Below are 72089 nucleotides of genomic sequence, written 5' to 3' on the forward strand. Positions count from 1 at the left end.
GCAGCGGATGTTACAATTTCCCATGCTTGTTGACGTTAGGCAGGGAGCGAGAAAATGCCATGATAGTTCATGCCTACCTGCCCCAGCCAGAAAGCAAGAGAGTGCTGCAACTACACATGCTCTATGGCTTCAGTGAGGCAACAGGATAGTTCTGTGAATGCCTGCTCCTCCTGTCTTAGCAAGATGGCAGGAAGTGCCATGTCCAAGATAGCTTACCAGTGCTCTGTGCTAGCAGCAAAATTGATACCTGCCAGTGCCTCCATCTCTGGGGATAATTTCAACTGTATCCCATTCCTCCAGTAGATGGTTTTATGTTGGCAAATACATTTTATTACTTTTTTTTTTTTTTTTTTTTTTTTTTTTTTTTTTTTTTACATACAGCCTACCACTTTTCAAATTACTGTTTTTTTCCTCTGGAGTTGGGGGCAGTTGAGACTGCATGCAAACCCTTCAAAACAGGAATCTGTTTCCTTTGACACTTTGGGACCTCTGGACATCAGTCCTGTTGATTTTCTAAGCTAGATGTTTTAGGGGGCTCATCTTTCTTGTGCATATCCCAGGGGTTGGGGTGCTTTGTATGGGGCATGAATACCTTGCTGTTCCAGGAGAAATACCAGACTGTTGAGATTCTTGCCCATTGTGTGTTGCCACACTGGGGAATGGGAGTTTTGGTGACACTCTCTCTCTCTTTCCTACCAGTCTCAATGTGGTCTTTTTGTTTTGGAGAAGCAGTTGATTTAGTTTTCAGATCTTTTTCAGAGGGAAATTATCCATATGCAGCTAAGGATTTGGTGGGTCTGTGGGAGGAGATGATTTCAGGATACTCCTACGCTGCCATCTTCTGGATAGTATTTTGGTTATGGGGTGACAGCTGACTGATGTGGATGCTGGCATTGCCTCTCTGATGGTGAAATAGTTGACCCATCAGGCTGTTATACAATATTAGTTTATGTAACTGCAATATTTGTTTCCACCTCTGCACAGCAAGTCAGAGTCCTTATTTGTTTACAAAGCTTCTAAGGCTTAAAGTATAGAAAAGAAAAAGGAAAGAAAAGTACAATTGAGGTCAAATAGACTTCTATCAATGTCTTGGGAGAAAACATCTGGAGTCTTAACTCTAATGCTTACGATTTAAAAGAGTAACTTGCTGAAAAATAGTCAGTAAAAATAATGCCTATGCATACTTGGAATTTTTTTTTCCTCTTAATGGCATGATGCATTGCCACTCGTACTGTTTAGTCTCTTCAAATACCAGTCTATCAAATAGTAACTTGAAAGTAAACTTCTCAATTGGGTAGCATCAAAAGGCTAATTCTTTTCCAAAATTTGCTGAATCTAAATAAGATAGTAGCAGTGTTTTGAGGAAAATACAGGTAATATTGAGGACAGATCTCTTTAGAGAAAAAATAGGCTAAAATGAAAGCTTTGGAGTTTCAGAAGGGAAAAAAAGAGCTGCAAAGAAAAAATGTCAGTCATGATGATACTTCAGTTTCTAAATCTGTATATACTTATTTTTAAAAATTTGACCCTTTATTACTGAGTTTTATGAAGTTTGATAAATACAAAAGATTGTGTAAATGCCCTCAAATTAAGATACCCAAGCATTCCTCATCCCCCCAAATTCTCTCCTTTCTTCCCTTTTGTAGTAAAACATTCCCTGCAGTCAGACCCTGGGCAAACACCTCTCTGTTCTCTACCTTTATCAATTATATGGTGATAGTATCACCAACCATCCAGAAAACAACCATTAACAATTAAAGCCTTATACTTAAAGAAAATACTTTAAAAATTGAATTTGACTTTAGGTAAGTGTTTTTGCAGAGATGTATTATAGAATGAGAAATTTAAAAAGCTTACAAGCAAAAAATACCTGAAATTCTAAGGGGAAGACAAATAAATGTGAATTCGTGACAATAATAAGAGAAAAAGTATTTCTGACTATTAAGCCTTGTTCATCCAATTTACAATGAAAGACTTCAGGTGTCAACTGTAAAAAATGGGACTGGGTACATAGTAATTGAAAATTATTTTTGAGAGAAAGTAAACAAAATGTTGAAAACCAAAGGATTGGCCCTTCTTTGGAGAACTGGTTCCTCAATCTCCCCTTCACACTAAGACACGTCCTTCTGTTTTCCTTCCATACCCCCCAGTATTTCTCCTCTTAAGTACCTTTAATCATTTATACTTATGTATTTAATAATTAATAGCTGTCTTCCAAGGGTGTTTAGATACATTGTTTTACCAATCCAATCTCTATATTTAGGACTAAACCTGAGATCTTGAGGGAAAGGACCACATCTTTATATTCCCAGGGCCTGCTACTGTGCCTAACATATAATAATTTGCAACAAATGTTTCATTAAATGACCAATAAAGTTGGCAGAGGAGGATGTTAGAAATCCCTTAACAAGTCAAGGGAGAACTTTGTGGGCACCAGAGTGAATTGGCTAACTGTCCACCAAAATTTCATGCTCATCCTTTTGTAACTTGGGAGTTAGCCCTCCTGGGACTACATTTGTCAGGTCCATTGCCAAGGGGTGGAGATAGTAATGTGCCTATAATTTCTGGGAGTGCTTTTGTTTTGAATGAAGTTATGGTGCCTTTGCTGTTCTCTTTCCCCTTCCGTTGACAGGATGGGGAGGTCTCCCAGGATAAACATTTGTAGCATTGAGCCTTTGAAAATTGGGGTTTGGTTGGTTGGTTAGAGCAGCTAGCTTAAGTGCAAAGCCTGGTGTTTTATTGCCTGAGGGAAGACCAGATCCATGTCTGTTTTGGGGAGAAAAAAACAGACTTGCCTCAGCAGCAGCAAGAATAAAAACAATAAAGGAGGATTGGGATAGCCAAGTCTCCAGTGAATAAATGAATAATATTTAGTGGCTTAGAAACTTAGAGCCTCTTGTTTGAAATGTTTATCAAAAGAGTAGATTGAAATGAACAAAACAAAAAGAAAACATATACAACAAAATGAGTCTAAACAGTGGGAATCCAAACTATAGCATTCCTGAGGGAAAATAATCAAAAGAAGGAACATCAAGCAGCCCTCACATTTGTTAGAAAGAAGTAGGTGCTAGTTGTCAGTGAGGACTTTGTGGCACAGAAGTGGGGAGCAAAGGGCAGACTAGTCAGAACTGTTGGAAGCCTGAATGAGCATTCTCAAGTATTGAGTAAATATTGTGAAGGTTGTATTTCCACTGCTCAACACCTGCTTCCAGGGTTTGGGGAGCATGGCTGAATGTAACTTTGAAAGTCCCCTTCCTCATGCCTGGGTGGCTCAGTCAATTAAGTGTCCAACTTTGGCTCAGATCATGATCTCATGGTTCATGAGTTCGAGCCCCGTGTTGGGCTCTGTACTGATAGCTCAGAGCCTGGAGCCTACTTTGGATTCTGTGTCTCCCTCTCTCTTTGCCCGCCCCCTCCCCCGCTCTCTTTCAAAAATAAAAAAAAAAAAACATTTTAAGAAATCCCCTACTTTCCTTTTCTTCCTTCCTTCATTTAAAATAGGAATTGTGTAAAGAAAAAAAATGCAATTGGGCATTTAAAAGCTGAAAGCATCTTTCTGGCACAGATGAATCATGGCCCGTTCCACATACTTTGAAAAACTGAGCCAAGGGAATGATTTCCACACTGTTCCATATTTCATTCAGTTGGTAAAGAAACAACTATCTACAATGGGCAAAGTGTACTATAGGGAATGATACTATAGGGAATGTCCTTAGTAAGCCCCATCATACATGTGTGTTGGGGGGGAGTGTACAGGTAGAGGGCAAGACAGGCTTGAGCACAGAGAGTTAGGTGATGCAGCCATCTAGGACTGCTCTGTGACTTTATGAAAAACTCAGTCTCAGGAGGATTGTTTTCTCTGAGAAAGAGGGTCAGGACTAAATGGCTTCAAGGCAACTTACACATGCCCCTAGGAGGCTGATACCTTGGCCACCTGGGATTATAAGAAGCAGTAAAATGGATTTTACTGCAGAATTACGTCTGATTGTGAGGATATGAGCAATAGAGTTTCTGAAGGTCTAGGTTTGTAAGTGTAGGTGAAGCTGACAGCTTCACTTTGTGCTCCTGGAAAGCTCGAATTGACTGAATGGTGCTGCTGAGCTCTGGGAGATGGCTTACTTGGTTTTTGTGAACCGTGTCCCTGTAAATATTGTGAAGCACAACATTGGGTCATTTTTTAGGAGGCTTCTTTGCTAATTGCTTTCCAGTATTTGGAAATATACCACATAATGTACCCTTTTCATCAAGGAAGAAAAAAAAACATTGCATAGCTGCATAAGGGGCACCTGTGAGAAAGAGGAATTTGGCTTGAGCTGAAGGACCTGGTCAGGATAATTGTTTACCATTGTTAGGTTGAGGAGTCCACCAAAACCCAGATTTAGTCATCACATCTTTCTTCCCAGTTTTCTCTTTCTTTACTTTAGTTAAAAAGGGTCTTTTTAATTACCTAACCCATGTCATATGTAATCATCATGCCTAAAATTCAAGGCATGTTAATTAAATGCCATGAGTGAGAAAAATCGGGCCCATAGGGAACTCAGAGAAAAACTAATTCTGAATGAGAGAGCTCAGCTGCGACTTTAAGCTAGTAATTAATCTTGACATTGAAAAATAGGAAAAAAAAAACCCCTTTCATTCTATATAACATACATACAGAAACCTACCCAAACCTTAAGTCTATAGGTAGAGGAGTTATTTTGAAGTAGAAGTAAAACATTTTGAGCATCATGTCTCCTGCCAGTTACTGCCCATCCTTCCTCCCTCAAGTAAACATTGTCCTGACATTTAACACCACAGACTAGTTCCATCCATACTTGAACTTGACATGAGTATAATCACACAGTGTGTATTCTTCCATGTTGGGTTGTTTTAACATGTTGTTTCTAAGTGTTGTTGCATATTGTAGTTTTTCATTAAAGGTGTTCTACTTGATGTGTATACTGCACTTATGTACCTGACTGTTGATGTAAGTTTGTTTTCACTAGCATTTGTTTCTTACAAATAATGATGCTGAGAACATTTCTTTCATGTGCTTTTTCAAAAAATAGTTGAGAGAGGGAGTGTAATTCAAAAAATAGTTGAGAGGGGCAGAGAGAGACAAAGAATCCCATGTAGGTGCCATGCTGTCAGTGCAGAGTCTGACTCAGGGCTCCATCTTACATACCTTTAGATCATGACCTTAGCTGAAATCAAGCATCGGATGCTTAATGCACTGAGCCATCCAGGCACCCCTATTATGTGCTTCTTGATGCGTAGGTACATACGTTTTTCTTGTATACATTTGAGAATGAAATGGTTGGGTCATAGAGTAGGCATATGATTAACTTTACTTGGTAATTTCAAACTGTTTCCCAAAGTGGTCATTGAATAGATTTAACAACAATAACAAAACTGTGGGGAAGAGAATTAGAGACAGGAAATCTCCCAGCGAGGAGGCAGAGACATGAAAGAACCTGTCATGCTCCATGACCAGGGAGCGTTTTAGGGTGGCTAGAGTTATGAGAGCATGATAAGTAACACTAATAAATAAGTCCCAAATAGGCAGGGAGAAGGATATGGAAAACTTGAATACCTTTCCTGGAAATAGGAACCTTGTTGTAAGTAATGGGAAGTCATCAAGGAAGGGGAGATGGGGGAGTAACATGATCAGTTCTGGGCTTTAGGAAGAGGAGTCAGTGTGGACTGGCTGCAGGGTAAGGGGAAAGGTGAGGTTCTGAGTTAGGGTATTGACAGGAAATCAAGAGTTATTAAGGAGATAGAATAGCTGAAGTTCCTATGAGTACCTGCTTTCTCGTGTGTAACTCAGGGCCCTTTTTTTGAGTGCTGGAACTCTGAGGTGGCTGGGATTTGCTCTCCCTTTTCCTTCTTTTCTCTTTAACTATTGTTACGGACTTCTGTTAGCATTTTTAATTCCTTTCAGTAAGCGTTTTACTGTGACAATATGTGGCTGTGTGGTTTTAAGTAGAGATGGGGGGTTAAAAAAACAGTCAAGGATGGACAGTTGCAGATCTGTAAGAAATGTTAGGTATAAGCAAGGGGTTGTCCAGGAGACTTTGAGTTTGAATCATACTCTGTAAAAAATGCTGTCAAAAAGATGCTGAAAGACTTTATGATTTCTAGTCCACACACTCAAATATTGGGAAAGGCCCTGTCAATATGTAGTGCTCTGTTCATAATTTTAATAGGAAAGGCTTCACAGTCTAAGAATAATTTGTATGAAACCATATTAACCATTGATCACCAGAAGACCAATTTAATCTGATTGTTTTATGATGGTATTAGCACACTGTTAAGGGGACCAGATGGGTCAACAAAGAAGTACATAATTATGTGGCAAAGAATGAATTCTGTCAGTTTTTTTCTAGCCACACAGAAAAATACATTAACACCACTCCTCCTGCCCCCAACCCCCCATGTCAAATGCTTGACATTACCCCCGTTTTTCAACATGAATCTGCCATCATTTAATAGCTTTGGGGTTTGGGCTCAATTAGTTTCAGTCTTTGTGGTATGAGCCTGAAACCTAGGCAGAGGCAATCATAATAAATATTTGGTAGACTCCAGAAGAATAATTGTATTCCCTAGCTACAAGCAATTAAGCACTAGATGTATTCCTTGTAAACCTTTGCAAATGCAGTGAAAAACATGTTTTAAAAGACAAATAATTAAATGGCTTCTTTCCTTTGTTGGCATTTAGGTAAGAGAAAATTAAACCTTGTTGTTTTACCTAGGAGGAAAAGATATTTTCTGCTGTAAAGATTATGATGGTTTGTATATAACGTGCTGATAATCTTTCAGAAATCAAGAGAGTGGGATAGATGCCAGAAAAAGATGGGCAACAGTCCCAAAATTCAAGAGGATCGAAAGAATGGCTTCCACAAACTGCTGGGGAGAAGCTTAATTTCAGTTCCCCCCTATTTTCTAGAATGTGGTAACAAGAACTTTAGATTTGGAAGTATTGTTCAATCCTCTCCCAACACAGTAACCTCTCCTACAAAATAAAAAAAAAAATATTATCCATATAGAAAAAAATGACAACAGAATTTAAAGTTATGTGGTCATGAGGGCCTTGTAAAATGAGAAGACTTGGACAGGTAACTGATGAAAGAAGACATTTTGTCACTCTTTCTTGAAATTTTTATGTATGGATTAAAAGTAGGAGAAGGAATGGATATTTAAGTGGATATTTAAAGATGTTTTCATATTTACAACAGTTCTGTGGATACCTTATAGAATAAAGTAAAAAAAAATGGAGGCTTTAAGAGATCATTTAATTCATCCATGATCACTTAGTGGTGAAAAATCCGTTTCTTTTTTTGTGCTCTGATATCTATGTACTGATATGATGCCCCCTGCACTGGACTCAGCCCTATGCCTAATGCAACAACTATCCAATTATGACATGTGCCTTCTGCATGAGTAACTCCTATGACGGAGAGCTCATTACTTACTATTTTACAGCTTTTTCTTTGCGTTTTTTTTTTTTTCTTTTCTGATTACTCTTTCCAGTTTACTTTGGTGGCCCTTTGTCTTTAACCTATTTCACAGATGTTTTGCTTTCTTAGTCTATTTCTAATCAACACACACTCCCTGGAATATCGTGCTACATATGTAGCTTCATCCTAACACCTGTATACCAATAACTCCCATAGTTAAACCTGGGGTCCAGGTGGCTCTTATGAGATTAATGTATCAAATGATATAGAACCACCTGGCCATGATATTGGATTCTGAATGTCAGCTCAACCATTTGGCTGATAACATCCTTCCTGGAAACAATTTCCCTGACTCCAAATCTGTTACACTTTCTGTAATCTCCCTCAGATCTCAAGTCAGAAACAGAGTCGTTGTCACTTCTGTCTGCCTTTCCTCCCCACGTCTACTTGATCATTAATTCCTGTTTCTTCTTGCTGAAGACATTCACATCTCTTCCCTATCCACTTCCCGTGCTCCCAGTTCTAATCCACCTGACACTCAGAGTTTGCCATAATTACTGCTCAGCCTCAGATATTTTCTCTAGTTCTAGAGCAGTACCTTTCTGTGGTGGTTAGAATAGTTTGTGTAAAATATGTACCTTACTATGTCCCTTTCCTTCCTAAATATTTTCTGCATTTCTGTCTTCAGAATAAAATGTCTTAGCATGGGATAAAACAAACATTTTACTAATTAGGGCACTACTTTCTCCTCTGTGTACTAGCCCTTGGTTGTAGGTGTTGGGGATAATGTCCTAGTAGCTGAGTATCAGATGTTCCTCAAAATGAATGCATATCTGAATTCCTTGGAAAACTTTAAAAAATTATAGAAAACAAAACCATGATGAGATACCACCTCAATACCAGTCAGAGTGGCTAAAAATAACAACACAAGAAACAACAGGTATTGGCCAGGATGTGGATAAAGGGGAACCCTTTTCCGCTGTTTGTGGAAATGCAAACTGGTACAGCCACTCTGGAGAACAGTATGGAGGTTCCTCAAAACAACAACAACAACAACAACAAAACCCCCAAAACCCCCTAAAAATAGAACTACCCTATGATCCAGCAATTGCACTATTAGGTATTTACCTAAAGTATTATAAAAACACAGATTTGAAGGGGTACATGCACCCAATGTTTATAATAGCATTAGCAACAGTAGCCAACCCATGGAGAGTGCCCAAATGTCCATTGACTAATGAATGGATAAAGCAGATCAGAAGATGTGTGTGTGAGTGTGTGTGTACGCGTGTACATGTATACATACATACATACATACACACATACACACACACCATGGAATATTACTCAGCCATCAAAAAGAATGGAATCTTGACATTTGCAAAGATGTGGATGGAACTATAATGTGTTATGCTAAGCAAAATAAGTCAGAGAAAGACAAGTACCACAGGATTTCACTTATATGTGGGATTCAAGAAACAAAACAGATGAAAATATGGGAAGGGGGGAGAGAAGAGAGGGAAACAAGCCACGAGAGTCTCTTAACGATAGAAGATAAACTGTAGGTTGATGGAGGTGGTGGATGATGGGTATTAAGGAGGACATCTTGTCATGATGAGCACTAGATGTTGTATGTAAGTGATGAATCACTGAATTCTCCTGAAACCAATATTGCACTATACTTTAAAATTAAAAAAAAAAATTAGACCTCTGGGTCTCATCCTAGATTGACAGAATTAAAGCACTTTGTCTTTGAGTCTATGGTTTAGCAAGTATCCCAGATGATTCTGGTACAAGTTTGTACTTGGGAACCATAGCTACAATAGGTACGAGAGCTATCTCTTTTAATGACCTTACACTGTTAGGGATGTTAACATCAATATACTTGCAACAACTTGGACATAAAATGAGGCAGATATAAAGAGACATGAGAATATAAGGAGTAGATTAGAATTTTGCCATTGGAAATCAAAGGTGTTTGGAGAATACCAGAAGCTTCTTTCTGTCAAAGAAACTTTGTGAAAACTAGGTCTTGGTTCAACCCCTTGAGCTACATTCTGTGCTCTGACTTAGGAGAATGTGTATTCCTGAGATTTGTTCTTTTAACATTACTTACCACTTGCAAAATTGTACTCAGCCCCCCCAAGAGAATAGCGTATGAGGACATTGAAAAAATATTTTCTTAGAGAAGAGCTGATGGTCAACTGACAGGAGGTGATCAGGATGATTTAAATATGGGACCTCTTTCCTGTGCTGCTGGCTGTCAGAGATGGCTTAAGAGTAAGTAAGTGCTCCATCGGTCCTCTTACGGTCCTCTTACGGAACAAACTGGGCTGTTCACAACTCCTCAGCCAAGCGTGCTTGTATTCCCCGTGCACTTCTTTAAATCTTCCCTCTCATTCAACCTGTACCTTGAAAACCTCTGTTTATTCTATGTCCTTCTAGTCTTTTTAGGATCTGAATGAGCAACAATTGCCATTCATAGTCATTGTCGTCATTCCCTTTTCCTCATCATTTATTATTATTAGTTTACAACAAGCATTGGGCTAAACATTTACATAAAAAATCTAATTATGATAATTCTGTAACCTAAGTATCTTTGTCTTCGTTTTACAGATGAAGGCTTAGAGAAATGTAAATTGTCCAGTCACATAGCCAGTAAGTGGCAGAGTAGGGATTGGAACCCAAGTTTCCATGATCACAAGTCCAGGACAGCTTCTTTATAATTATTTCATATGTGTCATTTTGTTCTCCTTCCCTCAGGTTATTGTAGACTCCCTAGAGGAGATGCTTAAATAGAAGTCAGTGTGATAATGACTGTTCACTTACAGATTTGTTCTCTGTTTGCTTACCTCTGTGTCCCTGGAGGCTGGGTTCTGTGAACTTGCATAATCCAGAACTCTCTTGACCTCTGCCTTCCTTTTGATTGGGTTTGGCGAATAGGCATCAGGAAAATGGAGGCAGGAGGTTTGTTCCTTTCCCCATACCCCTGCTATTAATTTCCTTCACCTGAACCCTGGGGGGTTCATTCTGATTCCTGCTGGGACACTACCTCATATAATTAGCATACTTGATTCTATACTTCTCTTTGCCAATAACAAGCCTAACTTTTTGTTGTAGATCTAGATAGATAAATCTAATTCCATAATGACCTCCATATTGCCCAGATAACCCATCGATGTTTCAAACATTACCAAACCTGAAGGTATATATTTCCATACATTTTGTTTTTCAGGCTATATATCCTATGCTGGTGACTGAGTCACTTTAGCTAGAAACCTGGAAGTCCTTTTAAGCCACTCTTGCTCATTCATTCTAGAGCCAATGTCACCATGTTCTTAGCCTGAATCCTTAATATAATTCAGATCCACCTCCTCCTCCCTGTACCTGATGCCACAGATTCTGTTTAGACTCTCATTGTCTATCATTTGGGCAATTAAATTGCAACAGCTTCTTAATTGGTTTCTTCATTTCTGGTCTTGCACATCAACACTGCTGCCAGATTGAGCTTTCTTTTTAATTTAAAAAGTAAATAGGTGCTTGTTGTGAAAATTCAAATAATATATTTAAAAATTCCCTCTCATCACCTCAAAACCACTCCATGATGGTAACTACTGAGTTTATTTTGACTTTATTTTCCTGTGCCTATAAACCACATATAAACACTTACAGGTTTGTTTATAACCTTGGTATACTGTACATATATTTCAGCAATTGAGAATACTGTAGACAAGAATTCTCTTTTACAACTAAAACCAACAATATTATCTCCTCTTCCCCCTTATTTCTATGATAAAGTCCATGTGCTTCTATATGGTAGCCCAAGGGCTTCCATGATGAATCCTTGTCAGAGTCTCCACCTTCATCTCATCTGGTATTCTCGTTTTTACCCTGTGATCCAAACACACTGAAGTGCTAACTGCTCCCTAAAACACGTTGAGAGATTCACGCCCTCATCTCTTTTCTGAGAAATTCTCCATTTACACAAATTGGAGAATGTATGTTTCTTTCCCTAGTAGATTTTCTCAAGAAAAGAGCATGGAGACTAGTACCAATTCCTGGCTTTGGAAATCTCCAGAAAGTGTAGAGACTATGTGAATAACAGTTCAGTTTTCATTACCATCATACAGTTCCTTGATTTCTCAGTTTTTAATTGTAACTAGTTAGTAGAAGTAAGATAAAAAAAAATCTCTATTTGGAAAATAGAAGTAAGGTAAAAAATTTAGAAATGGAATGATGTCCCATTCTCTAAATATTTCCACTGCTATTTTAAAAAAAACTCATCACAGGTCTTAGTAATTTTCTATAACCTAGATGCCAGAAGATAAATAAAACTAAATAGAACATTCTACTTTACTTATCCACACTGACAGTGCATACCCCAAAATGGGGCTTGAACTTGCAAACTGTGAGATCATGACCTGAGTCAAAGCTGGACACTTAACTGACTAAGCCACCCAGATGCCCTCTCTGCTGTGTCTTAAATAGAGGTGTACAATAGAAAACAGGTAAACAGAAAACCATTAATATTTATACATGCCATAAATGGTATAAACTCAGGTGGCAAAAAGAAGAGTGGACACACACAAACTGTTTCTACTAAAATAGTCATCAGAAGTTTAACTTGGAAGGTTTGCCTTTCTGTCTTTTAAAAGTAACATAAGGAAGGACGCTTGGGTGGCTCAGTCGGTGAAGTGTCCCACTTTGGCTCCGGTCATGATCTCGTTTTGTGGGTTTCAGCCCCAAGTCGGGCTCTGCGCTGACAGCTCAGAGCCTGGATCCTGCTTCAGATTCTGTGTCTCCCTCTCTCTCTGTCCCTTCCCTGTTTGCGCGCGCTCGCTCTCTCTCTCTCTCTCTCTCTCTCTCTCTCAAAAATAGGAATATCTGGGTACCTGATTTATTAAGTGTGAATCTTCTAATTTTGGAAGTGATAAGATGGTTGGAAGACCAATTTGGTAAAACTATCATTCATACCTTACTAATTGTAAGAGTATCTGTTAGGGTGCTATGAAGAGATTTTAAATCTATCTTATAAAATACTATGTCTGATTTGGTTCAGAGAATATATAATATGAGCATAATTAATAGTTAAACACAGACTAGTGGTAGTCCTTATTGATACTTATAGTTCAGTTCTTTAAATGAAAACCGACCAAGGGATAGTTGTAGAAATCTGCACTCTCTAGGAATTTCTGGTTGAGAATAGGGGGAGTATAAATGTTACTTCCAAATACTTAATGTTAGAAATAATTTAGAGGTTTACGGTCCACTTCCTAGAATGTTTTCTAGCAATAACACTCCAGAAGCCATTGTAATGAGCAAAACTTCTCTTAGTGAGATGCATTAATTAGATCTTAGGTATACTCAGGATATGTTTCTCCTGGTTGGCAGAAGGGGAATTGATGAGACTAGTGGTAGTCCTTATTGATACTTATAGTTCAGTTCTTTAAATGAAAACCGACCAAGGGATAGTTGTAGAAATCTGCACTCTCTAGGAATTTCTGGTTGAGAATAGGGGGAGTATAAATGTTACTTCCAAATACTTAATGTTAGAAATAATTTAGAGGTTTACGGTCCACTTCCTAGAATGTTTTCTAGCAATAACACTCCAGAAGCCATTGTAATGAGCAAAACTTCTCTTAGTGAGATGCATTAATTAGATCTTAGGTATACTCAGGATATGTTTCTCCTGGTTGGCAGAAGGGGAATTGATGAGACCACTGCTCTTGCAATGTCCAGTCCTGAGAGCATTGGAGATATTCTCTAGGGTTCACAATGCCAATCAAATTGGGAGTGAAAATAGCCCTGAAGAATTAGCTTGTGAGCTGTGGTTGAAAACTCTAACATATCTGCTCAGACTCTGGCAGAATTTTTTCCTTTTGCTTTTGTACAGTTTCAAGATCTTATGTACTGAAGGATATAGGGATAGTAAAATGAATAAATGATATTGGTCAGATAGCAGCTAATCTTTAAGAGTGGACTCTCACCTCACAGAGAAAGGTGTAGAGGGAAGCCTTCTAGACAACAGAAGCAGCCTGACTGAAGTCAAAGTATGACATTACTCTGACCTACAATTAGCTGGTATGATCACCATCATTACCTGGGAAGAGCAAGGAAGATAGAGATAAAGATGAAGAGACTTGGATGCTTGCTCTGTTGTGCCATTAACTAATTATGTCATCTCTGTTCCCTGGGCCTTGATGTATGGATGAACTGTATGCATGTGTATATGCATTAGGGTTTAGAATTAGAAGTTAAATCGTTCCATCTCTTGGACTTCCTCCAGCTCTCACGTGTAGGAACAATATTACATTAACTAAGATCTGTTGAGGATCTCTTAGAATTGATAGTGACTATGATAATGGTTCATATAATAGTTCATGGTTAATCTGCCTGGTGAGAAGAGCAGTCCCAGTGGCCCAATAGGTAATAAGGGGCTAGATGGCCATCACACCTCCGATTTCAAAAACACGTATCAGTGTTTTCTGCTCAACCAGGTTAGTAAATTTATTTTGGTTGGTTTTGGTGTCCATGTGTAGTTGTTTCCCCATTGGAGGCCGCATTATCTTCTCTTTGTAGTATGATCTGTATGCACTCTGAAGTTAGGATAAGGTGAAGAAAGGGGAATCTGGAGATTCTTAATTATTTTCTCTGGGCCTGGAATTGATTGCTTTGTATATGATCAACATAGAACATCTTCAGCTAAAAGATGCTAAGTTGAGTTAGAGAAGCCTCTGGAGTAGTGCTCTCAGATTTTATCCATGACTTGTCCTGCTCTAAGCTTTTATCAGTGTCTTGTACACCTATGTAGTAGATACAGTTATTACACTTTAAATAGCAAAAATGAGGATTAGCTCATTTACTTATTATGAGATGTTTACTCCACACCACTCAGATTACTTGCCACTAACTAGCCGTGCAACTATTTTCAGCCAATGGACTGCAAGCACACATTTATGAGGTGTTTTGAAATGCTAGTTCTCGTCTATACTTCTATTGCAGTTGTGGAGGGTTGAGATTTTCTGTGGTCCCGCCTGGTCCCTGAGTGACTGTGTAGAGTAGAGCCCCTTGCTAGCCATGTTGGATAAATGTGAGCAGGATATAAACATTATTAAGTCACTGAGATTTCAAGGTTGTATAGGCTAGGCTATTCTGACTAATAAACATAAAATAGTTAATATCACAGATGATCCCTAAAGCTCAAAACACCTATGAAGTTCAGTATTCAGGCCAAAAGTAATTCAGGATGAGTGAGGCATGGCTTGGTAGTAGCTCATATAAAAGGTTATGAGGGAGGGGTAGGTTAAAGAAGATAAATTACAATATACCCGTGGTCTTCAAATATTTCAGAAGTCATCATAGAGGGGTCAATTTGTTCTGGGTTACTGTAGAGGGCAGAAACAAGGCTAGTTTGAAAAAAAAAAAAAGAGATATGGATTCACTATAACGAAAACTATTTCATCAGTTTGAGCTATTCATGCATGGATAAAGATAGTGCAAGCTTACAAATAGTTGAAGTAGGCATGCTGAAGCTGGAAGTCCAAGAATCAGAAATTCTCTGACGAATTTCTTCACCATATAAAATCCTCTCAGTGTTAAGACTCTATTATTGTTTTTATGTCAGTAACGGTCAGAATATCTATACGTGTGTTTTGAGATAGGATATGTTTTATTATTTATGCAGAAAGGGACTTTGCTTATAAGAGCTTATTTACAATTTTGTGCATCTCTTTGCGATGAGGGTATGGATGCTGCCAGATGTCATAAGACAGAATTGCATCAATGTTGATTTGGCTAGATTAGGTTGGATAAGATCAGGAAATTAGAGCAGTGGTTCCCAAGTTTGGTCCAAAGATAGTGCTGACTGATGAATAAATGCATCTGAGTATTTTAATAAAAATACTAATTCCTACGTCTTAACCCTTGAAAGTTTAATTTATGGGTTGGGTGTGTGGGGGTGTGGAATATGTATTTAAGTTCTCCTGGTTATTCTGATGGGCAGTATGACTGGGACTGGTGTTCTGTGGAACTTACTTATTTCTCTGCTTTTGTGGGTGTTTTACTCTTTTTGTTTGTTTTACTCATTTCATAGAAAAGATTTCAAATCTCCAGGCCTATATAAACTGAACAGAGGGGAAGGAGATTTCTTCCTACAGTAGTCCATGTGTGTATGAAGGGAAACATAAATTCACTGGAATTATGAGCAATTGTGGCAGAAGCAACTATATCGCCTCCGGAATTGGGGTTGAGAAGGGAGTCACGGAGGATAAGAATCAGAACCTGTTGTGGCCACCAGACTCCTCATCATGTCACCATTTCCTTATCATGTTGGGACAAGCACAGGGAACTCCCTTGGTTGTAACCAGAGGGATTGGAAGCCGGGTAGTTTAGCATCTTTTCCTATCAAAAATTTCAAGGAATCAATTAAAAATGACCACAGTCAGGCACTTCCATGGTATCATCAGAGGTCTCCTCAGTTGTCTCTTAATCCTGTGGCTCTTGTGGAGTCTGGCTGTCATTGAGTTTCAGAGCTGCCTGAGGCAGCATAGCAGAAGATGAGCTTCTGAGAGAGGGGCTGGCAAGATTCCCTCTCAGGAGAGAGGATAATCAGCCCCTAGGTCTGTGCAGGGAGCATTTAGCAGAGTGAATACTGGTACTTAATTGAGACCCCTTCTCAAGCTTCCTTCCTCATCCTGCCCTCTCTGCAAAAATTGGCTACATTCACTATGTACACTAAGTCTGTCCATAGCAATGTCTTTTCCCTGGATGGTAATTATTTTTTAACAGGTTGAGATAACTACATAGTCATTTGTGTCTGGGGCTAAGTGTCCTGGCCTATTTTAAGTACACATCTCTCTCTTCCTATAATTGTCACACTCTTTAATGAGGCTTGAAATGCTCCATTTCCTGACCTCTGTCTTTAAGACTTTGATGTTTGTTGCCTGACAAGATAGTTTGAACCCCCGAAGAATGTAAGGTAAAATTCTGGTGACCGCTACCTGCCCCCCAAATATTTTCTGTAAGCTCTAGCACTGCTGTTACATTTCCTTCCACTAATACTATGTCCTTTGGAACCTTGCTGTAGCCAGCCCATGGTAAATTCCAAAGTTGTAGTTAACTGATCTGCTTGGGAGGGTGAATCAAAGTCTCAAGTAAATCTAAAAAGTCAGAAATCTAACACCAGTTCAGCAACCAAGAATCTCTTTATAAGTTGAGTACCAGCTTTAGAAACACCTCACTTGTTTATATCTGGCAGCTTGAACTATATGATCTCTGTGTGTGTGTGTGTGTGTGTGTGTGTGTGTGTGTGTTTCCATTTTCACATACTTTCAGTGCCTAGCACAAAGCTTTGCACGTAGAAAAGGCTTAGGTAATAATCCTTTAGCTTAGAATGGATGGGTAGATGGATGAACAAACAAAGTTTCTGGAATACTGTCAGGAACCAGATTGGAATTCAAAGAAGAAACTCCATGGCCCAAATATATATGCACTGTCCGTGTATATAGTATAACCTTGTTATCCTGAGCAGTACTTGTTTATACCTTTGTTATAGTCACTGATAACACCTGGTTCATTTTCACATATGTTGAATGTTAAATACATATATGACTGTCCTGGTCATAGGATTTTTTTTTTTTTCAGATACTTGAGAACTATTTACTCTTGTATTTAATTCGCATGATCTTCAATATCTCTTTTTCATTTTGTAATACGTTTGTACATTTTAAATGGCAGTGGAGATAAACTGGCTTACCCTACCTGCCAAGAGGGCTCTTAAGGGTATCACTATTTTATAGCAGTAATTGAAGGTCATTTTGCGAGGCAGGGGATAAAGGGACGAATTTAAAACAACTTGAATAAAAAGCACAATTTTAAAAAGCAATGTTTTGCTTATCTGAAAAAATAACTCTATCAGATAAACGAAGTATTACTATAATAAGTAGCATCACTTCCAGTTTCTTTGCGCGCCATATGTTGAGGGTGGGTACATAGAAAATAAATTTAAGGTTGTGACTTTTGAGGAGATTTGTAAAATATACTAAAGCCTGGATTAACCATGCTCCAGCTTCAAAAAATTGTAATTAACTGGTTTTTCTTTTACTGCCTTTCAAGGGAAAGAGACATGTCACATGAAAACAAATTGATATCATGAATTTAGTTTTTAAAAGGAAGGAGGAAAAGTAACAGTTCCTCTTGATTTCTTTCTTGAGATTTGCCATAGACTCAGCTCTCAGTCTGTCCAGTGTGAGATGATGATACTTGATTCTCAAATAAATGATTAACCTAAAGATCTGTGCTTCTCAGATGATCAGGTAAGGGTTCAGTTCCCTTCACTAGCCTGTCCATTCAAATAGAAGAGTGGACTTAATCATTACTTGAAAGATTTCAGTGCCAAGTGTTCAGCTTGTTAACTGTGAGCAAAAAATTCAGTTTATCTGAAGCCTTCCTTCCTAAATACCAACATAGGCTCCCAGTTTCCCTAAGTGTTTTGGCCCAGTGTGATTTGATACTGCTAGAGAGGCAGGATGTGCAGATTAATAGCTGTGTGCTGGCATTGGCCAAGCTCTTCTGGAGCCAGGAGGCATACAGAGGAGAATTATGCAGTGTGTAGATTAGGGCAGGTGGGTACCATATGGTAAAACTTCGAATGTAAGGAAGACAAAGGACTTCCTTGGGTAATATGTTTTCACCTCTGCAAATGGGAAAAATCCTATTTCAACCTTAGTCCTCTGTACCAAAAGAAATATTTTAACCTGGAAAAAGGAAACTCAAGGAGTAACTTGTGTAGTCCATTTCTGCCCTGAGCAAGATGTACATTTTTCCTTACTCTTTATCAATGTAGAATGAATCCAAGACTCCTCTGAGCTGCTGTGAATCCTATTCTTCCTGCAAGGTCAAGCTCAAGTTCTGAGTTCTGCCTGTCCTCAACCTTCTTAGCCCATACACAAAGCAAAATTACCACTGTCTTCATCATCTTTTATTCACAATTTGAGCACTGTCTGTGGCGTTTCTTTCTCATGACAGCTTTAAAAATGGCATAGAGCCTCCTCTTTTAAATGGGACTCTACCCAGTAGCAGCCAACACTGAACACTTCCTCTGGCCTCCTCTGGCCTAATGAGCCCTTGATTATTGTTTGGCATTATTAAATGTCAGCAATAGGATGGCTCCCCTCTGGGAACTCAATGAGAATGGCAAGAAATATAAGATTAGAATTGAGGAACCACATAAAATAGCTTTTATTTATTGGCAAAAGGGAGAAAAAGCTACTAAACATCATCCCAATGTTCCTCTTTATCATCTGTTGTTGACTTCTCCTTTTTCCGCCTTGAGGGCAGCAGTTTTGTCTTTGTACAATGGAACACATTATTGCAACGCATTTTATTTCAATAATGATATTAATAATGGAGTTGGAAAACATTTATTTGCCAATCGTTTAAAAGGAAATTAAGCTGCATGGTTTCCTGCCCACGCTTGTCTGTAACAACTTTCTCTGACTCTGAGAATGGAGGTGGTGAATCTACCCCTCTGGAAATTTATCTGAGGAGATGGCTTGCTTTTGCTGAGTGCTTCCTCTGTCACAGGCCTATAGGTAAGTCCTTAAATCCCTTATCTCACTTGATTCTCACAGTCACCAGTGAAGAATTACCACATTTCATAGATGAAAGAATGGGCTGACCAGGGATAAAGTAACTTACCCAAGGTCAGGAGCTGGAATTCAAGCTCAGGGCAACTGATGGGCCGCAAAGCCTCCTGTGTTGTACAGACAGTGGAGTGTGATGGGGGAGAGGGGAATAAGGCTAACAGATAGGAAGGGCAGGAATATTTTTGCACTGTGTTGGGATTCCTCACCCTGATGTCAGAGGACTGAGGGACACTGGATATTTTCATGAGTAGAGACAATCCAGGTTAAGGCCTCTCATATCTACATGGAAATGTGAGGTTTGAGAGAAGGATCAGTACTACCTCAGAGTTCCAGAGACCTGACCTCCCATACAGGCAATGCCACTAACTTTCCAGAGATCTTTTTATTTTTCTTCATCTGTGAAATAGGGGCATGAACATGTGTCCTTCCCACCCTACAGGGTTACTGTAAGTCACACACACAAGGTAAGGTCAAGGGCACTCAAGGCTTGACAGTTGTTTAGCTGGGATGACTTGAGACAACTTCCAACAGTGAGATTCTGTTTGACAGATGCATTTCAAAAACACTTGGAAAAGCACAAATCCCATTACAAATGTAAAGGATTATTGAGAGCAAGGAGGTGTGATACCAATAGTCATGTAGAGGTGCCAGATAGAAGTTTGTGATTTTCTGCCTCATCTGTCTCTTGCAAAAGATTTGGGAAAACCAGGAGAGGTCTTTTTCTTTGCATTACTGTGGAGCATGTTGTTTTTTGTTGGAGACTTTGAGTCTGGAGTTCTCTCTTATCCAGCAAGAGACCGGATGCAGAATTGAATATGAGAGAGGCTAATTTCTAGGAGGAGACAAGAGCCCTAAGTAAGGGTCCTTGCTCTGTGTTTAGGATCAGGAGGCTTACAAATGTGATGGGCATGCAGAAATAGACAATAAAACAGTGACCATTAACTCATGTGTTTGAGAGAAAGGGGGTTTCTAAGATACGTGGTGTTAGGGGTTTGGGTCAATACAAAACAAAATCCTGGTGCTCAGCAGATGGCTGTTTATAGCAGGCACCAAGTGGTGTATCTGTTTATCTTAATTAGTCTAGGGTGTAAGACAGAGCATGCTACCTCATGGTCAACAAGGCACTTTTTTTTTTCTAATTAGCTCCAGGCAATTTCGCCCTGTTGCAGCAGTCTTTCACCCTGTTTACCTGTTTACCTATTCTCAGATGCTTTCATCCTGTGGAAGCCACTTGCCACTCTACGCTTTGTTCTATGCTGGGGGGCACTTTCACCCTGTGGTGGCTTTTTGCCCTAAGCCTCGTTAACCCATTGGTGCAAGCTCAGGGAATTCTTAAACTTATTCCTCACAGTTTTGGTCTCTCAAAGGTCTGGAACTGTGGTAGGGGGAGATTAGAGATGTGCTTAGATGTGGAACAGGTACAGTATATCTGGATCCACGATCTCTCTGTGAAGATAAATCCTGTGTCCTATATTCATATTCTCCATTTGGCATTGTTCTGGAACATAGCACTCATCAGTTTCATTCATTAAATGAACATTTTAGAGTGCCTAAAAGAATCCTGCAATAAAATGTTGCCTTAACTAATTTCATGCTTTGCCTGGAAGTAACCACCCATATTTTCTAGACATTGAGGTTACCTGGGCACCTCAGTTTTTATAAGTTGGTGCTATAATGGTATTGTGCTATGGTAAATGCATAATTCCAAGAAGATACATTTGAATGAATACCTTGTGTATATTTCTTTGTATAGAAGCAATGATATTTAAAATATACGTTGTGATTCATAAGATAAGAATTAATTTCTTCCTCTTTTTCATATCTTCCATGTTCAATGAATAGGTAGAATAACCAGGAAGGAGAAACCAACATTAGCAAGTCTGTAATGCATAGTGAGCCCAATGATTTTCTAAGGCCATGAAATATGGACATTGAAGCAGCCTTTGCTCATCTCAAATAGTTAAGGAATGACTGACACCCTATTTTTCTCTTCCTAACTTGTGCATTTTGTGCCCCATTCTAAAGAGGGGAAGAAGCCTCGTGTTTGACAACTTTGTTACTTGGGAGTGAGCAAATCAAAGATGGTCTTACTGGTTTAACAGCTTCCTTAGATCTGGCTTGTGCTCATCCTTGCACCCAGATGGTAGTGGGGCCAGCCCCTGTAGGCTCATGGAGGCCTGTTGTGCACATCTCAGTAACTGGAAAATGCTACAAATCAGGGGTCCCTCTCACTTCTCCTAGAGAGCCTGTAGTTAAACATTTATCAACACACCTTTACCCAGTTATTCCCAGCCTGAGCTTTTGAGTACTCAGATTTTCCCTGAGTATGGAACCTGCTCCTGCAAGGTCATTCCTTTGATGTTCCCTTCAGACGTGGTCTCTCTGGGAGATGCTTCAATTTTTGCTTGTAAAAGTAGCACAAGACTGGTTTTTGAAATTTTTAAATTTAAATTCAAGTTAGTTAACATACAGTGTAGTCTTGGTTTCAGGAGTAGAATGTAGTGATTGATTTCTTGCACATGATACCCAATGCTCATCCCAAAAAGTGTCCTCCTCAATGTCCATCACCCATTTAACCCATCCCCCCTCCCACTCCCTCCCACAACCCTTGATTTGTCCTCTGTATTTAAGAGTCTCTTATGGTTTGCCTCCCTCTCTGTTTTTATCTTATTTTTCCTCCCCTTCCCTTATGTTTATTGAGTTTGTCAAATTCTACCTACGAGTAAAATCATATGATGTCTTTCTCTGACTGGATTATTTCACTTAGCATAGTTCCCTCTAGTTCCATCCACATTGTTGCCAATGTCAAGATTTCATACTTTTTCATTGCCAAATTGTGTGTGTGTGTGTACATATTTCCTTTATCCATTCATAAGTCGATGGGAATTTGGGCTTTTTCTGTAACTTGGCTATTGTTGATAGTGCCGTTATAAACATTGGGGTGCATGTGTCCCTTTTAATCAGCATTTCTGTATCCTTTGGATGTTCCTAGTTGCTGGCTGGTAGGAATGCAAACCGGTGAAGCAACTCTGGGAAATAGTATGGAGGTCCCTCAAAAAATTAAAAAAGAAGCACAAGATTTTGGAATTCACATAGCACTGTAGTCAAATTGCCACTTACTATCTGTAGTCTTAGAAGTTATTAACTCTTTGGTGTTCATTCACTAGCAAAATAGGGTAATAATTTTTTTTAAATGTTTAAATTCTAGTTAGTTAACATATAGTTTAATATTGTTTACAGGAGTAGAATTTAGTGATTCATAACTTAATATAGTACCCAGTGCTTAAAACAAGTGGCAAAATAGTGTAATAATTTAGTAATACCTTTCATAAAGGCTGGTTGAGAGAACCATATACCTAAAACTCCCATCCAACTAACAAAAGGAGGTGCTCATTCTCTTCACCATTCTGTAGAATAGTGGTCTCCAATCATCCAAGGGACGTGGGAAGGCAACATTAGAGCTTCTTTCAATCTTTATTCTTAAATAATTTATATTTTGTGCATGTTTATAAGCTACAAAATATAATGATGGAGTAGTAATGCATATAATTTATAAATATATATACAGACTTGGATGTAAGAAAAAATTGCTGAAGAACTACACAATCAAAAATTGACATATTCATATTAAGGTATTAAGTAACAGCAATTTATTATATATCACCAAGCTGTGCTTGCATTTTTAATATTTTAAATTTATTTTTTATTAAGTTTTTTATTTCAATTCCAGTATAGTTTGCATATAGTTTAAATTGGTTTCAGGTGTACAATTTGGTGATTCAACAGTTCTATACATTACTTAGCGCTCATCATGATAAGTATACTCTTTAATCCCCATCACCTATCTTACCCACCCCCCAGTCCACCTCCTCTCTGGTAACCATAAGTTCTCTATAGTTAACTTTGTCTCTCTTGTATTTTTCTTTGCTAATTTGTTTCTTAAATTTCACATATGAGTGAAATCATATGATATTTGTCTTTCTTTGATGGGCTTATTTCACATAGCATTATACTCTTCTAGTTACATCCATGTTGACGCACATGGCAAGATTACATTAATTTTTATGGTTGAGTAATATTCCAGGGTGTGTGTGTGTGTGTATGCATATGCATGTATTACCTCTTTATCCATTCATTTTTTGATGGACACTTGGACTGTTTCCATAATTTGGCTATTGTAAACAATGTTACAGTAAACACAGGAGTACATGTATCTTTTTGAATTAATGTTCTTATATTTTTGGGGTAGATACCCAGTAGTTACTGGATCATAGAGTAGTTCTATTTTTAACTTTTTGAGGCACCTCCACACTCTTCCACAGTGGCAGTACTGGTTTGCATTCCCACCAATGGTGCATTAAGAGTTCCCTTTTCTCCGTATCCTTGCCAACACCTGTTGTTTGTGTTTTTTATTTTATGTTTGCGTTTTAAATGAAATAATGTATTTCCGTGTCTTATAATAAAAAAAATAATCTCTGAAACATTGATTGAAATTAACATTTTTTACTGCTTAGTTAAGATATGCTTTCACATTCCTTTATTTCAGTTGTCAGCTAACTATGACCCACAAAGACTAAATATATATACTGTCTACCCCTTTATAGACAAAACTTGCTGTCCTTTGCCTTATCTTTCACTCATTGTAATTACTACATGTTTTTTAGAGAAGCTGAGGGGTTTCATATATGTGCACAACCATAGTTTATGTATTTGTGTGTGTGTATTGGACACACACCTAAAGACAAAATTTAATTCTGCATCTGGCAATTCTAAAGTCTGTGATCATTCCCCTAAACTGCATGGCAATTTTCTGTAGTACTTACAGTGGTATATTATAAATAGAGCAAGTACAAACATTACGATTAGGAGGAAGATTACTAATGGTTCCATTTGTAGTCAGGGTGTTCTGAAAGAGAGCCAGATGGTATTTTACCGTTGGTATGTATATTGTTCTACCACGGCAGGTATTACTAATTGATTACAACGCTATTTTTTTTTTTCTGAGTTAGAATGCAGCCACAGAATCCTTTTGAACAGAACTTTGCAGGCATAATATGTGAAACATTATTGCCATTTCTGACAAAGGTGAGTAGAGGGAGGTAGGAGTATCTGGTTCCAACACAAGACTTTGAGGTAGACATGTAGGGAATTGTAAGAACATGAGAGAAAACGTGAATTTTGGTTTATTTATTTTTAGCAAGAATTTCCTTCAAGAGGAACATATTTAAGAGATCCTCTTGGGTCAGCATATAGCTGGCAACTGTAGAGGATCTAGGTGAACAGAAAACTGCCTAGCGGAGTGGTTAGGATCATGGACTCTGGAGTTAGAAGGTCTGCTTCCAGGTTCCAGCTCTGCTACTTTGCTGTGTGTGATCTTGGCTAAGTTTTACTTCTTGTTTCTCAGTTTGCTCATCTAGTAACATAGGAAAATAAGGAAACCTACTTATGAAACAATCATGAAAATTGCTGATATGATTTGCGTAAAGCATGTGGGGCGCTGCCCAGTGTCAGGTAAGTGCTAATGTAAATGTTATGATGCTAATGGCATGGCCCTTAATGTGCTTGAAATCTAGTTGTGAACTCAAGACAGAGAGAAATTGAGAAAAAAAAAATAGAAGAGGGGTGCCTGGGTGGCTCAGTCGGTTAAGCATCTGACTTCATTTTAGGTCAGGTCATGATCTCAGGGTTCATGAGATTGAGCTCCACCTTGGGCTCTGTGTTGACAGGAGCTTGCTTGGGGTTCTCTCTTCCTCTTTCTCTGCCCCCACCCGACTTGTGCTCATGCTCTGTCTCTCAAAATAAATAAATAAACATGAAGAAAAATTTTAAAAAGAAAAAAAATAGAAGATAGTGTAGTATAAGCCACGTTCCAGGGTCCTTATTTTTTGGTGTCATATGCTTCTCAGCACTGTTTCTTCCATCTCGGAAAGTCAAAGATAAATGAAAACACTCACCATTTTCTGCATTTATGCATGATGGTGTTCCATCTTAGTGAATTTTATCCATTACGTTGTGCATTTGTCAATAGTCCCCAAGGCAGTGCGGTCCCATGGTAGATCTTGGTGACCGATCATTTGTCCTGTTTTTGTTTTTTGTTTTCTTTTATCTATAGCCAAATAGATATTCTTACCATTATGGAAATTTGGAAAATGATTCATGTCAGTCTAGTACTTTTCAATGTTGATTTACCAGTGCATTTAATCAGGTCTCATTATGCTATAAAGCATCTGCAGTAAGGAGTTGCCTTTAAATATTCAAAATATTTCATTGCAAGTTATGGGAAGCATTTGTATTATAATACTCAACTACAATGCCCCAGGGATATCTGGGCAGTCACTAATGAGCTAAACTATCTTTATAGCAATTCTCGAGAGAAATGAACTTCTGATATATGACTGTAAATATCCCTTACATATGCTCTTATGATCTATAGCTTTAAATAATAAAATGTAGAAGTGTTTTCTAAAGTAAGTTTTCAGGGAAAAAACACCAAATAGGCTGTCATCAAACTACACAGGAGAGCATTGGTCCTCAAATATCTCCTAACCAAAATTCTAAAAGTGTTGGAATATATACCTTTTGAAATGAACTAAATGGTGATTATAAAGGCTACAAGGGAGTTTTCTTCTGGTGTGGATTATTATCTCAAATTAGCCACATTTTCATGAGCCAGGCTCTTTTCCTTTAATTATTGGCATATTGGAGATAGAATCATGCTTCAGCATATCAGGAATAGTACTAACAGCCAGTACTGGTCCTTGGTTATGGAAAATTAAGTTATCACTAGAAAGTATTTACTTTTTTCACCCAACCTGTATGGGAGGTCTGTACTGAACCCATTGATGTTGGGTTTGACTATGTGGCTTGATTTGGCCAACAGAATATAGGCAACATTGAGAGTTTTGAGCCAAAGTTTTAAGAAACTTTACATGTTTCTGCTCAACCTTCTGGGGGCTTTTGACGTCATCCATGGGAAAGACATTCATCAGCCTCTCCAACCCAAATCTATGGCTGAGACCTGCGAAGCAAACTCAAGATGAAACAGCCATTGTGGTCAATCTGCAGACCCGTTAGTATAAAAATAAATGCTTGTTGTCTTAAGACACTGAGTTTTGGGGCTTGTTAGGCAGCCTTAATGTGGCAATAGGTGATTAATACGTGTCTTGGCTTTAAAGTTTCCTGGTTAGAGGTGATTTCCTCAAAAGGATTAGTTGTCTGATCTTCGTATCTTAGTAAGAGATTGGGGTATATAAGGCATGGGGGGAGGTTGGGTAGGACATCTTAACTTTCATCCTACTACTTCTGATCAAATCTCCCATTGCCCTGTTCATTCTCAGATCAAGCTGTGATTTAGTTGTGACTGAGTGCTACCCAATTTGAACTTTTGACACTAAAAAATCGCTCACAGTTTTAAGCTTGCTGTGCCTTTTGGAGACTTACATATTAGATGGCCTAGTTGGCCCATTTATTGGTGACAGATGATGTACTAAGAAATGCATAGGAATAAGAAAAATCGGGGTTCAATTCCCTATTAAGTCACCTGCCACCTATGTGAGGCAGCAAGTTACTTCCCTCACTGAGGTTCAGTTTTCTCATAAGGTGGCAGTAACACATCTCTGAGCGTGTGTGTGTGTATTTTAAAGAAGACTGTAAATTAAGTAAAATGTTTAGTATTATTCCTGATATACTCTTTAATGATTACTTGCCACACCAAATACTTTCACATGTACTTTTTCTTGTCATTTTCATTTAAAAAATGAAACAGCACCTGGGTGGTTCACTTGGTTAAATGTCTGACTCTTGATAGCGGCTCAGGTTGTGATCTTGTGGTCTTGAGATCTAACCCTGCATCGGACTCCATGCTGAGTGTGGAGCCTGCTTGGGATTCTCTCTCTGCCCCTCTCCCCTGCTTGCAGGCCTGTGATCTCTCTTTCTGTCCCTCTCTGTCGAATATTTAAAAATATTAAAAATGACCTACTATTATCGTCCCCATTTTATGGAGGGGAAAACTGAAGTATTTGAGTTTATGTAATTTGAAGAAAGCTAGTACAATGAAGCAATGGTGGGGCAGAATTTTAACCGAGGTTAAAATAAGGAAAATTTGGAGGAGAAAAGGACCATCACTTTTGTCTCAACAAGAGCAAACTGGATAAGTTTTAAAAAGTAACTTAGAACAAGTAAAATACAAATCACCTAAGTTTCAGAAAGGAAAAGGCTGTTTCTAGGAATGAAGAGTGTCATGGCTGTTGTCATCCCTAGGGACATGATGTAAAGGATTAAGCCCCCTCTGATGTGGCTAAGGAGTAATCAGCCTGATTTCTATTTTTAACACTCAAATGTATACAGACATGATGAATGGAAATCTCAGGGATCCATGGTTGTAAAGCAGATACACATCCAATCTCTGCATATTTCCCATGGTGCACAGGGATAGAATACCAAAGGTTAGGGGCAGAGAAAAGGACATCCCTGAAGGAAAGAAGAGGCGTAGTTGAGAGAGCACTTTCTTCAGGCAAAATGCTACTTCCCTGAATGTAAGTCAGCAGTTAGACAAAACAGGGCAGAAGAACAGAGCAAGATCCCCACCTCCATCCTGAAGTGCATGGGGTTTTTATGACGATAAGAACCTCAAAGGATGAGGACAAGGCAGAGAGCTAGGTTAGATCTCAGCCCTTCCCCCAGGATGCACGGGGCCATACCAAAGGAATAGTAATCACCTAATTAGGATTGTGATATGGCAGAAGTATTGAGAGAGAATGTCCTGAGATATGCCAGGTTTTCACCGAAAAGGGTGAGAACAAGGTGTAGAAATTCCATGAAGCCTAGAAAACCAGGTGCAGGGATAGAAAGTGAGACTTTCAAGTGACACCTAAAAGGTGGTTATTACTATTTTTTAATGTTTATTTTTGAGAGAGAGCATGCAAGCAGGGAAAGGCCAGAGAAAGAGGGGAATAGAGAATCCAAAGTGGGCTCTGTGCTGACAGCAGAGAGCCTGATGTGGGGCTTGAACTCCTGAACCATGAGATCATGACCTGAGCCCCAAAAGGTGATTATTCAGTCATATAGCTGAGGGTTCACAACTACAGCTGCTATATCTCAGAGGGCTAGTGACCGACTGTAAAACATAAGACAATTTCTGGAGTCTTGGTGGTGTTCAGATCTGAAGCTCTACTCTGTATTCCCACCATAAAAACATTTGAAGACCACGGTAGACTGAATTTTTCTAAAGCTACAACAGAGCCCAAACACAGCTCAATAATGGATTAGAGTCAGCCTCACCAAGATAATTGAGAAAGGAAGTTGTGTGACCTTCTCTGGGAATAAACATTATTTATTCAGTCTCTGATACTAGTTTTTTTACACCCAGTGTTTGGTGTCAAAAAATAACCATGAAGCAAGCAGGAAAATGTCTATAATCTAGAAGCAGAACCACATAAGTATAAATTATTTACTATCTGGCCATTTTCAGTAAAAGGCGGCCAACTCCTAATCTAGGGAAAGAATAAATGATATATTTAGGGGAACAACATTAAGAATGTCAGCAGACTTGTAAAAAAAAAAAAATGGAGAACAGAAGTCAATGATGCAACATACTTAAAATGCTGGAAAAAAAAAAAAAACCATTAACCCTAGCTCTGAGACTTTTAATTCTGCTTTCGCATTTGCTGCCATTTATCGGATGTTTTGTTACGGAGCACATAGAAGCCAACTTCTCAGATCTTGATAATTGTACCTAAAAAGGTGAAGTTACACAGTATGAAGCATAGGGATGTATAGTGAACTTTTAAAAACAATTGCTTACAGAGAAGAAGAAGTTACAATAATATATATAAAATTAGGGCTTGAAAGGGTAGGGCACTCAGTTTTGATTCTCAGTGTTGTGTGGTGAATAGAACATGAGATTGGGGTGACGAGATCAGCATAGAGTCAGGTCACACTTCTACCTCTGCAGTGTTTTTAGGATTGTCTCTCTCAACTTTTTCTAGAGTTCATAACTGCCCCCACCTGCCTAACATGGCTGATTTGCAAATCAAGGGAATGGAAATAGGGGTCTGTGAATGGCTCAGTTGGTTAAGCATTGGACTTCGGCTCAGGTCATGATCTCCACAGTTTGAGTTCAAGCCCCAGATCTGGATCTCTGGTGTAAGTGTGGAGCCTGCTTTAGATCCTCTGATTCCCTCTCAGCCCCTCCCCAGCTTATGCTCACTGTCTCAAAAATAAACATTAAAAAAAAGGGAATGGAAGTGAATGTTGTGAGCTTTTGAAAGACACTCTGAATGCTCCCGAAATATCTGTTGAAATATTACTGGTAAAATAACAAAACCACCCAAACTCCTACCATTGATTAAAAATCAGTAAGTGCAGATGATGTTCCATGGATATAATTGTGGAGAGAGGTGTGATGCTTTTGTTCTACTTTGTCCTGATAAGATCACTCTAGAAGTGTTGAATTCCGAATGTCACACATTAACAGTACCATACGAGGGTACATTGAGTAGAGTTTTAAAAATCTTGGGTGCAGAATGTTTGAAAGAATGGGGAATTATTCCTGAATGAGTAGAAGCCTTTGAAGTAAAGAGAATTGGAGGTCCTTTGGCTCCCCCACCCCCTTGCAGCATGAGCCTGGAAAAAGTAAGCTACTCGAGTCTCACTTTGAGTAGGTATTAAATGGAGATAATGTTATTGAATTTATTATACTTTTGTGGGGAGTCAATGAAATATTAAGATAATATATAGGCTGCTTTTATGTAGGCTCTAAGATAAGAGATCTAGAATAATTTTAATTATAAAGCACTTTAAGTCAGTGGGAGCTTTATAGAAATAGGATTGACTGCTTGTGTTTGAGGAGTTGGACTGGAAGTTTGGTGGAAGGTATTCAAGTGTCATCAGTGTATGGTTGGACTGTATGATGTTTCAGATCCTTTCTAACCTTCAGGTAATATTTAATATCAGTAAATAGCAAAATGTGTCAATTTGCCAACTTTATTCCCATTATCATATAGAATTTGCATATACCTATACATGAGACCAGGTAGGTTTTAAGGAGTCAGGGCAGTTTATGTACTAGCCTGATTAGAAGAGCAGAGCAAAATGAGAATAGGAGAGATCTAAACAGTCTCTCCTACTGGACATCAATCTGTATTATCATCCTTTGTCCCTAAGTTTCATAGTTTTTCATAGTAAGAACACAGAATTTTTATTATAAAAGCAGAGAAGCTCCATAAATCTCTACTGAAAGTTTTTAAAATTTTTACTAAATATTAGATGAACTTTTGGAGTTGTCTAGAAAATGCTAGGAGTTTTATATTCTTCAAGCTAAGAGACAGGAAATGTTATGCTTTGTTGTAACTCTGCAGACATCTTATTTGTGAAAGAAAGAAAACTAACAATGGCAGACACGTCTGGAAAAAAAATGACTAGAAATTGTCAGACTTCTGGACATGTTCTTTGTCTCACGGCTTTAATAAGTGGAAGTCTGACTTAAAGAAAAGGTCTGTTAGTATTGTATCAGCAACAATGACTGAACTACAAAGGAATGCATAAAGGGAAATGCTCTTAATGGAATATTTGGGGGTTATTTGAGAGACCTGCCTGGAGAAAGAAAATACATTCTGGCAAAGAGATGATGTGATTGCCATGGACCCAGCCAGGACATGGTTTTTCCTGAAAAGTTTATCTGACTTACAGGTCCTGGTTTTTCATGATTAAATTAGAATCTGTACTAAACGGGTTTATCATAATTTGCTTTTGCATGTCCTGATTTATTCATATTTTCTTCTGCATTTACAGTTGCATATGTGCAGGAAAAATAAGCCCCCCAATTTTAGGAGGAATTAGTTTTACCCTGGAGTCAAGGATTAATTTGAGATCCCCTATAGGCAAAATAGATAATTACATACATGAAGTTTCTTCGTTGATTTTTTTTTTTTAACTACCCTTTCTCTATTACTATTGCCGTTCTCAGGAGTGCCTAGTCTCCTATCTCAATGATCACACTTTTATTTCGAACAGCTTTATTGAGAAATAATTCCCAAACCATGAAACTGGCTCATTTAAAGTGTACAGTTCAGTGACTTTTACTATATTCATAGAATTATTCATTTGTCACCACAGTTTAGAACATTCCATCACCCCCCAAAGTAAGTCTATATCCCTTAGCTCTTACCAACTTGCAGTAGCCTCCTACTACTAGGAAATCACTGATCTTTCTTTTTTATCCTATTCTGGATATTTCATATAAATGGAATCATACAATAGAAGGTCCTTTGGGTCTCTTTGTTTTTATTTAGCATGATGTTTTCAAGGTTAATCCATAGTGTAGTATGAATCATACTTCCTTTTTAAAATTGCCAAATGTGGGGTGCCTGGGTGGCTCAGTCATGTCAGCCATTTTGGCTCAGGTCTCTTCATTTTGGCTCTTCATTTTGGCTCAGGTCATGGGATCAATCCCTATGTTGGGCTCTGTGCTCAGTATAGAGCTTGCTTAAGATTCTCTCTTTATCTTCCTCTACCCCTCTCCCCTGCTTGTGTGCCCCCTCGCTCTCAAAATTGCCAAATGTATTCCATCATATGGATATACCACATTTTATTCATTCCTTCATTGATAGACACTTGGAGTTTTTCCTACTTTTTGGCTATTACAAATCTGCTATAAACATTTCTGCTCAAGTTTTTGTGAGGACCTATGTTCTCATTTCTCTTGGGTATATATGTAGGAGTTGAATTACTAGGTCATATGGTGAGTCTCTTGAACTGTTTAATGAAATGCCAGACTGTTTTCCAAAGCAGCTACATTTTACTTCCTCCCAGAAATGTATGAGGGTTTCAATTTCTTCACATCCTCACCAACACTTGTAATTATCTGTCTCTTGGACTCTAACCTTCCTAATGAATACAAAGTGGATCTCATTGTGGTTTTGATTTGCATTTCTCTGATGGCTAATGATATTGAGTGTCTTTACACATTAGTCATTTGTGTATCTTTTTTGGAGAAATATCTATGCAAATCTCTTCATTTAAAAATTAGATGAATTGTCTTTTTGTAAATGAGTTGTAATCATTCTTTAGATTTTCTAGATACAAATCCCTTATCAGATAGATGATATTCAAATTTCCCCATTCTATATGTTTTAAATCTTCACATTTTATTGGGCTTCCTCCCCATTCCCCTTCCTACTTACTGATATTTGCCTCTATGTTTGGCCTAACTAGTTGTCCTCAGGATAGTTTTAACCAAATAAATGTCCACGTTTCCATCAGCTATCATTCACTCATTTGAGAACCTGTTAGGTACTGGGCTTAATCACCAGGAAGTCAATGATCCATATGCAGTCTTGTTCCTGCTTTCTTGGCACTTAGAATGTATGGTGGGAGAAAAAGATCTTAAACCATTAAGATATTATCTTTCTGCTAAAAATTACCATCTAAATCATCTACTTTTGCATCCCATTAGCTCATCTTCTAATCCATCCCAAGTGCCCCTTGCTGTTTATAGCTTTGATCTAACACATTTTTCCCTTCTTTTAAAGGGCTTGGGTTTCTGTCTGCAGAATGAACCATTTTAAGGACAGTTACATGGATCATAAAAGTTAGGCGTCCAAGGTAGACTGCACAAAGGATCAGAGGTTTTGTCAAGATTGGCTTGAACCCTATGAGTTGTCCAAATAGCCTCAATATTGTAAACCAGAGAGGGAGAATGGAGAGGATATGGAGAAAAAATACTCTCTGGAACAAGTGACAATAATAAGCCACGTGTGTACAACTCTACCAACAGAGTAGAGAAGGGCTATATTTCTTATCCAGTGAGGCCTTGTCTAATGAGGAAACTGATGCTTGGTAATTCTGATGGTCATTTTTTACACTGGCTTTAGATTAGCCTTCAGTTCCATAAAATGTCGCAGTAAAAAGAAAATCCAGGAATCTGAGTAGTGAGAAAGTTCAAATTGAGATCAGATTTCTCATTTATTCTAAGATAAATTTACATAGGCTAGAATTGTCTCTGATTTAGAAAGGTGCAAGTACTTGGGGTTATACTGCATGTAAATAGTATGGGATAGATGGCGGCAGTGGTGAGGATGATTGTAATAATAATTCAGTGCATCACTATCACATTGGGATTTTTCAAAGCATTTTCACATACATTGCTCTAGAACCTAACATGAACCAAACAAGATTGCTAGACTTCATTATCTATGATTCTATAAACTTTGTAGTGAAATATAATACACATGTAAGAAATGCACAGATCATAAGTCTATAGCTTGTTAGATCTTCACATATTGAATACTCCATGTAAACAGCTCAAGGAATAGGTCATTGCCAGCATCATGTGTCCCTTTGTGCTCATTAAATAACTGATACCCTTAACAGGAAATCACATTCCTGATCTCTAATACCATAGCATACTTTTTTGCCTGCTCTTAAACTACAGCTAAATGCAGTTATATACTATGTACTGTTTTTTGTTTGGCTTCTTTCAGTGTTTGTGAGATTTTTCCTTAATTCTCATTGCTGTATAATATTCCAATATTTATCCTACAATTCATTTATCCATTCTAGTGACATTTGCCTTGTTCCTAGTTCATGGCTATAACAAATACTGTTACTAGGAACATATTTTACCCCTTTTTCCTGTTATATACCTACAACTAAAATCACTGGATAGTGATAGGGTCTATGCATGTATTCAGATTTAGAATAAACCACCTAACAGTTTATCACAAGTGGCAAATCCGATTTAACCTCCCACCAGCAATAGGTGATGAAACTTTGGACTAACCAAAGTGGCCAAACACTTCTGATATTTTCTGTATTGTAAAGCTATTTTCATGTGTGATGATCCGCATTTTGAAAATGGAGACTTAGGGCCACCTGTGTGGCTCAGCCAGTTGGGTGTCTGACTTCAGCTTAGGTCATGATCTCACAGTTTGTGAATTCGAGCCCTGTGTTGGGCTGTGTGCTGACAGCCTGGAACCTGCTTCAGATTATGTGTCTCCCTCTCTCTCTGCCTCTCCCCAACTTGTGCTCTGTTTTTCTCTCTCTCAAAAGTGAATAAACATTAAAAAAATTAAAAAAAATGGAGACCTAGATGTACTGTCACAGGAAAGGTCTAGAGCATAAGTCTAGTGGCACAGTATTAGCAGTGTTATTTACATTAAGCCAAATACCATGACATTTGTTTCACTTGGAAAACAAGGCTAAGATATTAACATAGAAGATGACCAAAAAATATCGAAATGTATATAAAGACTTCTGTTTTCAGTGGCGACACGCTAAGAGCTTGGAACTTGTCATTCCCATTCCTGCAAGAAAAAACCTGAACGTTCTGAAAATTCAGTGACTTTTCTTGAACTCATTAGAGAAAGAGCTGAGATCTCAGGGCACAGTGTCATCCTGAAATCTAGTGAAACAGTGTCATCCTGAATCTAGAGAATCAAGGTGTTGAGATCCATTTACCTGCAGCCAAGGCCCTAGAGCCACTACTGGCAGGTACACTTAAATAGCAGTTTTGTTGAATAGCTGGAGGCTGAGTGTAGAGTAGCATGGGTGAGACACTCCTGCCAACACCCCCCCCCCCCCACCCACACACACGCACACACTGTCGTCCTCCTGTCCACAGGAAAGGACTTTGAGTCAAATTCTCTCTTCACTTTCAACCCTGGGTCTTAGGAATGGAAGTTGGAGCCTCCTGCTATAATTAGCTCCTCTCAATTTGTCTCTGCTCTGCATCTGCTTGCTTACAACTGAGAAGACAGACATTTGGCTAGAGAGAGTTTAAACTTAAGACTCAGGACCATTAACCTCTGAGCATCCAGAGAAGAGGCTGTCCAAAGGACAAGGTTGCAATACTAGAAGTGCGTCACAGCATCTCCTCACTCAGAGCACAGGTCTCTAATAAGCTTAGCCATGGAAAAAAGCAATTACAGGCATTGCTCCTACAACTTCTAATGCAAATTGGATGGAACACAATAGATTAATTAGAGAACATGGTTTGAATTTACATTCTGCAGACAGCAATTGGTTATAATGTGATCGAGTTCAGGAACTAGCACCTTGGGAGCAGGCAAAAAAAGACTCATTGGCAAGATGCATAATAAACACATACCTTCACAGTGTCTGAGTGGCTGGCTGCTGAGTTGGCCTCCAGTTCTCTTTTCCTCTGAGCATAGATCCTGAGGGGCTGGGGGTATGCCGACATAAAAGAGAACATAGTTGGTGAGTAGAGTTCTATATTTATAGATCACAGAAGAGAACGAAGTTGTGAGCTCAGTTAAGCTCTCTTAGTCACTTGTAATTCTAGGTGTTCCGAGTCTCAGACTTAAAACCTATTATGATGCATAGAATTTACAGGAATTCCAGAGTTTCAGTGTCCAGGGGCTTTGCAGATAAATCAATAACCAAAAGCTATACCTGTCCCTGTGACTCAGGGAGTCAGCAGGGGTTAGTGGAAGTGACTAGGGCCAAGAGGTTCAGAGGTACAAATTCAACACCTGTTCTCTCCCTTCCCCAACCTCCCAATTTCCCTCATCAAGGAAATATGCACAACACTAACAATGATTAAATAAAGTTGCCTTTTTACAGTTCCTAAGGGGCAGTATAAAATTTAATTCCCAGCTTTCCAGAAATTATTTAAAATTCTGTTTATAGACAAGAAGAAAATGGACTCTAACATATTTTGGGAAATGTGTGCAGTTATGAAGTATGAGGTCCCTTAAGGTATATGGGTCAAGCAAACAAGGAGTGAAAGGCACTCATCTAATTGGCCATCATTTTGCTATTTCTAGATCAGTGCTAGGCATCAAATTGGCACAAAAATCAAAACAGAACACAAATGGCATGGACTGATCTTTTTGCTCTGAGAATTTGCTTATGTGGGTCTGGGTTTGAGATTAGAGAGTGGCTGTAAGTATTTGGTGAAGCTATTGGTGTGGGAGAGCTCAGGACTGCAGAGAGATGATTGAGCACAGCATCTTGGGCAGCACTGTCATTTAATGGGAAAATGGAGGAAGAGAAGCTCGTATGGGACATACTAATGGAGGAGTTAGAAGAGAAAAAAACAAAACCAGAAAAAATACAGTATCTCAGAAGTAAAGGGAGGCAAGAGTTCCAAAAAAGGAATAATGGGATCTATTAGATGCCACCAAGAAGTTGTATTGGCCTGGGCTTCTTTTACAAAGAAAATTCCAAAAGCTAAACTAGCCAGTCATGTAGTTGACTTTGGGACTGCCAAGGAAGGAGGGAAGCCAGTATCAGGTGAACTATCTAGCTCACCCCCACTGGACAAATGAGGCTGGACCTTAGGGGTTGTGAAGAATATACCTCTGAATGGACTGCCTGAGGGATAAAAAGGGGAAGTGACAACCCTCCAGCTCTAGCCCTCCAATACTCAGGGTTTGCCCCCAAAGGATGGGAAATCCTTTGTATTTTCAAGTTTGCACATAGTGGTTCCCAGCAGCTCCCCATCAGAGAATGAGAGGAACCTGGAGCAGAAAGTGAGAGATTCATAATGTAGGGGAGGTGGTGCTTTCCAGATGCTTTGAATTTTTACTTGCGTGGACCTGAGGGCCACAGAAACATGGATGATGTGAGGTGGAACATAAGAGGTATCCAAGGCAGAGGAGAAGTAAAAATCACAGCTTGGTAGAAAATGGAAAATACAGGAACACTTTTAGCTTTAATAATACAACAGTTTAGGACTTAAGTTCAGGTGTAGGTGGATCCAGAGGCCCTTTTGATATCAGCTTCTTGAATCTTTTCTGTTTTGCTTCTCTTTGTATTGGCTTCATTCTCAGCAAGATCTCTCTAGAGTAGAAAAATGGCATCTAGAAGATTCAGGTGATGTGGAAATTACAGGTCCTACTCTGAAGAAAAGGTACCTTTCTCTCTTCCATCATTAATATCGGTTCCTTAAAAATAACTGATCGGAATCATATGCTTATTTGAGGTACAGTTGCTATGTCCAAGGTGGTGGGTGTGCCTGGGCCATGAACCTCAGCCAGGGCCTTTCAAACAAGACTACTTAACTGATAGACCCAACAGTATGATCCACAAAGGGGTAGCTGAGAAAAAAAAAATGGAGACTACAAATGGAGCAGAAGAAAAGCATAACATGTTAACACGTGTAATGGGGAGGAAAGTGTTGAAGAGATTGTTAATATAGAAGTCACTGAGTGACATCAGTGAGAGTCCTTTCTCTGTTATCTACCAGTTGTTGGACTTTGAACAAATCACCTAATCTCTCAGAATCTTGGTTGCTAATCTAAAATGAAAGTGAGACTAATTGGTTTCCTTCTTTAAAAAAAAAAAAGTTTTATTTAAGAATTTTCAACGTCAACAACCCTATAGAAAGAATCTAATTCTGAAACCCAGAACTGCCACAAACAGCATTCTTGTGGGTGTTGCAGTCATTAGGACTCCTTCCTTTGAGACTCATACTAAACTCACGGGTGAACTCTGCTTCAAGGCCAGGATTAACTCGGTCAGTATTCTCAGTCATAACCCTCCAACAGAGTCAATTCACAAACCTCATTTATGTACCAAAAATAAGACAATAATCTACTATGCAACATTTACAACATTGGAAATAGGGTAACATAAGCATCATTTCATTTAACACATTTTACCAATTTAGCTACCCAGAAATAAAACTCAAGTCTTTTCACAAGTGTGGATGCCCCTGAATGCAGGGAACATCCATATATTTTTGCTATCATTGCTCTTCACAAGCTCTCTCATGAAAGCTGTGGGTTTGAGACATACATCTGGACAAATTAAAAAGAAAAAGTCTTATGCACCGGAGTCCTTGCATGTGTTCTCTGCTTTGTTTTGCGTATTCAATCTTTGATGCCAGTACTAACATCAGTCCTACCAGAGGTTTCAAAAGTGCAAACACCTTCTGGTTCCACATCAGACTTGTGTTCAGGGTTGATAGATCTCCATGCAATACAGAGTCGTAGATAAAAATGGGACACTTGCTGTCAAACAGCAAGTATTGTTTGATATCATATTCTTAATTGAGAAAGTACGTAGACATAAGGAATTCTGTGGCAGAATATTTATACTACCGTGAGGTACTTCTTCCATAGAATTTGAAATAAGACTAACTGCAGAGATTAAATGGAGGCCTATATTGTGTTTTATGATATGAAGACAGACAATGTTAAAAATAAGCAAAAACAAAGTACAGAATGCTATCATTTCCAAAGAGATTTGCTGAAGAAAAAAATTGTATCTAGTTGAAATTAAAAGAATATAATTTTAACCAATAAGTTCTACTGTAAACATTGAACTAAGTTACTTGAATATCATAAACTAATACCAGCATAACTCTTTCAATGTCAAATTATACTGTATTTGTTTGCCTGTCTACAAACATTTGACTTTTAACCACGGAGTATTTGAAACCTTTTTTGTAACCTTCAGCATTTCTTTACCTCTTTCTAAAGAATAATGTCCAAAATACTAACAAAAGTACTAAACATCGAACACAGTAATTCTGAAAATGTTAGCACAAAAGCATTCTTGTATTACTATTAGTTTAGGAAACTGAATTTTCAACAGTCTGTTTAAACTAGAGCCCTGGTCTATGTTTTCCCAGCCCGGAGGATTGGAACCAGTGTTGTGGCCAACACCTGCTGTAAACCCCTGCCCGGTTTTGCTATAATGCTATCTTAGCAGACTTAGAAATGGGGAGTAGCTGAGGGAGGGGCAATCATAGAAGACAAAGATAGAAACATTGATAAGAGACAACATAGCAGGGAGTGGGGCAGACACATGGTTCCTTCTCATCATACAGAAACCTCCTGGGCTTCTTTTTCCTGATTAAAGAAAAGCTTTTTCTGCTACTTTGCTCTGGTAAAGGAGTACAATTTCATCAAGACTGGCAACTTGTGTTCATTTTTCCTGTAGGCACATCATAGCTTAAGTCATTAACATTTCAAAGCTTCCTGTTTTACACAGAGCAGTATTGAGTTATTTTCAATCCATAAGCAGCCCAGGGCAAATCTTGATTCATCAGAATTCATTCATTCAATTTTTGTTGAGTGATGATTTGGTGTAAGGCCCAGGCAAGGATTCTGCAGGAATATGAAGATGAACAAGACATTATTCCTACCCTCAAGGAGTTTAGCATCTAGCTCAGGAGATTAAATATGTACCAGATATGTAACTGTTGAATAAATGTTGAATAGTGCGGATTTAAAAAGGTAAAAAAAACCAAAAATTCTGTAAAAGAGATGTAAAAAGAAATGCTATTTAAGGTCATAAAGGACAAAACTTAAGCTGTCAGGGAGAACGGTAGAGATTGGGAAGGGCTCCTATGTATAGCTGGCATTCTACACATTTGATTTCTTGAAAAGGTACTTGGTAGGTAGCAACCATATGCAGAAACTGCTTGATGTTTGGATTGGATCTTGAGAGAAACTGAGTTTAGACATACAGCAAATGGGATTTGGGGTTTTGGGGTGTAGTAGTTCGTGGTGGGCTGGAGCTGGCTCTTACTGGCTCGTGAGAGCCAATTAATTGTTAAACGTTCGGGAATTTTGCAAGCAGGTTGAACAATACTTGGTTGAAATTCTCATTGTGGGAATTTGTCATGGAAATCAGCAAACACTAAAATTCAGGATCTCTGTCCCCATCGCACCCAGAGCTGTTTGTTAGACTTTTGCTGGCATGGAACATACAGTAATCCACTAATTACCTATGTGATTTCCCACAATTACCTTGCTGGTCTGTGGTTTTTCACATCTGCAGGAAGTTTGATACTTAAGGTGTTTTTCTTATTGTAAGTACTATTATTTTGGGGGCAAGTGGAATGAAACCCAGTGATGAAAGAGTTAATAAGGAACAGGGCATTTCTCCAGCTGGCCTGCTTCATGTTGGGCAGGTGCTTGAGGAGAAGTGCTAATAAGCATTGATCTCCTGGCTGTTCTGAGGGGCTGCTGGAGTCCAGCTTCTCCATAGGAGTGCTGTTTTCCCTGCTATGTGATTGTCTGAAGTGGCAGAATAGAGACCTGAGCTGGAGAAATTGGGAGCCTTCCCTTTACCTCTCCTCCTTGCTGTGGCTCTGTGGGATCCAAGGGCAAGTCATTTAACCTCTCAGTGCCTGGTGGTCTTTATGCAAATTAGACTCTCTCTCTCTTCTTCCTGCCCCTGTGTGGATGATATTTGGAGGATCTACACACCAAGCTCAGGTTGTCTATAGGTGTTAACAAGCAAAGTATTGTGAGATTATTAAATACTTCTCTTGTCATTTGCCCAGGGGAGAAGGCTTGGGAAATTTACACAGGTTGTGTAACAGCATCAAGTAGCCTAGCGGTAATGGTATTTGGATGCAGACATGATGAATGCTACGTTCATCCCATTGACATTTCCCACTGACCCCTGCCAGGGGACTTGACTTTCAACCTAGATTCCCCTTTTTCTTGTCAGTGAGTAAAAGATCAGTACATGGAAAGATGTAAGGAGCAAAGGAGAAGAATGAGTTTCTTCTCTTCTTCTCTAACATGTACTAGTAGGTTTCAAGGCTAAGTATTTTCTTCTCCATCAAGAGAATTCTGATTCCTTGGATTGGGCTTTGATTCCTTTACCAAAGCAGCTCTTTCTCCACCACAGATGAGTGCTCTGGGCATTTGTGAAAGTGGCAACTGTGACATTCAGAAAAGATCAGACCTGGAGTCCGTACTGGGCCACATATCAGCTCTGCCATATCCTGAGCAACATGGGTCAGGGCACTTCCACCTGTCTGCACTTGAATTTGTCATCAGCAAGGGAAGTTTATGTCATCCCTGGCTGGTGTCCTTGCCCACAGATGTATTTCTGAACTTCTCCTCCTCTGCTCTATATTGGAAGGATTCACCCCATAGGTGGAAGAGTCCCAGGAGGTCTGCTCACCTGGCTTCTGGCCGGGTTTGGCTCTAGGAGGCACTAGCAGGTGATGGAATAGAGAGGAGGAAGAGGGAGGCTACTCTGCCTCTCTCAGGTGCTGTCTCTAGAGTGTCTGGGTCTCCTTTGTGATTCTGAGTGACCTTGGCCCCAAGCTCCTGTCATCTTCCCTTCCCCTTTATGTCCCTCATTGCCTTCTTTAGCCAATATTTGTGCTACCTCAGTTTCCTGCATCACATGGCCTTGGCTACAAATACTGGAAGCAGTTTGTTTTCCTGGCTAGATCCTGACTAGTGTGATGTTATCTTTTATAAGGATGTTGTAAGATTTAAAGAAAATCTTGTACAGTTTGTTACTAGGGTAAGTGCTCAATAAATGTCTTATTATCACCTCTTTTGCTTCTTAGCATCACTGTTTTTGTCCCCTTGAAATTCTAAATATCCTTCAAAACTCAGTGCAGATGCAATTTCATGACGTTTTGCTCATCCCTGATCAAATTGGATTTTTCTCTCATAGCGCTTTATGTATGTATTGTTAACAGAATTTAGGATATTTTGCCAGGCTGTTGATTATTCATGAGTTTGCCTTCTCCTACTAATCTGTAAATTTCTTGCTGTCTCTTACATCTTTGAATCTCTCCTAAACCCCTAAAAAAGAAGAGGTGTTTAAAACTATTTGCTGAACTGAATTGAAGTACCTTTCATGTAACTTTTCTCTGCAACAGTCTTGACTCTTGCAGTCCAAGGTGGCTATGGCAGACACTTGGACTGACTCTCTAAGTTGGATAAATTCTTGATGAAATTTGTAACAATAAAATCTGTTTGAAGAGTGTAAGTGTTCCACTCTTTCTTGGGCTTTTTATATCAGAAACCCATCAGATATGATGTCTATCCTAAATTAAGTAGGTGTCCCATATGAAGGATATTCATATCAAAGTGCATGGAATGTAAGAAAATGTTTTTGGAAGTGAATAACAGAAAATCAGATTTTTTAAAGTGCATACATTTTTGAGAGCGAGTGGGGGAGGGGCAGAGAGAGAGGGGGAGAGAGATTCCCAAGCAGACTCCACACTGTCAGTGCTGAGCCCAGTGTGGAGCTGGATCTCCTGAACCATGAGATGATGACCTGAGCAGAAATCAAGAGTCAGATGCTTAACTGATGGAGCCACCCAGGTGCCCCGTCAGATATTTGATTGTATTATGTGGGATCCATGAACATATATATGAAACCATTATCTAAGGTCTAGAATGGTGCCTGTTGCATCACAGGTGCTCAATAAATACATGTTGAATGCCTGAATATGTATGTGTTTGGGTAAGGTTTTAAAGAAAATGACATGTTTTTAGGTTCCCTCCAGAAACCATTCTGTCATATGAGTTTCAAATGGATTTTTATGCCTTTTTTAATGGTCTCATTTATTATTTTATTTTTAATTTTAAAGGAAACTCACCCTCAGGCTATCTCTTTTATTTTCCCCAATATGTTATCCATTATTTGGCCTCTGAAAACCGTCTTCAAAACAGGACATGGTTTGGATTATCTCTTAGATGTTAGTAGTAGAAAAGAAGCTAACAGTAGACACTGGTGTCATGGAATGAAGACTGTTCCTTTTCTTTTTCTTCATGCTTCCTACCAGCTTTCTTCCCGACTCCTCCTGTGGCTCATCATCTCCATCCACCTCCACATCACTCTTCCTAGCACACCCACCCCAAGCTCTCCAGCAGTTGTGATCTAGTTGGAAGGAGCTGAGGGTGATTGATTAAGGAAGATTACAGATGAAAGGGGTCCTGGGGCACCTGGGTGGTTCAGTTGGTTAAGTGTCCAACTTCAGCCCAGATCATGATCTCACAGTTCATGCGTTTGAGCCCCACATTGGGGTCTATGCTGACAGCTCAGAGCCCGGATTCTGCTTCAGATTCTGTGTCTCCTCTCTCTGCCCCTCCCCTACTCATGCTCTGTCTCTTGCTCTCTCAAAAATAAAATAAACATTAAAAAAATTTTAGGGGCACCTGGGTGGCTCAGTCGGTTAAGCGTCTGACTTTGGCTCAGGTCATGATCTCATGGTTCGTGAGTTCGAGCCCCGTGTCAGGTTCTGTGCTGACAGCTCGGAGCCTGGAGCCTGCTTCAGATTCTGTGTCTCCCTCTCTTTCTGCCCCTCCCCTGCTCACTCGTTCTTGCACTCTCTCTCTGTCTCTATCTCTCTCTCAAAAATAAATTTAAAAAAAGCAATAAAAAAATTAAAAAAATTCTTTAAACAAATGAAAGCGGTCCTGCAGTTTAATGTAGTAAAAACCTCTTGATTTACAGATGACTAAACTGGGGCCAAGGGTGAAGTGAACCTCTGAAGCTCACAAAAGAAGTAAGCAGAGACAGCATTTGGGTTCCATGATTCCCAGTGGAATAGCAAGCATTGACAGCAATTTAATATTGCCCCTGGGGTGGGAGGGAGGGGAGGGTTGGTGATGGGTATTGAAGAGGGCATCTTTTGGGATGAGCACTGGGTGTTGTATGGAAACCAATTTGACAATAAATTTCATATAGTAAAAAAAAATATTGCCCCTGGCAGGATGTGACCTGTAGGAATTGCCTCTCCAGGGCTCTCTTGCCCTGCCCAGCACACCAGTTCATAGGATACAAAGAATCTCTGTGCTAGTCTGGATATATAGTGGCCACTCTAGTTTTTCTTATTCTGACCCTTCCAGCTTTCAGAATTTTTCTTATCCTCACAGAGAAAATTCTCCCTATGAATTAAGGGTTCTATTAGCTCAGGCAGTATTTTTCTTAATCTCCCTAAGCCTTGGAGGGTTAAGGTTAAATTTCCCTGGAGACATGGGCCAGGCTTCTGTCAGCTTGTTTCACCTTCCCTAGGGTCTCTGAGCCAGGGTTCCTTCCGTAGACTGTTCCTTTTCATTGAGCGTCCTTGCCAAGATTTATGATACAGTACAGAGAAAAAGAGCCACGTCAACTGTCCTGTGAAAGAAAATGAGATTCTGCTAAATTTAAGGACACTTTAAATGAATAAAAAGATCAGAAGGTTAAATACTATGAAGTAGGGTAATAGATTAATTTTAGAAAATACAGAAGTCATCTTAATTACAGGTACAACAGAGTAGAAGGCTGGATAAATCCCACATAGTTCTTTTATAAGCCATGACATAATTAAATGACTGTTCATTTTATAGATAAGAATATGTCTTTGACATAGACACTGTGTACTGGGAAATCATCCATTCTTAACCTGACACAGACTCATCCTTACCTAAAAAGAGCCAAGAATATTCAGGCCAGCACTAACTCTGAGGAAAAACCATGGGCCTTGAAAAGGAAAGAGCTTTCTCCATTTAAAAACAAAAGCTCCTGGATGCTGGAGGGTCAGGATTGCAACGTAACCCACCCTTAGGTACATTGGTAGTAGAGTCAAGCAATGAATTGAGAAGGCTCAGCCCACCCTTAAAATATCCATCTCTTCTACCATGCCCCATTCTGTGATATGGCTGATTGATGGACATTTTGTGAAGCACAGCTTCAGGACTGTTTCCCTAGTCCTCTTCTTCATTCCATATTGCCAAGCCCCGGCGGAAAGTCTAGTATCATTACACAACGTCTTTACACACTTGAAATCTGTGCCTATAAAATAAAGCCCTATTCTTTGGGCATTTTTAAACTTCTACCTGGATATCTGCTATCTGGACACCTTTTCTTACGTGTCTCACAGACCTCTCTTAACAGCTGTTTTCCTCCTAGTTCACTCTTCCTAGTTGTCCAGTGCCTAACATTGGTATCATAGGTTCCTTTCTCCTTGATTTTCATGTCCAATTTGTCAACAAGTCCTGTGGATTCTACGTTGGCACTATTTTTCATAAGTCTTTTTCCTCCCCATGTCCATCATCACTGCTTGGTATTTATCCCCAGTTTCTTGATAGCACCACTGACTTTTAAAGTATGTTTTCTTCTCTAGCATTTCCCTTCCATTCTGTACCACATGTTTCCTACCTATGATGATGAACAAAGATGAAACAAAGATGAAAGACACGTGGATCTTCACTTCATGGGACTCAGGCTTGAGTGAGACAGAGGCATGGGGACAATTCAGGAAAATGGTAAAGAGTATAGTCGGAGGAACTAGATTCCAGTTCCGGCTCTGACCTTCTAAGCACATGGCTGGGTAATCTGTTCCATGCCTGCAAAATATGGAGACAATAGGAGTAACTACTTCACAAGTTTGTGGGGAGTATGGAAAGAGATAATCCATGTAAGCACTGACAATAATTCTTGACATATAATAAACACTAGTAGTTGCCATTATTATAAAGCAATACTCCAACTTTCTGTGGTGATAGACCAGTTTTGTTGTTGTTGTTCATTTAATTCAAAATAAATCATGAGTTTATCTGTGGTCCTGTTATTGGGTATGGCTTATGTGAAGTTCACACAACGTGCAACTCAACACCTGAGTTTGACAATATGCAAACTGGTTTGTAACCTGGTTAATGAGATGAGTCCATTGCTTGGATGGTTGGTTGTCAGGACATTGTCACATTGTGGGTCCATAGCACAGTTCATGGTCAGGACCAATCCCTGGACGACAGGGATTGAATAGCACTATAATAAAGTACAGTTTTATTTTCATTGTCTTTCTTGTGAGTCTCTGTGAGCCACGCAAAATGCTTCGTGTGGCGTTTAGGAACTTTAGGGATTATTCAGGACACATCCTCTCAAACCTTATGTCTGAAGACTCTACTCTAGGAGTTTTCCATTGGCTTCAGGGGCAAGGTACAGGGATGGAAGTGGAAGATAACTCACCCTATTTCCTCTTTAAAGACTTCTGACTATTTGAATTTGTCTTCTTTATTATCTGTCTTTCTTCAGGAACCTTGTCTCACTGGTTGCTACATACCTGAGTCCTACAACAGTACCTGGCATATAATAAGTGTTCAGTGAATATACATTGGATGAATAAGTGAATAATAAGATTCTGCTGCTAAACACATTTAAAATTCCACCTAGTAGACCTGTTACTCAATACTTTAAAATTAGGAATTTCTCACTTTTACCGAGAAGCAATTCTCTCTTCAACTGGAATGACGTTTTCTTCCCATCTTCCTTTTCATTTAATTTTTGGTTACTGTTACTCCACTAAAATTCAACTGAATGACTTTCTCTAACAAAACTTTTAAGAAGCTGCCTTCTGACTTCCCATTATGTTGTATGTTATCTGTATTACAGCACTTGCTCATGTGTTTTATTGTTTATGTTATATGCCCTTCACTAAATTACAAGGTCAAGGGGACAGGAGCCTGGCATAATTCATATTTTCATTTTCAGAAGTGTTTAACACAGTATCTAATAGGTAGTGGAAACTTAATGCTGAATTATGTGAATTATGTCTGAATTCCTTAGAATCTGTTTATGCCTCAAGAACCAGTTCAAATTTTGCCTCCTTCATAGAGCCTTTCATGAATATTCCCACCTGCAGCAGTATATCTGTTTTGTAAATCCTTATAGACTTGTTAATGTTTGTCCTTTAATTAGCATTTTAAAATTTCATTCATGATTTTATTTCCTTAACAAATGTGTATGTTTTGCTATTGTGTTTAGGGAATTGCTATAGATATCAGGGAAGATAATGTAAAATAAGCAAACCTTTGCCTTCAATAACTGTGCAATAGAATCTTCCCTATGTGGTTTCTAGTAGTGCATGCATGTGGTGGTGGTATTTTTCTTGACTTGTGTATACCCATACACACGTCCTGAGATCTAGAGGGTAGGGATCATAATGACCTTCTCACACAACAGCCTGCAGAGCCTTGCAAATATCCAGTTCAGATGGGATTAGTTGGTGTTCGACACATATATGGTGGTATATCCACATGGCAGAAGCTTATTATCTCTTATTAGAAGGTGATTATCTGTATTTTGTAGTGAAATGTGATAACCATGTGACACTGATACTATGGACCACAAATGCAGGTGAGGTTTGACAATGTTGATATCTTCACCTGTAGAGAAAGTGTGTAATAACCCATGCACCATAGACCACTTAAATCTGGTGCCTCTAGAAATAATTAGATGCAAATAGAATGTGATAGGAAACATTTACCAGTCAGGTAGAGTAAAAACTTTGTTAATTTGAAATGCAAGGGACCAGAAAAATGAGCTCTGAATTAATTGGGTTTGGATTATCTGATATTTTTATTAAGGGCATTTAGTCATTTAGGCAATAACAGCTGCTGTTTGAATTTTTCAGTGTTGGCCCTTTGAGGTTTTACTGTCAAGGCGTGATTTCTTGTGGTAATATAACGAATGTATTTAACTATTAACCTTTGCAGCTGGACATTCATATCTAGCAATTTGACTGGATTTTCACCAGCCCACCCAAGTTTCCATCTATCAGGTTCTGTTTGATTTAATTCTTGTTTTTACTGACTGCCACGATCCATGGCTCTCTCTAACTTAATTCTTTTCTGGGAGCAGAGAGAATTGATGGGTGCCTTCCAAGCAGCCAGAGGAAAAGACCGTCTGATTGTCTACCACTGTACCTTAAGTTATCTGCATGTTTAATTGTATGGCTTATCTCTCCATTTGCACGATAAATACTGTAGAAATCTATTCATTTGAAAGCCTGAAGGAATAAGAAGTCTCCGACCAAGGTGGAAAGTTCTTTGGGACTACTCTAAATCATTTTTGAAAGGTGATATTCATAATACACAAGTCAAGGTTACTTGTGATGTTCTCTAAGTAGACAAAACAAAAAACCCATTAGGATATATTCATGAGTCATTCTGAATTTGAAACCTTTACTTTGATGATTTTGCTAGGCAAGTAGAAGTGACAGCTCATTGGCAGAATTTAAGGTTTGCTTATTCTGCTTAACTAAATCCATCAACAGCCTGCAGTTTAGTAAGAAAGACAAGATAACTTCACATAAAAGGTAACAAGACATAAATAGACCCAGAGCAATATACCCTAAGTATCAGGTTATGATAGAGATAATGCTTGTCAGAATTTAGGGAAGGGATCCTGATTACATGTGAGGACGTACCTCATATGATAGAACCAAAACTTAAATGTTAAAAGCGCTTCACATATAATGGGTCCAAATACATGCTTTTTGCATACTGATAAGCTCTCATAATATGGCAAAGTTGATTTAACCATTGGCAGCTTTCTATTTTACTTATTGATAGGTATCTACTTGTAACACGAGCAACATCTCTCCCATTTTTCATTTAACTTACTGCAGAGCCTCATAGTCTCTCAAGACTGGGAGGGATTTTGTGGTGCAGTCCTATTTGGTACAGATGTGGAGATGTTGGCCTGTTGTGTACAGATGTTGGCCTGTGTCCCAGAGCCAGCGGTGTGGTCTACCACATCAGGTGGCTTCCCCCAGTCCTGACTCCTGGGGTCTCCTTCATCTTTCTGCATCACCACTGTGCCACTCAGGTTTATAGAAGAGAGGCACCTGTACATGTTGTGGGGGGGAGCAGGACAAGACAAAGCGCACTCCTTTCCCTTTTTAGACCGTGCCTTTTATTTTTGTTCTTTTAAAATTTATCATGAGACTTCATTTTTTAGGGATGTTTTATTAGATTCTCAGCAAAATTGAGGGGAAGGTACAGACATTTCCCATGTGTTCCTGTCCCCACACGTGCACAGTCTTACCCATTATCAACATCCCTCACCAGAGTGGTGCATTTGTTATAATTGATGAACCTATGTTAACATGTCATTGTCACCCAAAATTCATAGTTTACTTTAGAATTTACCGTTGGTGCTGTACATTCTGTGTTTGGACAGGTGTATAATGGCGTGTACCCACCTTCATGGTACCATACAAAGTGTGTTTACTGCCCTAAAAATGCTCTGTGCTCTGGCTATTTATCCCTCCCTCCCAAACCCTGGCCTTTTTAAGAACTACTGTCTCTATAGTTTTGCCTTCTCTTTTTTTTCTTTTTGTTTTCTTTTTTTCTTCCTTCTCACAGAAACTCTGCTTGTGCCATAGATGAACATGGACACTCAGGGTAATTTGTATTAGCTTTGTGTTCAGTGAGTAAATGAACAGCTATATTTTCATTATCCTTTGGACTCGCATAAGTACTAATTACCAAAAATACATTTTTGGCTCACAAGGAAACCTGGATTTACAGGCTTCCCCTTCGAGTGGAGTGGGCTGACTTCAGACTAATGACCTTGGAATGAAGGTCTCTAACTCAAACCCACTGAGCCATCCAGTACCTGGCTCTTTTTAATAGGTGCAAATTATATTATTTATGGGATATGGAGGGTCGTTCAACTGACCTGACTCCATCTCCTGAATGACTTAGAGTTTGCTGCTTCTTTGAGAATTTCTAATCAGGTCAAGCTTTGAAAATGGTAGATGGCACTGGTTAAAAAAAGTTTGGAGCCTGCAGTTTTGGGATTGGAAGTGACTGCAGCTACCTGAGGACAAATACAGGCTTCTGGTATCCTCAGTGGCTGACTTGAATGGCTTATCTCTGGTTGTTGTCTCTGAAAAACCTTCCCAGAGAAGTATTTTGAAGAGCTTTGTACAATATTCTCAGAGTGCTATGGACGAATGTTCTCTTAACAAGGTCTTAGAATTCTAGGGGAAAAGTGCTTGACTAAGTGTATTTAAGAATTCCCTGAAATGAAAACTTCAGAAAAAGGGCTTGAGTTATATTTCCATGTGCAGTAGACGATTGTGAAATGAGAAGAAAAAATGAGAATGGAAGTCAAGGATAAGAGAAAGGCCAGTGTCTTAGTTTGTTCGGGCTGCTACAACAAAAATACTGTAGACTGGTTGACGTATAAAGAACAGAAGTGTATTTCTCATCATTCTGGAGACTGGGAATTTGAAGATCAAGGTACCAGCAGTTTTGGTGGCTGGTCAGGGCTTGCTTTCTGGGTTTTAGTTATCTTTTCTCTGTGTCCCCCCCTTCCCCCCCCCCCCCCCCCCCATGGCAGAAGGGGCCGGAGAGTTCTATTGGGTCTCATTTATAAAGGTACCAATCCCATTCCTTAGGGCTCTGTGCTCAGACCTAATCACCTTCCAAAGTCCCTAACTTCCAAATACCATTGCAATGGGGAATAGGTTTAAAACTATGAATTGGGCGGGGAGGAGCACAAATACTCAGTCTAGAGCAGCGGGGTTGGAGATCAAAATCGAGAAGACCTCACATGGATTTATGATTTACATAGTGTTTGCTATGTTTGGCCACTGTAAACTCTTTATAGGCACTAACCATCTTCCTTGATCAGAACACTGTATAGTAAGTTGTAACATTGGCTTCATTCTACAGATGAAGAAATTTAGATGGAGGGTAGCCAACAGGGAAGTGGCAGAACTGGGTTTTAACACAGGCACATAAGCTATAGAGCACAGGCAATATTGAATGCTGTCCCCCTGCTCTCAGGGAGCTACATTATAAAGCTAGGAGGTTGAAAGAAAGAATACTTGGTGACATACTAGCCAGTCAACAGGGGAGGGATGGGACAGGCATGGAGGGAGCTGTAATGTCAGGAGACAGGGAGACAGTGAACTGAGCAATTGGCAGCCATACTCAGAAGCACAGATGCAGGCACTCAAGCCAGACCCCGTTCACTGGAACAGTTCATGGTTTGCTAGGAGTCTGGAAAGCAGGCTTGAACACCCTACTGCAGGGATATTTTTATTTTAAGAACAAATATCCTCACTGCCAAGAAAGCTCCTTGCTGTGTCTTGCTGACGTTGAATGGAATCACAGGGCAGAACAGCTCAGATCCCAGAGAACAGAGGAGATGATTGGGCCCTTGATGGGAAGAAGGAGGGGATTGCAAGGTCCTGACAATTAACTTAGACCGAGGATAATTACATAATTGTTACTTCACTGTGATGTTCCCAAGGGGTATTTCAAATCTACTTTTCTCTCGTGTGTGCTTGCACATTTCCTCTCTCTCTCTCTCTCTCTCTCTCTCTCTCTCTCTCTCTCTCTCTCTCCCTCCCTCCCTCTCCCTCTCTCTCTCTCTCTCTCACACACACACACACATACACACTCACTCTCTCTCTCTCTCTCTCTCACACACACACACACACACACACACACACACACACACACACACACACACACAGAGTTTAGGAAAAGTCTCCATAGAAAATGGATTTGTGGAGGCCTTTTTCCAGGATACAAGGCCTCTGAAGTTACAATGCTCTGATTCCCAGGATTGCCTGTCATCTTCCAGAGCAGATTCTGTTGCACATGTCAAGGGGTTCTATCCTTTACTGCTCTAAAGAAGCATGACAGTGTGGCAGACTATCCCTTAGGGGTTCCTGCCCCACCTGTATTCCTGTGTCCTACAAGGACTTTCATACTTTGAGATTCTGGTTCTGCCAAGCCAGTAGGCTGCTGGGAACTTTTGTGTGTCTGACCAAGCATATTTTTACTTCCATCCTGACCTCCCAGCTCCTCACCTGCTTGGCCCAGAGCAGTGAGGTGTAGAAATGGTTGCAGAAAGAGTCTGCTCTTTCTTGATGTTATCAGCATCTCCTACTCATGGCCTTGTCAGCTCACAGGAGCTGCTATCAGTGGGCAAGCATTTCTTTCTTCCGGATTCGTTTTGTCATGCTGCATGCCATTTAAACACAGTACATGACTCAAGGGTAGAACCACAGTGTGGATTGAAGTGTAAGACAGCTACCACAGTCTGTTCTCCACCCGTCAGTCCAGAAAACACTCCTCTTTGGCCCGACTGTTTGTTGGGGTGTATCTTATTGCTGTGTAGGAAATGTAGTTGAGCTGATTTCATTTCCAAACATATTCACCTTGTAAGCAAAATTTCTGAGTGATCATGTTACCTGTATATGTGAAATACAGTATTAAATCCTTGCAGTGACTCAGTGTTTTCTATGTAAAATTGGATTTGTTCATACTAAACAGGAATCCGTCATATGTTAAATTGTCGTTAAACTGAGCTACCTACATTTCTTTGAAATTCTGAAAATGAGAGAACATTTATTTCCCAGAAATTCATGCTACTTTAGATCTGAGAATTGAGATCCAGAGAAACATTCACAAGGCTTGTCATAGGCTAAGTTTGGTAGAATTTAAAAAAAAAGTGTGCTTGAAAAATCACCTCTTGATGCAAAAATGCAGCCTGAGAAATAGCACGTTGCTCAGGCAATTTGTTGCAAGTCCTCTGAACAGTGCAACTGAGCCTTTCAGCCACTTCTTGCCTCCTTCAGAGTTCTACCCTGTCTGCAGCATGAGGAAATCGTTCTGCATCCTTTCTAGAAGAAAAAGTGAACCACATAAAAATGTAGGGGGCTTTTCTTACATTGGACAGAGTTTAACTTTTTTAGAAATTTGTGATAACAAGCTTCAAAAGAGAAAGATGTTAGGAGTGCCAGCTCAGAAAAAGAGGTGGATTGGATGACTATTGTTTCATGCACACAGTAACTTCAGTTTGGTTGTGTTAGCATGTTGATTTCCTTTTCTCTCCCACTGCATCTTTAAAAAAAATGTGTCTGATTGGAGTGTTCCCTAATTTCAAAAGCATGCAACAGCTGAAGCTGCCTTAAATTACCCCTAAATCAAGTCACTGAGGTTAAGCCAAACTCATCAGATGCAAGTGAATTCTTGCCCTCCCAGAAAGCTGTTCCCAAAGGGCATTCTCAAGATCAACAGTAGGAGCATCAGTTGGGTTCTACCATAGACCAGACTCGTGGGGCTTAGCCATCTGAGTTTAGCTAAAGTCTCCTAGGTGGTTCTGAGGCACTTCAACTCTGAGAAATTCAGCTGCATAGTGAAATCACCTGGTGAGGTGTTTTTGTTGTTTTAAGTATGCAGAATTTCCACTCCCCAAAGGTTTTGAAATAATTGGTCTGGCACCCAGCCTCTGGGGATTTTGAGAGCTCCCTAAGGGATTTGAAAGTGCATTCAGGGTTGAGAGCAGTGGAAAGTCATGCTGGTAAGTGAGAAGTTTCTCATACTCTAATGCGCATGAAACTTACCCGGGGATTTGGCTAAAATGCATGTAGTATTTGGCAGGCTAGTGTTTGACGGGGCCCCAGATCCTGCACTTCTAAGGTGCTCTCCAGTGATGTCATTCTTTGGAGAGGGAACCGGTCCGTGTGCATCCCTAGGCCCCAAAGACATACTTCCCATTGACCACTCCACTATGGATGCTTGAAGCTAGTACAGGCCCCCTTCTCTTAGCTTTTACTAATTGAGAGTCAGCTGTGTTACTTCCCACACAGGCCAACCTGTTTACAACAGGTGCAACTTAGTGTAATTTCATTAAATATTTTGAAAACCAATAAAATATCACGGTGAAAAGAAAGGTGTTTTAGTTTTGCCTTATATTACTCTGAAAAAGAGCTCGAGAACTTTGAAAAATCTCAAATGCCAATTATTCTAGGGGAAAAATGGCTTCAATTAAGTGTGGGCAAGTCACCCAGTGTCTTCAAAATCTAGATAGATTCTGCACTCAGAATGTTTTGTCAGTGATTTTAAAGATTTTATTTTAAAGTAATCTCTGCACCCAGCGTGGGGCTGGAACTCACAACTCCAAGATCAAGAGTTGCACACTCCAGTAACTGAGCCAGCCAGGTACCCCTTGTCAGTGATTTTCAATTCTTCCTCACTTTACAGAAACAGAACTGGAGATACTGAGGTTATGTCTTATGCAATGCAGGTGGCATAAAATTTTGATGAGAAGACTAACACTCAAAAGTATTCTATATCAAAAGTTTTTCAGATAAGTAAACGTTTACCTGTTTTAGTTAAAATATTAGATACCTGTGTGTATCATTTTAACGATTTCCTGCTTTAATGGACTTTGATTGACTACTAGTGTTGATTGTGACAGGTGAAGAGGCTGTACTATAATTTTGTTTTATAAGAGCATTACTCATAACTACCTCCTATGGCGCATTAGCTGCATACCAGGCACTGCGAAAGGCGTTTAGCATTTATTTTAGCAGTCCTCACTGGAGTCCCAGGAAATAGCATCAATAGTCTCATTTTTGAGCTGAGAAATGCAGTTTGGCTTCTCCTGTTGTCACATTTTGCTGATATTATAACATCCAGCACAGACTAACAAATAGGAGATTCCTTACAGAGTAGTAAATTTGTTTAACACAAAAGTTAGAAACACTGAAATTACATTGAATAACAGTTGCATAATTATTACTTGATATGGGAGTACATTTACTTATAGTCAATACCTAGTGAAGAACACAACAAGTATCACAAGAGGTGAAAGGCAAAGGTAACAATTCCTCATAATGTGGCCCTGACCTGTCTTCCCAGTTTCCTCCTGACCTCCAACCCTAGTGCACTTGCAAACACACCCACACACATAGAGACTCAGGCACAGTGGATGTCCTGATCTTGCCTTTTGAATTTCAGATCATCCTGACTTTGCTCATGCCATTCTCTTTGCCTTTTATCACTTACCAAACTTCAGTTTCCCTTGAAGTAGTTCCTCTTCTAAGGGTGCCTGGGTGGCTCGGTCGGTTAAGCTTCCGACTTCGGCTCAGGTCATGATCTCACAGTTCGTGAGTTCAAGTCCTGCATCGGGCTCTGTGCTGACAGCTCAGAACCTGGAGCCTGCTTCGGATTCTCTGTCTCCCCTTTCACTCTGCCCCACGCCTGCTCATACTCTGTGTCTCCCTCTGCCTCTCAAAAAATGAATAAATGTTAAAAAAAATTTAACGAGGTCCTCTTCTAGGAACACTTAACCAAATGAATCACTTTGTCTTTGGTGACTGTGTATCTAGACAACTGGCTAATAGAAGCTCTAGGTGAGAAGGCGGAATTTGGCAGAATGAGTTCATTGAGCACATTCTTGTGCGCCTGTGGTGCACCAACCATGACCATGTGACATTGCCTTGCCCGTATGGGACTTACGCGCATTTGTTCTCATGTACCACTTTTCCACAACCTTGCCTGCACTGCCTGAGTTTTTCATACTTAGTTCAGGGATTCATTACAGCTACTATCCTTTTGGACTCTCAGGTTCTCTGTTTAACTTCCAAGGGTCAGCCTTGGTCACACCTAAACCAGTGTGCCAATTAGGAAATGATTTTATCCAACATAAAAATAGAGTTAGATATAGATATACATATTTAATTGAACTGACTTAATTTATCTGTAGTTCTTATTTCACATGTATATTCATGTTCTGTTTGATTGTGATATGCTACCCTAAACCCTCCTTCTGGTGCTATGATAGAATATGCAGTATGAGCTGTCTGAAATCTGAGACGTTTATAAATTGAGGTTAATTGGCATAACATTTTAGTTTCAGGTGAACGTAATGATTCACTACTTGTGTATGTTGTGAAGTGATCACAGTAACTCTAGTTAACATCCATCACCATACATAGCTGCACGTTTGTTTCTTGTGATAAAGACTTTTAAGATCTAGCAACTTTCACACTGTATGACCCAGCAATAGCACTGCTAGGAATTTACCCAAGGGATACAGGAGTGCTGATGCACAGGGGAACTTGTACCCCAATGTTTATGGCAGCACTTTCAACAATAGCCAAATTATGGAAAGAGCCTAAATGTCCATCAACTGATGAATGGATAAAGAAATTGTGGTTTATATACACAATGGAATACTACGTGGCAATGAGAAAGAATGAAATCTGGCCTTTTGTAGCGACGTGGATGGAACTGGAGAGTGTGATGCTAAGTGAAATCAGTCATACAAAGAAAGACAGATACCATATGTTTTCACTCTTATGTGGATCCTGAGAAACTTAACAGAAGTCCATGGGGGAGGGGAAGAAAAAAAAAGATGTTAGAGTGGGAGAGAGCCAAAGCATAAGAGACTCTTAAAAACTGAGAACAAACTGATGGTTGATGGGGGGTGGGAGGGAGGGGAGGGTGGGGGAAGGTATTGAGGAGGGCAGCTTTTGGGATGAGCGCTGGGTGTTGTATGGAAACCAATTTGACAATAAATTTCATATTTTTAAAAAAGATCTAGCAACTTTCAAGTGTACAACACTATTATTAACTATAGTCACCATACATCCCCGTGATTTAATTATTTTATAACTGGTAGTTTTTATCATTTGACTCTCTTCATTTATTTCTCCACCCCTTGCTTCCTGCTTCTGACAACCACCAGTATCTCTGAACTTGTTTTTTGTTGCTGTTTTTAAATTCCGCATATTGATGAGATCATAAGACATTTGTTCTCTCTGTCTGACTTGTTTCAGTTAGCATAATGCAGGCAGGGTCCATCTGTGTTCTCTGAAATGGAAAAAAATCTCATTTTTAATGGCTGAATAGTATTCCAGTGTATATATACCACATCTTTATCCATTCATCCATCAATGGAAATTTAGGTTGTTTCTTAGCTTGGCTCTTGTAAATAATGCCACAGTGAATGTGGGGCTGCATACATCCTTTCCAGTTAGTGTTTTTTATTTTCTTCAGATCAGTGCCCAGAAGTGGAATTGCTGGATCATATGTTATATTTTTAATTTTTTGAGGAAACTCCATATTGTTTTCCAGAGTGTCTGTACCAGTTCACATTCCCGCAGACAGTGCACAAGGATTCCCTTTTCTCCACATCCTCACCCATACTTGTTATTTCTTGTCTTTTTTGAGAATAGCCATTCCAACAGTTATGGGATGATGTCTCTTTGTGGTGTTAATTTGCATTTCCTTATCAGTAATGTTGACCAACTTTTCGTGTACCTGTTGGCCATCTTTATGTTGTCTTTGGAAAAAATGTCTTGGCCTATTTTTTTTTTTTTTTTTTGCTATTGAGTCGTATGTGTTCTTCATAAATTTTAGATATTAACCCCTTGTAAGATATGTGATTTGTAGATATTTTCTCCCATTTAGTAGCTTGCCTTTGGATTATGGTTTCCTTTGCTGTGTGGAAGCTATTTAGTCTGCTGAGTTTTATCTCTTCTTAGCCCTAAAGTATTATGAAAAAGATTCTCTCCCTCCTTTGTTGACTCCAAACGGTTTATCAAACTTCTCCCAGCCTTGTATAATTGTATATATGACAATCTCTGTTTATGCACAGTTTTGGGGCAAAAACTGTCTTATGTATCTTTTTCAAATTTTGTCTTTGTCTTTTTTTTAAACATAAAACAAACCATATAAAATAAAAATTATTTTCACCATTTTTAAGCATAAAATTTTGTGGCATTAAATATATTTACAGTATTATGCAACCATCACCACCATCCATGTCCAGAACTTTATCATCCCAAATCGAAATTCTATACCCATTGGAAAATGATTCCTCATTCTTGCCTTCCCCCCAACTCCTGGTAACTTCTATTCCACTTCTGTCTCTCTGAATTTGCCTATTTTAGGGTCTCCTATGGAATCATACAGTATTCGTTCTTCTGTGCCTGGCTTTATTTCACTTAGCATAATGTCCTTAAGCTTTATCCAAGTTATAGCATGCATCAACATTTCATTATTTTAAGGCTGAATGCTCCATTGTATGGATATATGACATGTTGTTCATTGATTCTTTGATCAGTGGACATTTGGGTTATTTCCACCTTTTGGCTATTGTGAATAATGCTTCTGTAAACACTTAGGTACAAATATTTTTCAAATTGCTGATTTTAGTTCATTTGGGTAGCTTTTTGTTATTAAACTAGTGCCTAGTACAATGCTTAGTTCAGAAATTAAATGAAGAAATGATTTATTTAATAACTAATAATCCCTTTTGAAGTCCTATGTTTCTATTTTTTTTCAAATTCCCATTGTTCCCCACATTTCCTCTTTCCTTTTTCTTGAGGAAACCACCAACAAAATGGAAACAAAGTATTGAAAACTTTCTTTTATTTTTAATATACATATTTACTGACCTAAAATTTCCCAGAAACGGTAAATTGCTGTTGGGATGAGACAGACAATTCCTTGGACCCAAAGCTCTTTGGAAGATAGTTGCTCAGAGGGACTCAGAATGAGGAGTCAGAGAATGAATGGAAGCTCATTGCAACCTGAGATCCAAACTTTTGGAAGCCAAGTCAGTTGTTGGGTTCCAGTGGCCCATACCAATAAAACCAAGAAAAGAAAGAGCCAGATATTTTTTTATATTAAATATAATGTATTGTCAAATTGGTTTCCATACAAGGCCCAGTGCTCATCCCAACAGGTACCCTCCTCAATGCCCATCACCTACTTTCCCCTCTCTCCCCCCACCCCCCACCGCATCAACCCTCAGTTTGTTTGCAGTATTTAAGAGTCTCTTATGGTTTGCCTCCTTCCCTCTCTGTAACTTTTTTTTTCCCTCCCTTTCCCTCCCCCATGGTCTCTGTTAAGGGGCCTCATGGTGCAAAGGTAGCGTGTCTGACTCCAGATATTTGTAACAAGGTTTGAGCAAGAGGATTTAAAACAACTACAGTGAAAGGTGCCATGTATCTTTGTGTTGGTTCTGGCCAAGCACAGCCTTGTGGTGGTCTAGTGAGTTCCACTGAAGGTCATAGGATTGCTCCTAGGATCATACCCTCCTATTGTGTACTCTGGCCATCTGAGAAAAAAAAAAAGATAAGATGGTAGAACGGGTGGGAATTTGGGGTCTTTTAAAACAGTGGTTGTTTACCAGGGCCATTACTTACCCTTCTGCCCTCATGGGACGTTTGGCAATGTCTGGAAACCTGGAGATAGTTTTGGTTGTTATAACTGGATGCAGGGTTGTTAATAGCATCTAGTGGATGGAAGCCAGTCATGCTACTGAACATCCTCTAATGCACTGGGAAGCTCTCCACTACAAAGAATTACCCAGCTCAAAATATGAATAATGACAAGGCTGAGAAACTCCTTCCAGAACAATCCCTCATTGTACAGAAAGATAAGGTGACTTATTCATGGCACCATTGCCAGTTAGGTCTCAGCTGAATATCTTGACCCCTGGCTTGATGGTTGTATTCCTAGTGTGGGCTTTGTTGCTTAATGATTGTTTCCAGAGTGCTTGCATGAGCTTGAATAAAATGTGCTATTTTTTTTTCTCTGCATATAACATTTCCTCTGTTGAATCTATAAACTATACAACCTAATAATTGCTTTCCCCTCTACTTCCTCTGTAAGTATTCTTAGGAATAATGCGTTGATTTTGCTTAAGTGCTTTGAGCTCCTTTTGAAAGAAGTACTTAAAAGTTCTCTAAATTATTTTTATCACCTCTATAAAATTTAAAAGTAAAATACCATTCCTTGTCAAAAGCAGGCCTTACCCTGATTTTCTTAAATTATAACCTCTGATTAGCTATTGAAACTCCCTGATTACAGACTGACATTGTGTTATCCTGGGAATCATACCAGTTAAATCTATGAACTAATTGATTGTAGCCTGACAAGACTGTGAACTATTGTAGTTTGGAACAGAGCTTCAGAATACTGTAAAAGATTTGCTGCTTAAGCTCTCCTTGTTTCAAATATGAGGTCAATGCTATGGCTTTATGTATTGATTAATACTCAATTTGATTTATTAACTTACTAATTACTAAGAGGGCTTTCTAAGGATTTATCATCCTTCATGAGGAGCCATCATATGAGAAGGAACCTGTAGGAATCTTCATTGTTTCTTTGCTTGCCTTGAGGGAGGACCACAGCCTGATGAATTCCATCTACCACTAACATCAGTCCCCCCATGAAAATTGTCCCACCTTCCAGTCTAAGCCACTTTTTAAGCCTCCATCCTAAGAGCTCCTTATTCTCTCTAAATAGAGGAAGTTAGGAGCAAAGAGAACTGACTCATCTTGGAATGTAGTAAGAATGGACCACAAATGACCTGTCTCCTAACCCCTGGTCCAAGAGAGACTATATATAACTAATAGGGGTTAAATTGAACGACATGTACATACTCAGGCAAGTTGATCCTAGGAGTCTCTGAGGGAAAATGGTCAATAAGGCCATTTTACCTCTGTCAACTGTAAAATGCACAGATCATTACCAGAGAGGGATTGTTCCTTCTTCATACAGCCCCTTGGGCCTGCTTAGATAAGTCTGCACCTCTGTGTGCTCCAGTGGCAGCTACATGGTTTTCCTTTAGTAGGCCAGGAGCCACCATTGGGTGGGAAGGTTGGCACCCAGGGGAATTTTTTTTTTTTTGGAAGTTGTATTTGAATAACAAGTACGAGGTTCTATTTAGATTGTATGCTTGTCAGGGAATGGCTTGGGAAGTCCAGTGATGATTATGGAGGGGCTAAGCACCATGAATTGCCTTTTGGGTCAACTACTTTGGTATACATGTTTGAACTTGGCGGTTGAGAACTGGTAAAATGTGAGTGGGAACAAAGAGGAAGCAGCAGGCCAGAGGGTGGGATATTTGAAGCATTTCTCATTATAGGTTGTTATAAACTGTACATGATTGATCCAGGGCCTTATGTATTCTAATTCATTAAGCATCAGATCCCGATCTCTTTTTTTGCCTTTTTTTTTTCTTCCTTCCAGTCTCTCAACTTGGACGTTCCTTACGATTCTGGCTATTACTGTCTGTTCCATTTTCTTTATGTCACTCTTGGACATGTCATTTATTAGGTTACAAAATCTCTCTGGTCAAGTGACCACAAATCTATATCCCTAGCCTTGCTCATTACACAGCCCCAGCCTGGAGTTTACAACTGTTTGCATATCCACTTGTATGTTCTCTTAGCATTTTAAACTCAGCGTGTTTTAAGCCACGCTCACTCATTTACCCTCCATATCATTCCCCTTTCTGGCTTTTCTCATTTCCCCCAAGTGAAGCCTCTGTCTAACTCCTTAAATCTGAAGCTTGAGATATCTTGTGTTCTCTCATTTTCTTGGCTGCCCAAATCTAGTTTTATTGACCCTTTCTATCCTAAATCCATCAGTCTGATTCTTTCCCACTTCCTTTCCTGATTATGGCTCTCATCACTTGATACTTTGTGTATCAACTTGTGTGCCTGCCTGACCTCAGGCTCTTCTGTCTCATCCAGTCTACCTTATAGCCATGAAGAAGTTCCTAAAATGCCACTTTGGAGGAATTCTTCTTAACTGAATTATAGTTGACATTCCATGTTGTATTAATTTTAGGTGTGCAACACAGTGATTTGACAATTCTGTACATGATGCAGTGCTCCCAGTGCGGTGCTCACAGAGTGTACCATCTGTCACCATACAAAGTTATTACAATATTATGGACTACATTCTCTCTTCTGTACTTTACATCCCCATGATTTACTTATTTTATAACTGTAAATAACTCTTAACCTCCTTCACCTATTTCACCCATCCCGCGACTTAGCTCCCCTCTGTCAACCACCTATTCTCTGTATTTATGAGTCTGTTTTTGTTTTTCTGTTGGTTCATTTTTTTTTTTTTTAGATTGCACATATATGTGAGATCATACAGTATTTCACTTGGCACAAGACATTCTACGTCCATTCATGTTTCAAATGGCAAGATCTCGTTCAGGGATTTTTTTTTCTTCAGTATGTATTCAGGGAATATATATTAAGTGTCCCCTATATGCTTTCAGGCACTATGTTATGTGCTTGTTATGGAATGATAAACAAAAGCAGCATTGTCTCTATTCTCATAGCTTTTAGTGTAAGAAAGAGGCAGGCAATGCAAAGTAAAAAAATAAAAAGTTAATAATTTTAATTTAGTAGGGGGTATGAAAGACAGAACAGAGTAGAATAATAGGGAATAATTAGGACCAAAGGTGGTGCCATCTAAGGAGAGACCCAAGAGGTGAGAAGTACACACTTATGACTTGGGGTTCCATTTCTTTCTATTTAGTTGAGTTGAAATTTCTTGTCTAAAATAAAGTCATCATTTTTCAAAGTTTTCCATTGATACCTTGATAAACCCCATATGCCAATCCAAGTAGCCCATATTATATTGTTGAATTCTGCATACATTCTCATATATATCTTTGTCAAACATTTCTCTTTGTAATCCATGCACCTATGATCCAACAATCACATGGAGACCCAACAATCTATTATTTTTTTATGAGGCATTCATGGATCTACTTAGCTGGAAACCATTTATTTTCTGGACTATTTGTGAATAATAATTATTGCTGTATTATTATTAATCTGTGACCTAGCACTTACCTTCTACTCTAGCATATAGTAATTATTTGACTGCATGCTTTGTATTCAAACAAAAGGGTTCATATTTGTGGGGAAACAGGTTCTACTTACATAAATGGGTTAGAAAAAGAGCTTAGGGTGGAAAGCCACCACCACGGGGTGAAAAATGCCAGAGATAGTGTAATAGGAGCTATCAAGATATTGCAATAGGAGCCATCGAGATATTGTAATGGGATCATGAGTACTTTCCATCTGATGCCAATATACTATTGTACTTTGATCACAAACCCCACTTGCCCCCCCAGACCCTTTGCTTCTTATGCAAGTTAATGATTACTAATTGTTTTCTCCACGTTCACATGTATAAGATCTTGTTTTCTTTGTGTTCACCACGTGGGTAGTATCTTGAGAGATCAATAAATACAGAGCTGAAACCCCTGTTTGGGGCTCTTCTCTCCTCCTGGACATTAGCCTCTCTCATATTCAATTCTGCATCCACTCTCTTGCTGGACAAGAGAGAACTCCAGACTCCTAGTCTGTGACACATATTTCTTTGTACCCTGAAACTGTTTAACATAGTTCATTGATTTGTAAAAGCACCTAGTGATCATTTGTTCATTTAATACACATGCCATCTTTAAAAAGGATTCCACACAGAGGCACATCCAGTGACTGGCACAGGAAAGGAGTGTATTCTATTGTTCTTTAGAGTCCTAGCACTTTGCAAATTGTAGCACATAAGAGAAGTTCAATAAATATTGAACTAAAAGTCCAAGAATTCCCAGAATGTCTGCTAATCCTTGAGTCTCCTCAAACCCTGGGGAAAACATTTTCCCCACAAAACACCTGGACTCTAACCATCCCATTTCTTTGAGGTCTAGTTGTTTCTATAATTTCAGTTTCGTCTATATTACTGCAAGGAAATAAATAGATGCCGAAAGTTTGTATTGACTTCCTTTCTGTGTTGGCAATCATTTGTCACCTGAATATTACAAAATATTTGGTATAATTTTTCACCCTTTCTGAAAATTATTATCATTTTCAGTACTTCAGAGTTCTGGCTCTTTCGCTGGCACAGCCAGCTCCTCTGACTTACTCCACTGTGTTCTTTCCTTTCTTCAAAGCCAAGCCAAATAAAAATACACTCCACAGATGCTTTTCTGAATATGTGTTCATCAGCATAGATAGTACATGGAAGCAAGATAAGAAAAGAGGCAGCATCGCATCATCCTTCTGGAGTACTAAGAATCAATGGAGGTATCTCTAAAGGGCTGAAACCTGAGACCCTGAGACGTGAGAAAGTTTAATATAAAGTTATTTTAGCAAGTGGAGAGTTACAGGAGGAAAGAATGCCCTTTCCCCATGGATGAAATACTTAACAATGAAAGCAGCAGCAACAATGGAAGGAGGGAAGGAGAAAAGGAAAGGAAGGAAGGAACGCTTTTATTTGATTCTCATGTATAGTAACTCAAGCATGAAAGACACTCCTCAGTTAAATTAGCCAAGATTGTAGTCCTCATTATTATGAGAGAAAATTGAGCCATTAAAATAATTATTCTAAAATGCATATGTTGATGATAATAAGATATGTTTTATTGCTTCTCTCTTTCAGGTTATTGAAATCCCTTAAGAATCATTATCTTATTAAGTCTTATTATATGGTTATAAGGTTGGGGTTGAGAAAATTATTCCTCTTTTGCAGTCTGGGAGATAAGGATATGTAGTTGTGTGATTTGTTTCAGGCCACCCTGGAACAGAAATTAACAACAAATTATAGTGGATTTCAGAGCTGTCCCTTCTTGAACTAATAAATTTCTCCTTTGTAGTCCATCTTGACTCCTGTGTAAGCTATTGGCTGACATGTTTGAATCTAAAATGCCTCATTTAGAGTTTTTACATCTCTGTTTATTTCTTTGTTTCTCAGAATTAAAAAAACCCACAACAACAGCTGAAATAGTTTGCCTCGAACATGCCAGAATCAGGAAAGAAAAGAATAAACTTAGTGGATTGTTTCCCTTGAAAATCTTTAGTTTGTATTTAGAGGAACAATTCTCTTCCCCCAAGGAGAATGTCTCTTTTAAATCTTGAAAGATAGTATATTCTGACTTGTAAGCATTTCTACTTTCTGTTTACTGTGGTCCCTTTATTTTTCCCGTTTGGGAGGAAAGAAGCTGACAGAACTTGTTAGTTTGAACTGTTGGCATGTTCTGTACCTTAAGTTTCATTTCTCTGACTATATTCTTCTAGAAATACACCATTATGTTTTCCCAATTTATATTGACTCTCTTTTCTCTTTGCCTATTAGAAAGGCTCTTCTAGGGGTGTTTGCCCCTTGAAGTGGTTGAATTAACCCTTTATGCTCCAGCTTTACCTTTACAGGGTTAAAGAGATGTTGATTTGACATCTAAAATGTTGTAAAGCCTTTGAGTTCAGATCAGATTCTTTTCCATATCAAGTTAATGTTTTTGCCCATAGGCTCCCTTCTTTTTCTCTCTGGAGGCTATTAACATGGAGATAATATCTTTTATAGATAAAATCTCCCTTGGCTATCACTGCCTCTTTCCTACCTGAAATCCTCATCTTTCATTTTTGATATCACAATCATTTTCAAAGTAACAACCTGACATATTGTAACTACTTGACATGCTTAAAAAAGATGGGATGTATTTTTAGCTGTGTAATTTCATACAGCATTTGGAGAAATAGGCTTGCTATGTAGACAATTTATTTCTACTTAAAATTGACGGTAGAAGAGTAAGGAAAAGAAAGTCCTTTTAACAAGGGCTTTTTTCTTAATCACTATACAATTTTAAAACTTCACATTACAATGTATTTATGAAAATTCACAATAGAACATGCCATCCAGTATTCTTTGGAAATAGATGAAGGGATACCAAAAGACATGTGAATGAGGGAGAAAATTAAAGATGAAGGATTTGTGGTTGTTGGATGAAAAAGATAACAGTGCTTTCAGAAAATCACAGCTCTTTCAAGCCTTCTTGTCCTTTGCACAATTCAACTCTATCTGCCTGTTGTCCTAGACCTGATGATACCATCTTCTCTCTTGAGTCCTCTGGTTTCCACATCCGTATTTCTAACCAAACTGCTTTTTAATACCATCTCCCCTGTGTTCTCCTTTGGGCCTCGCTGTGTCCTCCTTTGTTAATATTCTTTGGAAAGTCTCGCTCAAAGTCAATGTCATTGCCAATGGCAAATTTGGAAAACATGTCTTCCCCAGTTCTTTGATGAACAATATACGAATAAAAGGCTGCTTCTTCTGTTTCTCAGTGAAGAAAAGCAGATACCCAGATAATTACTCTGTTTACTTAATCTCTGAACAACAGAATAAAGACTGTGGATCCGTAGAAGAATAGTATTCCTCAAAGATACACCTGATATTTTATTGACTTCTCTGGTAGTCTGCGGATACTTTTGGTTACAGATGGCTTTTCTCTCCTTAAGTGCTATAGGCCAGTCAATATATTCTGATAAAGGAATACGATTGTGCCCGTTGAGTTAACAGAGCTTCATGACACCATCTTTAAGAGGCTTTCCAGTGTAGAAGATTCACCTACATAATGTGGCTAGACTGCCCTGTGTCTTTCAGTCTCTTGTCCTGGTTCTTGTTTCTCCCTGGTTATCAGTACATCCTTATCCAACATGTTAGCAGAAAGAGAAACATCGTGAGCCCCAAGCTTACATCCATTTCAGATGTTTTCTTTATTCTTAAGAACACGTTTCACTAATGGAATTTCCTCTTCTCTTATGGTTTTGTTGGTGGTTATTTAAAGGAGTAAATTGAGACATCTTGGTTTTACATAACCTATGATCATCTGCACGGAGTCACACAGTCACTTTGAGGATCGTGGCCTCTCAATCAGTAGACTACAAATATGCCTTCGGTGAACACTAACAACCTCTCCTGAGGTCTGATTATAAAAGTGAGGATGACAGGCTCAAAGTGGAGGTAAAGTAATATATCTAAAGTCCAAGTGGTCCATGGGAGTGGCTGAAGAATGTATTAGATAGAGCAGGAAAAACAGAACTATATAAGACAGAATATAGACTATCAAGGAAGAGAGACTTGCACTCAACTTCTGACTTTGTGACTTACCAACTGTGCAAGTAACTTAGTCTCTGAATCCTTTACATCTTAATTTTCTGGAAAATAATTTTTTTAAAACAAGTATATTTTTGAGACAAAGTTGATAATCTCTAACATATAGAATCTGTGTAAAGCCAAAGAATCTTCAGCTTAATCAACTCCTTGGATAATTCTAACAGCCAGTCTTACTTTTGAAATAAACACTTGGGATGTCCCCACATATGCCTTTAGGAATCACTAACTTTACCTCTCTAAGCATTATCTATAGAATGAGCATAACAATAATTGTGATACTGTGAAAATATAACTTTTTTCTTTTCAATTTTTGATCTGAATTCTAGTTGATTTCATTCTTTTTCATTGCCACATAGCATCCCATTGTGTTTGTGTGTGTGTGTACGCGCACACACACACACCACATCTTCTTTATCCATTCATCAGTCAATGGACAGTTAGGCTCTTGCTGTAATTTGGCTGTTGATAGTGCGGCTGTAAACATTGGGGTCCATATGCCCCTGCGAATCAGCACACCTGTATCCTTTGGATGAATTCCTAGTAATGATGTTGGTAGGTCGTAGGGTAATTCTATTTTTTTATTTTTTGAGGAACCTCCACACTGTATTCCAGAGTGGCTGCACCAGGTTGCTTTCCCATCAACAGTACATGAGTGTTCTCTTTTCTCCACATCCTCACCAACATCTGTTGTTTCGTGAGTTGTTAACGTTAGCCATTCTGACAAGTGGGAGGTGGTAGTTCATTGTGATTAAGATTTGTATTTCCCTGATGATGAGCAATGTTGAGCATCTTTTCTTATGTCTATTAGCCATCTGGATGTGTTTTTTTGGAAAAGTGTCTATTCATGTCTTCTGCCTATTTCTTCACTGGATTATTATTTTTCTTTTTTGGGGGGTGTTGAGTTTGGTAAGTTCTTTATAGATTTTGGATCCTAACCCTTTATCTGATATGTCATTTGCAAATATCTTCTCTTATTCTTCCAGTTGACTCTTAGTTCTGCTGATTATTTCCTTTGCTGTGCAGAAGCTTTTTATCTTGATGAGGTCCCAATAGCTCATTTTTGCTTTTGTTTCCCTTGCCTCTGGAGATATGTCTCATAAGAAGTTGCTGTGGCCAAGATCACAGAGATTGTTGCCCATTTTCTTCTCTAGGATTTTGATGGTTTTCTGTGTTACATTTAGGTCTTTTACCCATTTTGAATTTATTTTTGTGCATGGTATAAAAAAGTGGTCCAGGTTCATTCTTCTGCATGTCACTGTCCAGTTTTTTCTACACCATTTGTTGAAGAGATGGTCTTTTTTTTCCATTGGATATTCTTTCCTGTTTTGTCAAAGATTAGTTGTCCATAAATTTGTGGATGCATTTCTGGGTTCTCTATTCTGTTCCATTGATCTTTGTGTTTGTTTCTGTGCTAATACCATACTGTCTTGATGATTACAACTTTGGAATACAGCTTCAAGTCTGGAAGTGATGCCTGTAGCTTTGGTTTTCTTTTTCAACATTACTTTGGCTATTAAGGGTCTTTTCAGGCTCCATACAAATTTCCCACTTGTTTGTTCTAACTCCCTGAAGAATTCTGGTGTTATTTTGATAAGAATTGCATTGAATGTGTAGATTGCTTTAGGCAGTGTAGTCATTTTAACAATATTTTCTTCTAATCCAATCATGTCAATTCCATGAGCATGGAATGTTTTTCCACTTTGTGTCTTATTCAGTTTCTTTCATAAGATTTCTACAGTTTTCAGCATATAGATCTTTTACTTCTTTGGTTAGGTTTATCCTAGGTATTTTATGGATTTTAGTGCAATTGTAAGTGGGATCAATTCCTTGATTTCTCTTTCTGCTGATTTATGATTGGTGTATAGAAATGCAACTGATTTCTGTATATTGATTCTGCAATTTTGTTGAATTCATGTATCAATTCTACCAGATTTTGGTGGAGTCTTACTAGTTTTCCACATAGAGTATCATGTCCTCTACAAAGAGTGGAAGTTTGACTTCTTCCTTGCAGATTTAGATGCCTTTTATTTCTTTTTGTTGCCTGATTACTGAGACTAGAACTTCCAGTACTGTGTTGAATAACAGTGATAAGAGTGGACATCCCTGTAATGTTCCTGACCTTAGGGGGATAGCTCTCAGTTTTTCCCCATTGAGGATGTTATTAGCTGAGGATGATATTGAGGTATTTTGTATATGGCCTTTGTGATGTTGAGGTATGTTCCTTCTATCCCTACTGTCTTGAGGGTTTTTATCAAGAATGGATGCTGTCTTTTGTCAAATTCTTGTTATTCATCTATAAGAGGCTTGTGTGCTTCTTATCCTTTTTTTAATGTGGCATATCATGTTGATTGATTTGTGATTTACTTGCATCCCAGAAATAAATCCCACTTGATTGTGTTGAATAATTCTTTTAATGTATCCTTGGGTTTAATTTGCTCATATCTTGTTGAGAATTAAAAAAAAAGTTTATTTTAAGAGAGAGCATGAGTGGGGGAGAGGTAGAAAGAGAGGGAGACATGGAATCTGAAACAGGCTCAAGGCTCTGAGTTTTCAGCACAGATCCTAATGTGGGGCTTGATCTCACAGACTGTGAGATCATGACCTGAGCCAAAGTAGGACACTTAACCGACTGAGCCACCCAGGCACTCCTCTTACTGAGAATTTTTGAATCCATGTTATTTAGAGCAATTGGTCTGTAATTCTCCCTTTTAGTGGGGTCTTTGGTTTTGGAATCAAGGTAATGCTTGCCTGATAGAATGATTTTGGAAGCTTTCTTTCCATTTTGATTTTTTGAAATGGCTTCAAAAGAATAGGTATTAACTCTTCTTTAAATATTTGTAGAATTGGTGCCTGGATGGTACAGTCAATTAAGTGTCTGACTTTCCACTTTGTCTTAGGTTGTGATCTCAGGCTTTGTGAGTTTGAGCCCTATATTGGGCTCTACACTGATGGTACAGAACCTGCTTGGGATTCTGTCTCTTCTTCTCTCTGGTCCTCCTTTGCTTGTGCTCTATATCTCTCAAAATAAATAAGTAAACTTAAAAAAAAAATTAAATGTTTTGTATAATTCCCCTGGGAAGCCATCTGGTCCTGGACTCTTGTTTGTTGGGAGATTTTTGATTAATGACTCAATTTCTTTAGTGGTTGTGAGTCTGTTCAAATTTTCTACTTCTTGTTTCAGTTTTAGTAGTTTATATGTTCCTAGGTATTTATCCATTTCTTCCAGATTGCCCAATTTGTTGGCATATAATTGCTTATAATATTCTTACTATTTTTTGTATTTCTGAAGTGTTGATTGTGATCTCTCCTCTTGCATTTGTGATTTTATTTATTTGGGTTCTTTCCTGTTTTCCTAATTAACTGGATTATTTGTTTTTTGGATGTTGAGTTTGATAAGTTCTTTATAGATTTTGGACACTAACCCTTTTATCATCAGGTATGTCATTTGCAAATATCTTCTCCCAGTCTATAGTCTGCCTTTTAGTTGTGTTGATTTTTTCCTTCATGGTGCAGAAGCTTTTTATCTTGAAGTCTTGATAGTTTATTAACAATATTATAAATATTAAACAATCTAATGTAAAGTGCTTCACACAGTGTCTTTCATATGGAAGATGTGTTGGTGGTTGTGATTATAAAAGAATTAAGGTAAAAGGGTCCTGGGTGAAGGCTGAAAGAATTATTAATCTGAGGCCTGAAACAATTCTGAGATGGCAACTAATGAGTACTGTTTTCTGGTTTCTGCTCTCTTTTATTCAGAATGAATTTAAACAAATCATCATGGTTTGGGACCATAAAACCAAATTACCTACTGCTTAAAAAAAAGTCCTATATTTTGTGTTTTTTTGGTAACTCTTTTATTTCCTTCAGATGTCTACAGCTAGGTTTTTTTTTTTTTTAATTTCTGGTATTAGAAAGACAAAGAACATCGTAGCATGACATCAAATAGCCTTTAGGTCTCAATATCCTCTGTGTCCAAAGACACTGGTGTTTACTGCATTCTGCTCTGACCTTCACCTTGTGGTCCTCCTGGTTATTCCACTTTCTTCACAGACTCAGACCCTTATACTTGACAAGATTTTTGAAACCTGAAATAATGTGTTGTTGACCAAATTGTTAGAAAAGTGCCCCAGCTATTTCTACCCCCTTTTCCTGTACTTCTGGCTGTTTCAGAACAGGAGCTTTTCATGAATGAGTAATCTAGTACCATCCTAGGCTCTCCCAACACAGGAAAGGAATGTTTGAATCATTTGGCTAGTTGATCCTGAGTTTTGTGCTTATGGTGGCATCAGTGATATTTGCTATTATCTACAAATTGGCTCCATGTTAGTCTTTGTTAGTCTTTTGTTAGTCTTTGATTACTTGATCTCTACTCCCTGCTCTTACATCCAGGTTCAACATGTATCTGCTGTAGAAGAAATTCAGTATTCGTGGGTTCTCACCCAGGATAAATGGATGGCTATTTCCTGAAGTTGTAAAATGACTTTGTTTGGGGGTAAAATCCATTTTTCCAAGGGATTGATTTCATTTTTCAGATAATAAAATATAAGACCAGTGGATGTACCAGTTTGATTATACATAAATGAATTTGATATAAAATTAGAACTGAATATGGAGGATGGGAATTCTATAATGTGGCAAAAAGGCTAACTTAGTAAATATATATTTTTTTGGATCTTGAAGAGTTACTGAAGGAAAGAATCTTATACAGAAAATGACAATAGGTCATTTCATTGAAACATATACTGAAGTTACATTATTTTTCTATATGGGAAGGGAGAAAAGAAAATACTAGAAGGACCAAATCATTTTGCATATTTTACCAAAAACACTTCATAAAATGTTTTACTATGTCCTATCTCTGTATAAATTTCTTCAGTGGATTGAATTCAGACTCTAAAGCTAGGCCAAATTTTCCATTCAAGTCTCAACTTCTTTTGATATACAGTATGAATTCTCCCTTTGAGTTACACTTGGCCACCCACCTCACCCTGAACCCATGATGGCCCTTTTTCCTCTGGAATTTTGCTCATTTGTGTCTTCCCAGTCTGTGGGACTCCTTCTCAAACTACCTCCAACCCATAATGATTTCTTTCTTTTATGGAAGGGTGAGTTAAGGTAATTACCATGTGTTTTACACTTCTTTACATGTGAGTTTGTTACCTGGGACTGCCAGTTATGTTTTGTAGTTGTAAGCTCTTGGAGGACAAAGACTATTTCTTTTCATCTTTGTATCCCCCATCGTACCTGATACATAATAATTCTCAACAAGTATTTTTGATTACTAAAGCCCTCTACTGCAAGAAAAGAGAAGACCTCCTGTGCTTATGTGTATTAACCTGAGGCCACATTATTGTGGACAAAATTTCCCGCTATTATACATTATAGCATGGTTTCCAAGAGCATTTTTCTCTGCTCCTGCTGTTATTTTGCAGAGCTACATTATCTCAACAAGAGTTGATCCAGTGATTCAGGCTATTATTTAAATAGTCATTAATAGAACAGTGAAGTGTTCTGCTCACCTATGATTGTATAGGTAACTATAAATATATGTGCAGTTCTGTAAATATCTCTACCAATGCTACCTTTAAAAATGGCTAATTATTACAAATATATGAAATGCAAATACTATCTCTAGATTCTGTTTAAAAGGACTCATGCAGATACTATAATTCTATTAGAAATGTCAACTATGATTTCATTTGCTCAAATTTATAGTGCCTGAACAGATTTCCTTTCCCAGCTACTTCCCCTTGTGATTCTAGCTTGTCCTCTGAGATCTCAAAGATTGGACCCATGATTTTGATAAATAATCTCTGCTTTTGAACTCCAGTTTTCCAATAGCTGAGTTTCCTAAGCTTCCCATGCCTGAGTTCCCATACCTATTACATTCATTGCTTCAGAGTATTGGATCCAACCACTAGCCATGTGACCTAGAAAAAATTTACCTTATGGTTTCTGTAAAATAGAGTTAATACCACATT

General features: G+C 38.7%; 1 long non-coding RNA gene and 1 pseudogene across 1 annotated transcript; both read right to left on the reverse strand.

Annotated features, from left to right (window-relative positions):
* Positions 1-24, reverse strand: part of LOC109275593 (AP-3 complex subunit sigma-1-like) — a 4523-nt pseudogene extending 4499 nt beyond the window's left edge.
* Positions 25-24944: 24920 nt separating this feature from the next.
* LOC128776972 (uncharacterized) lies at positions 24945-35369 on the reverse strand. The gene is made up of 2 exons (XR_008422084.1): positions 35187-35369; positions 24945-25187 (listed from the first exon to the last, which is right to left on the reverse strand). It is a non-coding gene; the product is annotated as an uncharacterized LOC128776972 (long non-coding RNA).
* Between the last annotated feature and the right edge of the window lie 36720 nt (positions 35370-72089).

This window comes from Panthera pardus, unplaced genomic scaffold (assembly GCF_024362965.1).
Source record: "Panthera pardus isolate Hobbes unplaced genomic scaffold, ASM2436296v1 HiC_scaffold_15, whole genome shotgun sequence".
NCBI lineage: Eukaryota > Metazoa > Chordata > Mammalia > Carnivora > Felidae > Panthera > Panthera pardus.